Source organism: Juglans regia, chromosome 12 (assembly GCF_001411555.2).
Source record: "Juglans regia cultivar Chandler chromosome 12, Walnut 2.0, whole genome shotgun sequence".
In the NCBI taxonomy this organism is placed as follows: domain Eukaryota; kingdom Viridiplantae; phylum Streptophyta; class Magnoliopsida; order Fagales; family Juglandaceae; genus Juglans; species Juglans regia.
In genome coordinates, this window is record NC_049912.1 from 29,311,202 (window position 1) to 29,370,030 (window position 58,829).

The 58,829-nt window shown below is 33.2% G+C and overlaps 5 protein-coding genes and 1 long non-coding RNA gene across 8 annotated transcripts; 3 read left to right on the top strand and 3 right to left on the bottom strand.

Moving 5' to 3' along the window:
* The first annotated feature begins 1,484 nt into the window (after positions 1 to 1,484).
* Positions 1,485 to 2,901, top strand: LOC109008961 (caffeoylshikimate esterase-like). Its single transcript, XM_018989270.2, has one exon. The coding sequence runs from the start codon at positions 1,771 to 1,773 to the stop codon at positions 2,758 to 2,760; it is 990 nt and encodes a 329-aa protein (XP_018844815.2). The 5' UTR covers positions 1,485 to 1,770; the 3' UTR covers positions 2,761 to 2,901.
* An 8,475-nt stretch (positions 2,902 to 11,376) lies between these two features.
* On the top strand, positions 11,377 to 16,390 carry LOC109008977 (patatin-like protein 6). Its single transcript, XM_018989294.2, has 3 exons — positions 11,377 to 13,296; positions 14,337 to 14,638; positions 15,769 to 16,390. Exons 1-2 carry the CDS (start codon positions 12,163 to 12,165, stop codon positions 14,604 to 14,606), a joined length of 1,404 nt encoding a protein of 467 aa, XP_018844839.2. The 5' UTR covers positions 11,377 to 12,162; the 3' UTR covers positions 14,607 to 14,638; positions 15,769 to 16,390.
* A 3,339-nt stretch (positions 16,391 to 19,729) lies between these two features.
* LOC109008978 (chorismate synthase, chloroplastic-like) lies at positions 19,730 to 24,880 on the bottom strand. Its single transcript, XM_018989295.2, has 13 exons — positions 24,526 to 24,880; positions 24,059 to 24,209; positions 23,800 to 23,876; positions 23,656 to 23,714; positions 22,683 to 22,766; positions 22,482 to 22,574; positions 22,051 to 22,131; positions 21,631 to 21,762; positions 21,360 to 21,462; positions 21,170 to 21,264; positions 20,983 to 21,048; positions 20,396 to 20,480; positions 19,730 to 20,167 (listed from the first exon to the last, which is right to left on the bottom strand). Exons 1-13 carry the CDS (start codon positions 24,668 to 24,670, stop codon positions 20,001 to 20,003), a joined length of 1,338 nt encoding a protein of 445 aa, XP_018844840.1. The 5' UTR covers positions 24,671 to 24,880; the 3' UTR covers positions 19,730 to 20,000.
* Positions 24,881 to 26,311: 1,431 nt separating this feature from the next.
* On the bottom strand, positions 26,312 to 36,856 carry LOC109008979 (aminodeoxychorismate synthase, chloroplastic). 3 transcript variants are annotated; one of them, XM_035683714.1, is made up of 15 exons: positions 36,745 to 36,856; positions 35,182 to 35,576; positions 34,675 to 34,725; positions 33,937 to 34,068; positions 33,437 to 33,504; positions 32,706 to 32,770; positions 32,463 to 32,529; positions 31,320 to 31,598; positions 31,129 to 31,228; positions 30,249 to 30,577; positions 29,328 to 29,407; positions 29,034 to 29,136; positions 28,380 to 28,462; positions 27,253 to 27,867; positions 26,312 to 26,972 (listed from the first exon to the last, which is right to left on the bottom strand). In XM_035683714.1, the coding sequence occupies exons 2-15, from the start codon at positions 35,510 to 35,512 to the stop codon at positions 26,492 to 26,494; spliced, it is 2,784 nt and encodes a 927-aa protein (XP_035539607.1). In that variant the 5' UTR covers positions 35,513 to 35,576; positions 36,745 to 36,856; the 3' UTR covers positions 26,312 to 26,491. The 3 variants fall into 3 exon arrangements, with proteins under 3 accessions (XP_035539607.1, XP_035539608.1, XP_035539609.1); XM_035683715.1 differs by lacking the exon at positions 34,675 to 34,725; XM_035683716.1 differs by lacking the exons at positions 34,675 to 34,725; positions 35,182 to 35,576; positions 36,745 to 36,856 and having other exon boundaries at positions 33,437 to 33,524; positions 33,937 to 34,062.
* A 13,820-nt stretch (positions 36,857 to 50,676) lies between these two features.
* On the top strand, positions 50,677 to 51,597 carry LOC109006869. The gene is made up of 2 exons (XR_001998706.2): positions 50,677 to 50,775; positions 51,268 to 51,597. It is a non-coding gene; the product is annotated as an uncharacterized LOC109006869 (long non-coding RNA).
* Positions 51,598 to 56,317: 4,720 nt separating this feature from the next.
* LOC109006875 (chlorophyll a-b binding protein 6, chloroplastic-like) lies at positions 56,318 to 58,458 on the bottom strand. The gene is made up of 4 exons (XM_018986288.2): positions 58,146 to 58,458; positions 57,227 to 57,329; positions 56,846 to 57,134; positions 56,318 to 56,667 (listed from the first exon to the last, which is right to left on the bottom strand). The coding sequence occupies exons 1-4, from the start codon at positions 58,343 to 58,345 to the stop codon at positions 56,516 to 56,518; spliced, it is 744 nt and encodes a 247-aa protein (XP_018841833.1). The 5' UTR covers positions 58,346 to 58,458; the 3' UTR covers positions 56,318 to 56,515.
* Between the last annotated feature and the right edge of the window lie 371 nt (positions 58,459 to 58,829).

Here is a 58,829-nt window from a genome sequence, read left to right on the forward strand (position 1 = left end):
TGGTGACAAAAATAGCATCCCAAAATCAACAAATCTTAAGAATAATCGAAGGCGACGCCCAATCCGTCATCACAGCTATTGAAAGCACAGACTCGACCTCGCATTGGCAAATCTCCCCTATCATCGAAGACATTCAACAAATCTTTCACCATCATCATGAATGAAAAGTAGCCAAAATTCATCGATCTCAAGATTGATGTGCGCACTCGGTGGCGCAATAGGCAACAACCAATCTAGTTTTTTGATATATATCCTTAGATAATCTCGCTAGATGTTTTTTATTTATTGATAGTGGAAATTATACACCTTGAACACTTTGTATTCTAGGTTTTTATAAAAAAAGATAATATCAGTTTGTTCATGAGTTTGAACGCAAGTGATTAATGGTCCTAATCTTCTGCGTTTGAGCTAGAGTGCTTCAGTAGGTAAGCGATAAATATGTTTCCGGTAGCCTCCATTTTTTTCCCTTTCTGGTAAATGAGAATGATTATAAAACAAAAAAAATAGATTGGTCCAACAACCCGTCTTATAGCTTATTCAGCTTGTTAAAAATATAAGACAAATAATTAAATTTGGCTCGTAGTTGTTTAAACTTTGAAAAAAAGAAAATTATATATATTATATAACACTTTCATAATTCTTAAATTATTTTTTTTTCTATTTTGATGTATAGATATAACACTTTCATAATTCTTAAATTATTTTTTAAAAAAACTTCAAAATACTGATGGACAATGCCAATAAATTTGAAATGATAATATAATAATAGGTAAATGTTGGTTTGTATTTAGAAAATGATTCATTTTATTTTATTATTATAATTTTTTTAAATTTTTATATAAAATATAATAAATAATTTAATTTTTTTAAATTATAAAATAATAATAATATTATTAAAAAAATAATATTTTAATAATATATTTTTTTAATTTTTACCATTCTTTTAAAACCATCACATTAATGTCTCAGTCGATACGCCAAAATCATCAACCAAAAACAAAAGTCACTTGTCGCCGATCGTCATTCACGATAAAAGCAAGGGCTGGCATGGATGGGTAGTTGGTCAGTGCCACCAGTGCCAACTGCCAACTGCCCATGGCCATTAAAAAACTGCAACTTCCCTCTTTACAATGCATTAAATTATAGTGTCTGATGGGATGGGTCTATTTATTACCGTACAAGTAATAACCTTTATATGTAGGGTGAAAACGACACCGTGTTTATGTTCGGCCTAGAGATTTATAACACGAAATGCACGTTACGTGCTAATGAAAATAGACTCATTCACATTTATTCAAAGGCTAAATATAGCTCCACATAACTGCATCAATTGGTCCTCCGCATCTTTACAGTTTAGATGTTCATACTGTTTTGCTCTTTGCTACGTAACACAACCCATCCCGAGACATGTGATTTATCTATATATATATATATAGAGACTAAAAAATAGTGCATAAATTTGAAGAAAAGATATTCCAAAAAATAATTATGAAATTAATTATAATAAAAATGATATCCTTATTATTCTTACTTTAGTTATAACCTATGAAACCTAAAGTCCAATTTATATTTAATAAGTTGAGATATTTATGGGAGGCAAACCATAAAAACGAAACGAAGCACGGTACCATGAGTTTGATAAGGTGGCAAACCATAAACCATAAATACTTGTTCCACTTTATCATCTGATGATCTGAAACTTGTGTCTTATGCGCTGAGTTCTGTACCAATTTTTCAGTCTCCGGTGCACTCTTGGGCTTAGCGAGAAGAATGGTGCACCCAGTGGCTGAGGCCAACGAGGAAAGTCCCTTCGGATCCCGTACTCCGGACGAGTTCTACGCTCGCCACTCGGTGAGTCACGGCTCCGAGTACATCACTAACTCCAGGGGCCTCAACCTATTCACCCAGTGGTGGACCCCTCTCCCCCCTACCAACATCATCGGTACCATATGCTTCGTCCACGGCTTTACCGGCGAGTCTAGCTGGTTCCTCCAGCTAACCGCCGTTTTCTTTACCAAAGCCGGCTTTGCCACCTGCGCCATCGACCACCAGGGCCACGGCTTCTCCGATGGCCTCGTTACCCACATACCCGACATCAACCCCGTCGTCGACGACTGTATCTCCTTCTTCGACGCCTTCCGTGCTCGCCATCCGCCATCCTTGCCCTCCTTTCTTTACTCCGAGTCCCTCGGCGGTGCGATCGCCCTTCTCATCACGCTCCGCAAGGACCGCGCCTGGGACGGCCTTATTCTCAACGGAGCGATGTGCGGGATAAGCGACAAGATCAAGCCGCCATGGCCGTTGGAGCACTTCCTCTCCTTGGTCGCCACTTTGGTACCCACTTGGCGCGTGGTTCCTACGCGGGGCTCCATACCCAACCTCTCCTTCAAGGAGGAGTGGAAGAGGAAGCTGGCGCTGGCAAGCCCGAGGAGGTCGGTGGCGAGGCCCCGCGCGGCTACGGCGCGTGAGCTGCTTAGGGTGTGCAGCGAGCTGCAGGGTAGGTTCGAGGAGGTGCAGATGCCGTTGCTGATAGTTCACGGCGGGGAAGACGTGGTGTGCGACCCAGCGTGCGCAGAGGATCTGTATAAACGCGCCGCGAGTACGGATAAGACGCTAAAGGTGTACCCTGGCATGTGGCACCAGTTGGTTGGCGAGCCTGAGGAGAACGTTGAGCTGGTGTTTGGGGACATGTTGGAATGGCTTCTGAGCCGTGCCAAACGCGCCTCCGATGCACGCGCCGCTGCAAATGTTGTGTCATAGCTGACGAAATAGTATTCAAAGTTCGTTCGTTTGCCTATTAAGGAAGTTGTCAAATTTAAAATAACTAAGTTATTTAATGTGTTGTATTACGAATTTTACTCTCTCGAATTTAAAGTTAATTTTGTCTTTAACTTCTGCCCACCTCAAGATTGCTCCTTTTCTATTCTATTCTATTCTGTTCATTCATTCCATGAATTGACGCATAAAAGAATTTTGTTCCAAAATCGAAAACTTTTTCTTTTCTTTTCGGCTCCCATACTCCACAAAGTTGTAGTCTTTGTGCGTGTAGCATCCTCTTCTATTTTTTGGTAGGAAGGATGGCTGATGTTGAGTTTCCATAAGGGACTCGACTATGATGTCGATTGTGCAGCATGCAATATTGGATGAAGCACACGACAAAGTAAAATCCAGAGAGGGCGTGCGTTGCCGAGCGCTTCAACGAGGTTTCAGTCATTAGAGTTCTCTGTGTTGGCGGTAATGCATACTTGGTGGTGAATGTTGGATATCATCGATTTCTTACATTTTTACATTTTTTAGAGACAGAGACGTTACAGGCAGTCTTTTTGTATGTCCTAATTCTTATGGGCAACATTTAATACAGTATTTATTGCAATATATTATAGCTCAGAACTCGAATTATCAAGATTTGATATTATCGATTCGATTTTCATAATAAAATAAAATATAAATGAAGATGGAGAAGGGAGAAAGAGACTTTAAGGAATTATATTATTGCTTTCTTAATTATTACTGAATATATGACATATATCAATAGAAAAATTATACGAAGATAAGTTAAGATAAATATCTTAAATATTATAAAAATTAAATCAAGATAATAATAATAAATCAAAATAATTTTATAATTATAAAAATTAAATCAAAATTATTTGATATTATCTTCAATACACATGAATAGCTAGCAGACATAAAACTAAGATGATGAAGAGTCGGAGGCAAGGTTACTATCTGAATAGGCTGAAGCGAGAACTTCTTCGGGGATGACTTTTCAGGCTCCGTCTGCACATTTTGAGCCGAGTTGAGTTGAATTAAGATAAATTAAATTTTTTATAAATAATAGTGAGTTAAAATATTAGAGTAAATTTTGTGAAGTTCAGCTAAAATGAATTTATATGTGTTTGTATATTAAGATCAATTTAAATGTATTTATGTGAAGTTGAAAAAGGTTATGGATTCCATGTGATAAATAGATGTTGTGTTAAAGAATATTATAGATCCTATGTGTAAAGAGGTTTTGAGTTGAATGAAATTTAATAATTTAGAAATTGTGTGTTTGGATGTTGAAATAGGTCTAAAATAGAATCCAACTGAGATGAATTGAGCTCATTCAAAGATCCAAACGAAGACAAGAAAAATCCTAGAAATTGTTGTGAGATTGGACAATTTTAGTGTAATGGGATGCTGAGCTGGGATAAAGTTTTGGCTATATTCATACATCGATGTATACATGGGAATGAGAGCATTGATACTTTGGCAGATGGCTGGGAGAAGATTAAAAAAATATTAAGTTAATTCTTATGCAGTTGATGAAGATCAACAAAATGAGATAATGAGATGCCAAGACCAAAAAAAAAAAAAAATGTAGACGCAAATCTGCAAATAGCGATGATAGAGGAGACCTATGTTGCCCTCTAAAAGGTTCGAGGAAAGACTTTCATATTGAACTCCATGGTTATGAACTAACTTTGAGAGCAGAAAATTGAATTCTAGACCAGAGAAGAGATGTATCTCGTTGTCTTTAGCGATGCAGCTTTCTCTCGGCAAATATTTAAACGATGCAGCTTTCTCTCGGCAAATATTTAAAGAATGGAACGAAATCACAGAAGTATACGACACCGAAAGCTTGATTAAAGAAGAGATCTAGCTATAGGGTTTTCCATGGTGAGAGTTTCCAAAGTCTTGTTTACATTTCCAGTTCAGCATTAAGTCAACCTCAAGAGGTCAAACTTGCAGAGGATTTTCTCCATTACTTCCAGTCCCCCTGTGAGTTTTTTCGAATTGCAGAAATCATTGGAAGTGGGGATGTGGGCATGCTTTTCTTCAGGGAGATGGCGAAGGATTTGAAGATGGGCATAGATGTTTATACTATAGAGAGTCCAATTGGGAAGATGGATTTCAGTTTTTAATTGTTGAGGCAGTGAAAGTTGCCTTCATAATTCAAGACTATACGACGGCAGACTTGCTCTGCTAAAGACTTATATGTTAGAGGAGAGGAGAATTTAGTACAGAAACTAAGTTCCATATCACAACGTTTTCAGGTGAAAGGGTGAAGAGATGGATGAGCAAAAGACATTTGAAGAGCTGTTACTTGATGGGGTAGACACTTTCTTTTTAGTAAGTAGCAAGCTAGAGAGGTCCATGCAACAGTTTGTCACAAGGCACTCTTAGAGCAGTTGGGCCTTTGTTTGGAGATGCTACAGTCAGGAGTAGGGCTGAACTTATGGTTCTGACTACAATCATGTTCCTCTCATCATCCATTCATCCTTAACATGGTTGAAAACTTGAAACAATTACATGAGCTAGTTTTTGTCTTTTTTTATTTTTTATTTTTTCAAGAGTAATATTACTTTTTGAAATTTTCTAAATATCCTTGTATTGTAATACAACTATTTATCAATTCACTCAATAAATTGGTTAGTCAATAACCAAGTAATTATTTAATAATAAATCAATAACATAGAGTAAATAAATTGTATAATACCAATATTGGTAACGAATAGAAACCCTCTAAATAACTCTTTAAAGGTAAAATCTTAAGGGCCAACCAAATCTAGAAAAATTAATTTTATTATTTGAAAATCAAGTACAAGTAAGTCTCAATTATAAAATCTTTGTCAATTGACTTTCTTACTTGACACGACAAATGACTCATTTATCTCTACCGCAGTAGCAGGCAGAACTTTTGACGATTTTCAAACATTCGTTTTTCTCCTATAACTCCAATTACTAAATCACGATCACTCAACCTTCAACAAAGAACACAATCACACTTGATGAGAGAAAAATAACTCGAAAATTTTCATATATATGTATTCGGAATATACTCTCTAATATCTCCAAATCGAAGTCTCTGTAGATCCTAACTAATAGAATCATTTATATAAACAATTTGAAAACAGTTTGAATTGCAGTATGATTCTATTGACGAATTGACTCTATCACGACGGACTCTTCTGACAAGATGCTAACACCTGACACTTTATCTTCTCAGCAGAAACAGTTTCTCATTCAAACTCTTCTCTAGATAATACCAAAACTCTTGTAACTCGAATTCTATACTTTTGACTTATCTAAAACATTTCCTAATAACTTATAGATAAACTCAAAATAGCAATAAATAAAATCAAAGTGTTTTACATTCATCCAAATTATAAAACTAAAAAATAAGATGAAGTCTATAATCTTAGTCACTTAGTCCTAGCCAAACTCTTGCATCTACACTTTTATTTTTTATTTTGTCATCTCACTACTATTCATAAATTTCAATTTATAAATCTCACTATTATTCACAAATCATTTCAACTCATTTTATCTCTGAATCCAAACAGGTTCTTTAAGTAACTGATCATTTAAGTAATTAACATATAAAACCACTCATAATGCACCACATGAACAGTATAATTGAGATGACAAAACCAATAATAAAGAAAATAATTTCTCCTTAATATGCCAAAACGTTATGCATTGTAGTGTACTTTGAAAAGATAAACACAACCCTGTATCACGATTCACCAGCTTTGCAGCAGTACTTCAAGGTAACAAGTTTGTATGATATTATTATTGTTCATTCGATAAAGAAATGGGCACATAGTTGTTGCTTTATCATCCATATGTGCTCATTGTCAAGACTATAGGAACGTCAGCCTATTGTTTTGGTTGGTAATTGTTCTATATTTCGCTACCCAAGTCTCGCACGATTTCAATATGATCAATAAACAAGTAATTGCAGGACCTGTTCGCACGATTAGAAGATCACTGCGATTCTAACCCATCAAGTTTAATTCTCCACCGTTCCTTTAGTGGCATGACTCGAATGATCTCTTGGTGAATTCGAAATAAGAGAACTGTTAAAAACATAAAATAAACTCATAAATTAATGTAATTTTATAAAATTTGTTAGATTTATTTTATAATAAAAATAATTTTATAATTTAATGTATCATATTAATCATATTAATTTATAAATTTATTTTTATATGACTAAATTAATTTTGTTGATTTGCGAGATAAGTAATCCTTGGCTCTTGGAATCCGCTAATTATCTAAACTCTTATAAAGAAACATTAATTGAGCCGAAAATGATGAGTGTCATCGAAGGCTCTTTCAATCAATTCAATCCCAACTTGGGGCATCCATTTCCTATAACTAATTGAGTATTTCCACTATAAAAGCACATCACTTTAGGCATTAGTGCACTCTTTTTTCTCTTTTTAAGACTATCTCTTAGAGTATTAATTTTTCGTGGAACTTTGTGCACACGGAAAGCTATCTCAAAACTTAAATTGAAAATCGACTTGGCCGAACAAAGTAAGTAGGCAATAAAGAACAATGAAGGAAAAATCACGAAAGAATTTTAGCTCCTAAACGTGGGATGCCTTGCCTTGTTCAGTTGTAAATACGAGCACATGATACGGTTCCTTGGCGTTCGTGGACAGTTTCATCCCCACGTATTAATTACGACAATTTCAAAAGAAGCACCATCGTTACTATTATTATTTTCTTTCACAAAAATGGTAAGGGAGAGAGACCATCTAAGATGGCTTTTCTATCCGAACGCGACTATAATGCTGCATAAAAGATTAGGCGGTGGGATGCCTTAATACATGCCAAATCACTTAAAAAGTAATCCAAGAACAATTTGAATCATCACTCTTATGATAAATTATTAAATATCACTAATAACTAGTATAACTTTTTTTTGTCTTAAGACACAAATGAAAAGAATCCGGCCTTTAATTTTAGAGAAATTATAGTTGCATGTCATGAATGTATAAGCGTTGCGTAATTATTTTGAAAAAATTGAATAAATACGGGACCTATATGAAAAAAATTAATTTTTTAATAGTTAATTTTTTTAAAAAAATAACTGCACGACGCTTACGCACTTCACGACTATATATAACATTATTCTTAATTTTAAATGAATGGGGAACATAAATGGAAAAAAAATCTTTTAATTAGATACAGTCATGGATTGTGGAAACACTACGCATTACTTTAAAAAAAATAAAGTCTACAATTAAAAACTTAATTTTTTTTATTTTTTTAAAAAAAGTGTGCATGCGCACTTTATAACTCCGCAAATATCATTTCTAAATTGCAAAAGTTATTTTTCCCTATAAAGCTGCCCTCTTCATCTATCTTGAATCTTCTTTCACACACTTTATTATTACGATAAATTGCATTAATATACAATTCCGTAAAGTCCACATAAAGTATACCAAAATGAACATTGCGCGAGAATAATTGCAATAAGAAGTTATAACTTATGGGTTTCTTTTTTTGTTTTTTTTATTTTTTTGTGTTTTTATACACTTCTCTTTCCTTATCCATATTGCCTAACAAAGCCCGTCATCCCATATCAGTGTCATGAAAAAAGCATGTGCATATATAGTTTAATTGGCCTGGTTGGCGCACCCTCTAGGTTGGTATTAATAAAATAGTAATGATATATCCACAACACATTACATAATAATGTTATAAAATAAGAGTATTTTTATAAAATGATGTTATTTTTATAAAATATTTTATAAAAATACTCCTTATTTAAAAATATAATTGTTTAAAATATTGTGTATAAATCATTTTCTTTAATAAAATATGTATCTTGACATATGCAGGCATAGACGTTATTTGTTCACGTTCTAATATAGAAAATCACCAATAATCAATATTAAAAAGAGAAATATTATGGCTTGTCCTAGATTTATCGTTTTTAATGATACTAACATATATAGTGTATTTTAAATAATTTTTATATTTTAGTGGACAAGCTGGACTTTTTTACATATCACAATCCATCAAATTATTCATTTAATTTAGAGTTCACAATCCTACACGTTACTCTTGTAGTTTGGAGTCCATCATTAAAAAAAAATAAGTTTTTTTTTTTTTTAAATAATGTTTATTCTAATTTTTTTAAAAAAATTGCACTAATTTTAAAATTATACAGATCATTTTCCTTTAACTTTACTTGACACATTTCATAATTTTTTTATTGCTTTAATTTTGGGATCCATTTTTTTATAAAGAACTTATATAAATTTATTTATTCGACACTTGTACCTAACATTACTTTTGTATTAATGGATTTTTTTCCGTGTCGACAAATGGATATGTCCCCACACATTACGACAAAGTAGTGCTCGGGAGCTTAAAAAATTTCTCGAATATGATCCTTGATCACATACACATCTCATAACTGGTTGTTGGATCCCATTAATAGAACTCAATGCACAACCGTCGGTGAGCTATTCGTCACTGGTTTGAACTGTAAAATCAGGCTTAGTAAAGAATTGGACCCATTGTTAGTATCTATTGAAGATAAAGGTGGGCAGCGAGGCCCTGCAAGCCCCACACCCGAGGCTCCGTGTCGTTAGATGTGGGGAATGGGTGGCCCCTCCCGCATCTGGCCCTCCAGCAGAGGCAGGGGACAAAGGGGGCCTAGCCCTGCCCCGATTTTCCCTCATCTCACTTATTATAAATATACATGTGTGTGTATATTTATATATAAAAGAATTATTTCCAATCATAAAATGATGTCGGTTTGTATCTGACAAAATGATATCAAAATTCATTGTCTGCTACTACTGTATATGCATTGATTTATATGCAGAATTTGATTAACGGGACGAAAACTCACGTTAAGGATGTTCTTGACTTTAAGGAGACCAACGAGGAGAATGGTGGTGATCAACCTGGATCTCACAATCGTTGATTTCATTTTATTATTTTGATTTATTTATATTCATTCTATCGGATTAATTTCAAATTTAATTGTTGTAGCAATACATAAGAAGACGTCTACCTCCGCTGCAATATGACTTCGTGGTATTGGACCCACCATTACCATTTGCCATAGGTTTGTACAATTTGTATTGTTCCTTAATTATTTTTTATATTTATATAATTTTTGGTATCTAATTATGTTTCTTGTATTTTTTTCATCTTTTATAATCTTATTGTCATATGCGAAGTCAAGCCTCAATTCTAATCTCAAGCCCATGGACCAAAATTCAAATGATTTATTCTCATATTGATCTCATTTCATCATGGTTAGTCAAATTTTGGTTTGTGATTTTTTAATTTCTAATATATGTTTGTAATTTTAGTTTTTGCTTCTTGTTCTAATTTGTTTTCCTATTAAATTGTTAATATTTCAGATCTCACAGCAGATAATACTAATTACATGTCTTTTCACTCTTGGCCACCCGCTCCAAATGTCAAACAACTCACTTAGTTGTATTCAATAATTTACTTATTTGTTATTTGTAATGTTGATATAATGTGTCCCTTTTATATTTATAATTTTGTAATTATTTTCTCTTAATTTGTATTATTGTAATAACTTAATTATTATTATTAATTTATTACGTAGTACTCCATTTTCTCTTAATTTGTATATTATTTTTATTATTATAAATTCATTTCTTTTTGTTATTTATCTTTTTTTTTTTTGTTAATTTTTAAATTTTTTTATAAGAATGGGCAGCAGGGCCCCGCTTGTCTCACCCTTGCATGGCGGGACGGGTTCTGGGAGTGGAAAACCCACCCCCACCCCCTGCCCATGCAAGGGCGGGCTACCCTACCCCATAAGATACGGGTAGCAATATATTCTTAGATATTATTTTTTAAAACATCACTAAAATATAAAATATTTTTAATTTCAAACTTTTTCATCTAATCATTACTTAATCATCACAAATAAAACGAAAAAAAAATAATACTATTTTTTCAAACTTCAAAATAAAAAAAAATTTTAAAAAAACATATCAAACAATTTTATAATATTTTTATTTAATTTTTTTTCTCTCATTTTCTAAAACTCAATAAAATATATTAATTCAAACAATTTTATTACTATTTACAGTTATACTCTTTGCATTAAACGGATCCTTAATTTTCATCTAAATCCTTTATTTCCATGAAATTTATCTTTTTATGGAAAAACTTTATTTATAAATAGATGCGGATAATTCACTTAATAAAGTTACAAAAGCACCCTCTATTTCATGTATAATTGTTACCTAGATATAAAATAGTTGTAAGGTTATTATTTTAAAATTTGAATCATATAAATTAATTTTACTATTTAAATAATATGAATGATGTACTTTATACATTAGCTTAAGAATAAAATATTTTTTTTTAAAAGATATATATTCTACTAAAATATTTAAAATTTATAATCTCTTTATATATTTAATATAGATTACATTTTGTCTCATTTGTATTTGACTTGGTATTATCTATAAGATATTTTTAATTTTAAAAAAAATTCTCAATTAAATATGGAAGTTGAAAATTATTTACAGAATCGCAGAATGGGGGTGGGGAGAAAAATAGATATATAATGGGGTCTTTTAAAAGCTTCGTATCTAAAAACAGACATGCTCTACAACTGTTGCGTTCTTGCCTCCTCCACTGGTTTCTTTGGCTTTTTTGGTTTTTGTTTTTGCTGGTTCGTTGGTTGGTCTGTCCGTTGAGTTTTCCCCATATATGTGTGTAGAGCGCCATTGCTTTAATTTGGCGTGCTTTGCTAAAAAGAAACAAATCGGGGAAGAGAAAGAAGAGTGTGGGGAAGGGGATTGTGCCAAGGGGTTGCGAGGGTTCTTTCTCTGCTTTCTCTTTCTTCTTTAATTTTTGGGAGAGAGATATAATTGTTTTGGAGCAGAACTAGAGTGACGGTGTTTGGTTAGGAGGAAACTCGGAGAAAGAAAGCTTCGTTTGGAGATTCTTGTTTGGGTGCGTTCTATTAGAAGGGGACGAGTTGGACAAGTTGGGTTGAGGTTATCAATATTAAGCGGTGTTATAGAATGTTCTAATTCGGGAGGAAAAGCTGGAAAACACGTTTAAAACTGAGATTTGAGACCTAAATTCCTGAACCCCATTTTCTTATTATTTTGTAACAATAAAAAGAAAATTGCAGAAAGAATAAAAGACCTCTTGCTGCTCCGCCATGTTTGTGCGAGAGAGAGAGAGAGAGAGAGAGGCTTTTTAAACTCTTTACAGGTTTCGTTCTTTAAGTTCTGTTAAAGGTGTGTGTACGGATGGACATGCAAGGGAAGGAATCTAATACCTAAAACGAAGATTAAAATTGGGTTCCTCGAAGAGCAAATTACGAGGCGCTTCTTTCTATAAGAAACTTGAGTCTTCGAGCAAATGGGTTCGAATCCGTCGGAAATGCAGGAACCGAGCATCGACACCGACAAGCTCAGCTACGAAATCTTCTCCATCCTGGAGAGCAAGTTCCTCTTCGGCTACGACGATCAGAAGCTCTGGGTTCCCAAATCGATAGCCCCCCCGGCCACCGAGGCTCAGCCTCAATCTCAAGCCCAAGTGCAATCGGCCACCGTCGATAATAGCGTCTCGGCGATCAAGAACCAGAGGGGTAAAATCTGTATTCTTAGCATCGACGGCGCTGGCATGCGAGGCATTCTTTCCGGTAAAGCTTTGGCATATTTGGAAAACGCGCTCAAAGTGAAATCCGGTAATTCAGAAGCCAGAATCGCCGATTATTTCGATGTCGCCACCGGCTCCGGCGTCGGAGGTATTTTCACCGCCATGCTCTTTTCCTCGAAAGACCAGAGACGTCCAATTTTCAAGGCTGACGACACGTGGAGGTTTCTGGCTGAACAAGGGAAGAGATTTTACCGCTCTTCTGGTTCCGGTTCTAACGGCGCTGGTTTCTTCAGGCGACTAATCAGAGGTGGGTCATATAGATCGACCAGCGCATCCGCGGTCGGTTTGGAGAAAGCGATGAAAGAGGCTTTTTCGGATAACAACAGGAACCTAACGCTCAAAGACACGTTAAAACCAGTGTTGATCCCTTGCTACGACCTGTCCAGCACGGCACCGTTTCTGTTCTCCCGAGCCGACGCGCTCGAGACCGACAGCTTCGACTTCCGGCTATGGGAGGTCTGCCGCGCCACTTCGGCGGAACCGAGCCTATTCGAGCCGGTCCAAATGCGGTCCATCGACGGCCAAACCCGGTGCGTGGCAGTTGACGGCGGTTTAGCCATGAGCAACCCAACGGCAGCGGCAATCACGCACGTGTTGCATAACAAACAAGAGTTCCCGTTCGTACGAGGGGTGGAGGACCTGTTGGTGCTCTCCATAGGAACGGGTCAGCTTCTGGAGGTGAACCATGACTGCGACCAGATCAAGAATTGGACGGCCAAAGAGTGGGCTCGACCTATGGCTCGTATCTTGGGGGACGGCTCGGCCGACTTAGTTGACCAGTCCGTGGCCATGGCCTTCAGCCAGTGTAGAAGCAGTAATTACGTCCGCATTCAGGTAAGGCGGCGCGTTGCTCATTTAATACAGAATTTACGTTTACTCAAACTGAAGACTACACTAAAAGTCATTTTTCACCTTGGACTTTGCATCTTTTAAGTGGGTGATTTTGGTTTGACATTTTGAGAACGTCCGCTCCCCAAAAAAAAAAAATATATATATATAAATATTAATTTTAAAGTAGTTTCTTGGTTTTATTTTATAATAAAATTAAATTTATAACATGTAGAATCACATTAAATTATATTAATTTTTTATAGAATTATTTTATGTAAACTAGTTGGTCCCTATTCCCCACAGGCATTCATTCAGTAAAGGCAGTAGGCTTCTCTTAAATATAAATGTTGCTGTTTAGAGATAAGTTTCCAGCCTGTCCTTGCAATATCACTTCATAGTCTTGCTTCAAGGGGAGATTGGAGCCCAATTGTGCCTCCAGAAATGCAAACTGTTTTTATTTAATAATTAAAGAAGTGTTTTTTTAATGATATTGTGAATTTTTTTATTTTTTTTAAATATTTATGATGGTTAAAAAAATACATGAAAAAAGAGAAGAAAATTAAGGTAGCATCACTCTGTGCCTCTCACCTATGGAGTTGTCAATTACGTAGCATCACTGATTGAATGCGATGCACTTTCCCAGTTTGGTTCCTGGCCAAGCACTTGGTCAGGTCACTCAGTCCTACCTTATGCTTTCCTTTTTTTCAGAGTTTTGGTATATTGATCCAAAGCAATTATGTAACTAAATTATTGGTGGAATATGGAATTGGCAGCGTGTTGTGACTAAGCATTCGGTATGTTACTATAGGGGGATTTGATTTCAATATAGCTATTTATTCTGCCATTGAATTCCAGAGCTTCTGTTCTGTTAACTGGGTCTACTTAGTTCTGAATCCCTCTGCCCAATCTATTGAGAATTTTGGTTTGCATTGTTTTTTCTTTTTTTGCCTGGACTGTTGAGGAATTTGATTTTAATATAGCTAGTAGTTGAATTATATTTATATCTAATTGAATCGCCTTTTCAATAAATGACGGTATGACAGACAAACGGGTCAAGCTTCGATCGGTGTGGACCCAATATAGATACAGATTCAAGTCCCAGCAATGTAAAGATACTCAATGGATTAGCAGAGGAGATGTTAAAACAGAAAAATGTTGAGTCGGTGCTCTTTGGAGGCAAGAGGATTGGAGATCAGAGCAATTTTGAGAAGCTCGACTGGTTTGCCGGAGAACTAGTTTTGGAGCATCAAATGAGGAGTTCCAGAATAGCTCCCACTGTAGCTTTCAAACAAGCTTCCCCTAAACACACCTAGACAACTACCAAACAGTATTACAAACCAAGAAGGTAGCCATTCCCTTTCTATTCCTTTTTTTTTCCTATATAACGAACAGATTTTGGTAGTCAGTTTCTGCATATTTACATGCCCATCATGTCGTTTCCTTGATTTTCTGATCGAGTTTAGTTTATAAGCCAGATGCTGCTGCTGTTACTTAATGTATGATAGAAGGGTGAGAAGGAAATATACATAATGTTGGGTTTGAACTTTTTAAGTGCCTGCTGTTATCAGTTGGCTGACACTACACAATTCTTTGTTGGAAAATACTAGTGATCCCGATAGTTTTTTTACTTAATGATTAAAAAAGTGTTTTTTAATGATGTTGTAAAAAAAACATTAAAGAAGATTGAAAGTACATTTAAAAAAAAAATACTTCTTTGTAATAGATGTCTGTGACATTTTAGTCATTTGGAATGAAACACCTGAAAAGGTTTGGATGCCAGGTTATTTTGGTAATTGGCAGATACTCAGATCTTTGTGTGGGGGTGTCCAAAGTAAAGGTAGTTCCGTGGTCCGGAAAAAAGAGTTTTTTTGTGTGATTATGCTCCTCAAGACCTTGGCCTACAAAGTCACATCCCCACTGTTTTATGATAAGGGAATTGGTTTTTCCTTTAGTAGTCTATTGAGTATTGAGTTTGAAGTTTAACCCGTTAATATTCAGCCCATTTCAATTTAAAATGCCTTTTTTTTTTATTCTTTTTGAGTTTTTACACATATAAGTGCAAATCTAATTTTTTCTTATTTATTATTACTATTTTTAAAAAATATTAAATTATTAATTAGAAATCATATCTCCTTTAATATAATGTAAATAATACTTCAAAGTTTGATTTTATTACTATTCCATTATAATCGTGTCATTTTAAAATAACCTATAACTTGGGATAAAGCAATATTATATTTTGAACACTTCAAATAATTGAAACCCAGTAAATACTAGGAAGCACTCCCATAAGCCAGTAAATAGTTATCATTAGTTATGCAAGGAGGATAATTAAAGTCTTTTTTTTTTTTTTTTTTATAATTTTAACTCATGTTTTTGTTATCTTGTGTATTTTTCATGCCTTTCACGTATCTTATGCACGCCATACTGAATGTTTTTCCGGAGTTTGAATGATCAACTGTGTCTGAGATGCAGGTGAAAAAAGAATGGAGAGAAAGAAGAAGAAAAACAATATAACAGCGGCCTCTACTTTTTGGAAGTGATATAAGAAGACAAGGTGAGGCCAGGGAATCGAGTGAAAAGAACAAGTAGTGTTAAAGGTTGGAAGATCTAATGGGATGATACTTTGTCTGCTAAAGGACGGCAATTGTGGTTTCCACTACACCTTTCTACAATGTGTCAATGGCAAGCTGCAACCATGGAAAAAAGAAAAGAAAAGAAAAGAAAAAGTAGGTTATATAGTTCAAGCTTTCCTTAGGTCAAACTGGTATGAGGTGTGAATCTTTTTATTCTTTCCATTTCAAATTGAGATGCTAGGGTGGGAAAACTTTTCCATATTTCTTCCCATGCCCTACTTTACCTTTCTTCCTTTTCTTTCTCTATCTTGGAACTGCTTTTGTTTTCTCTGTTTCTTTTCATACTGTTCTCAAGAAACTTGAGTGAGTGGTGGGCTACTTGTGATGAAAGCCCAGAAACATGGCCGAAATTATTCGACAGATTCATGTATTTTTTTAAAATTCTTTGTCTGTATTGTTTTTCATTTTCTTCAATATAGATGGTGGGAGTGGACAAGAGAATTGAGATTGGGCATCTGTAATTGTCCTGAGTCTGGGATTGCATATTGGCGGCTAGTAGTTGGACCATTTCTAGAAGTTTTACTGCATAGTTTTTATATGTTCAACCTTTGTTTAATATTGGGTCTACTTTGAATTTTCTATCTTGTAAATGTAAATTGTCTTTCATTATCATGCTTTTGTAGTTGTCGAGTCAACTTTCTTATGGTCCCTTTGTTGACTATTAGAAAAGCTGATCGGTGAGCATGATGATGGGCGGTGGTGGTTCCTTAGCTTTTTTGGACTAACTAGTATTGGAATTTTCTGCCATTAGGAATAACATAGACTAAATAGTACGATCTATTTTTATTTGAATTAAAGAAGATATTAAGGTTAGAAAATTATAAAGAATTTTTAATTCTTTATAATTATCTTATTTACCCTTCTTCATGCAATAGTCTGTCTCGTGTCTAATCAGGTAGTTCACACATGATAGATAGATGGAGGGTGAAAACAGAAACACGAGGAGTAACATGGGGGAAATGCACTTGTTTTCTCTGGCCATGGAGTGAATAGTGGCTAATGAGTAAAATTACTCATTGTCAAAACCTATAGAAAGAAGCTATGACCCAATTGTTCTAGGTGACAATGTCGGACCTAAAATTCGTTTTTAAGGTTTGCCGATTCGTTATTAAGGACATGGATGGGTAATTTCCTGTTTGTCATCTTCTCTTCTTAACTTCTTTTCCTTAATGTCTTTTGTATCCATCAAACACGATGCCATTTGTCTTTGTAATTTAGTGGACAGTGGATGAACTTTAAGAAGGAATCTGCTTTAAGGCCTATCCTTTTTAAACATTTAAGACAATTTCATCCCCCTATTCACACAAAACTTATAAACTATTTTTAGGGTCGCGATAGAGGTGATGATGGTGACTCCCACTATTTTATAGATTGATCAATTACAATGTATCTAGATCACCTTTTTTTTTTTTAGGAAGTATACCGATCACCTGATCTTATATCATATACAAAGATTATATTTTTATTTTCGATTTAATTATATTTGTCGATATAATATATTTTAAGCAAATTTATATTCATTTATAATGCCTCATACTAATTAAAATGATTAGAGGTGACACATTTTAAAATAAAAGATAATATTCATGAATTCATTGAAAATAAAAAGAAGGTGAGTTTTCTTTGAATAGCACGTATCCTAATACGTGCCGTGGTTGGAAACCTTGTTGCTTGATTGGTGTAAGGGACGCTGGACCACGTTGAGGTAATATGCTTTCAATAACATGACAGACACAACAACACATCGCGATCTTTTGCTCTCAGAACAGGGTTTGAAAGTTCCTCCTCCTCCTCCTTAAGGAGCTTTCCTTGAGCATGGGGAAAGTTATAAGATAGAAGGTTGAATAATACAAAAGTTTTCCTTTAACATTGAAGTTTCTACTCAAGAGTGAGAGTGGAATATGGAGTAGCCTTTCATAAAAAGGGTCATATAAAAGAAAGAAGAAAAAATGGCACATGTTGTGCTTAGGCAAAGGCTTTTTATGCAAGCGTTGTGGAGGCTGATAAATGAATAAGCCCCTCGCAAACCATACCAATTGGAATTTATAATTTCATTTCTCTTAATTTTAAAAGAGTTATGCTACAATTATGGACATAGAAACAAATTACCAGCTTGTAATATTTTATTTTTAATAATTTTATTTGAAGATCTTTATATCACACCATTCACATGTCATAATTTAATTTACAGTCCCGCTACGTACAGAAGACTTTGCGTAGGAGAGCTGCGCAGGATGCCATATCAACATGTATTAAAAAAATAAAAATAAAAAAAACTAAATAAAAGAAGGAAAAAGCAAATAAAGATAAGAAAAAGAAAACTCTGCACACACATATACTTCAAACAATTTTCAACTCGTGAACCTTCGAAATTGTAGTTCTCCATCACTGTAATCCATCTGTAGTTCTCATCACTGTAATCCATCTCTTGCGCAAAGTGTCTAGCATTTTCAAATGGCACCCCACCACACAACCAGCCAAGATCCCTCATTTAATTGTTTTACTTTTATACACAAAAATCTGAATCCAAAAAACCCCATTCCCCTGCCCCACACACCCAGGTTTGCTTGAGTGCAAATTTTCTCATTACTGTTTGGGAAGAATATACTCGAAAACTTTCACACTATTGAGTTTCCTTCAAACCAAATAAGAATTTTAGAATTTGTGCCCAAATATAAACCAAATCCAAATATTTAACCAATTTCTTCCTTCATGTTCTTAACTTTTGCCTCTGCTTCCTACGAAAACATGCCCACGAAAATAATTCAGATAAAAAAAGAACAACTACAAATCTAAATCATGACCCCACAAACACAGTATTTGAAAAAAATCCCAGAATCTCAAGAGGGTATCATCGATGGAAGCTCTGTTTCTTCTCATTCAAGTCCTTCAACAAAGGATCAATCTCTCCAATCGGTTTCACCGACGCAGCCTCTGCTGCCAGCCATGATGAAGAAGAAGACGGAGGAGGGAGATGGAGGGGGTTAGGGTTCAGATACTGGGAAGGGGAAACTTTAGAGAGATGGAGGAGGGAGATGGAGGGGGAGCACGAGATGGGTTTCAGAAACTAAGAAGGGGAAAAATCGAAAACGCACCGTATTAGTTTCATGTAGACTCCCGCATTTTATTCGTGCGCATACCTGCGCAAATTCTCTTGTATAAAGAGTTTTTCTTAAGATAAATTTTAAAATTTTAATTTTATAAATTAAATTATTCTATATGAATAATATATTATATAAATATCTTCAAATAATTTTCTCTCTCCGTATGGCTGCTTCTAGATATGTGTGTCTATATATATATATATATAAAATTTTAAAATCTTAATAATTAATGCATTGTCAAGTCATGATGGTAGTTGAGTGCAATTTTAATAGAATTGATGTTTATCGTTGAGGATGGAGACTGGAAAAAAAAAAGGAAAAAGTTGAGGTATATATATATATATAATAAATATTCCACATCAAGTATACCACAAATTGCATAAATTGACCCACAAACAAAACAAATAGAGGCATCCTACATACCCAGGGGGCCGGGTCTCTGGAGCCCTTTCTCTATTATTCTTTTTCCCTGAACTATAGCTAAGCGAGACTGATTAAATCGGTTTCAAACATTTTTCATTTGCGAAAATAATTTTTTTTAACTCTCAAATAATAATTATTTTAAATTATTAATTACTAAAGCGTATTTTTTTAATCAAATAATTGGTATAGCACCAGGAGCTAGGGCTATATTTATTTGCCAGTCTCTTTTGGGCCGAGCAAGCTAGCCATTGATCCAATATTGGCGCTATGAAATAAAGTCACAAAATCCTTTAGATTCCCATAAAAAGACAGCCTCTCAGGCTGTCATTTATTTCGCATTACATTACCGAATCAATTATCTTAAGTTACCAACAATTCATACAACCACAAAAAACAAAAAAGAAAGACAAGGTAAAAGCAAAAACGAATACACTGAACTGGCATTCACATAGACATGCAAGTCCAGCTTTTCCCTAATACAAATTACACTTGAGTTGAAGGGCCAAGGGTAATATATAAATGCTACAGCTGGCTTTGTCATCCATCATACGGGTACGTTGTTTGGCTCAGGCTCAAGCTCAAGCTCAAGCCTCGGAGAAAACAAGGGGTCTTGTAGATCTGGATTAATTGGAAACAGATTACACTGTGCATATTGTGCCATCAGTTGATCCACAAGCACCAGAGCTACCACAGCTTCCACCATTGGTACAGCTGCATTACCATCCCAACCAAACAAACTTACTTTAACACAAAATATTTTGCATATGATTTTTAAAAAGACTGAAGAGAAGGAAGATCTCGATCAGTAAGATGTGGTGAGTCATACTCAACAACAAGAAGAATTCCAGCCTACTAGAGGGGTGGGGCAGGAGGATAACCTTAATTGGTCAGACGGGCCAAGGCGATGAATAAAATACGATCTATAAACTAGGGACATACCTCGTGGGACAACACAAGGATCATGACGACCGCGAGCTATTAGCTCCATCTCTTTTTTGTCTCTACTCACTGTATGTTGTTTCTTCTGCATAAGTGTCGTAAAATATATTAACTCAAATTATTAATCGAAGCATGATAACATGAATGACATGTTAGATGTAAATAAGTATACTCATTTAAGAAAAGAAAAGATGTAAATAGGTATCAATACCTAAATTTGATTAAAAAAGCTGCCTTTTCAACCTAGAAAACAGTGGGCTTACGTTGTACCATACATCTCACAAGAAAGGTACACATTCGGTTTATAACCTAAAGCTCAATGAATCCTGCCGAGGATATCATTTAAAAATACTTATATACATCGCTAAGGATACCACATTGCATGTATGACCTACACAAGTAGGCAAAGATTACAGGCCATTTCAAGTCACCCCTCCACGTTGCCCATAAAACAGAGAGCTTATCACACAAGTACTGGGAAAAGATCATACCTCAATGAAATGGGAAGTCTAGAAACTAAAAAATCAAGCATACCAGAGGTTTGTGTGTATGGGGAGGGGAGAGAGAGAGAGTGAGAGAGAGCTTACTCCTATGGTAGCTGTTGGCTTGAAAGCTATTCTCATCTTTATGATTTCCCCATTTGATATTCCTCCCTGCTCGTCAACACAGGCCATCTCAGTGAACCATACTTTCCCAAAGGGGGAGAGAGGGGGAGAGAGTCTTAAATAAGTCATCCTACATCAAATAACACCAAATTCAATCACATAACAATACCTGTATACCACCAGAGCGGTTTGTTCTGGTTCGGATTCTTCCATGTTCATCGGTAAAAAACTCATCATTATGTTCACTCCCAGTCAAAAAAGTACCTAGAAAGGTTTTCACAAACAAAGTATTAGAACCCATGAAGAATTCAATAAACATTATAAATATAGCCTTTCTAGTGCAATGCAAAATTCTCTACCTGCAAAGCCACTGCCAATCTCAAAGCCCTTTGTTGCAGGTAATGACATAACAGCTTTAGCAAGCTCAGCTTCGAGTTTGTCAAAGACCGGAGAACCAAGGCCCTGATACAAAATAATGTAATTTATACCTTCAGTTAAAGATTCGTAAATATTCATAATATTTCAGAAAATTCATTTTAATAAGCTTTCAGCAGTAAGGTCAAGAAAGTGCCCTCCAAAACTTTAGGTGTCGAGGTGCAATAAACACATGCAAACTTGTTGGGTTCTTACACGTGGGCAACTCCTCACAATGCAAGTGACAACACCACCAATGGATTCCCCTCTCACACGGACAGCATCTATAGCATTAATCATCTTCTCAGCATATTCTGGATCTGGGCACCTGACAATATTACTCTCAATCTGGTAATGTTTTAGAAAGGGAATAGTCAGGAAAATTTACATTGAGAATTAATCAAAGTGCACCCAAGACTCCTCAATCACTAAATCCAAACCATGTCAGACAAAAAAACATTAGTACATAAGAATCAAAATAAATTTATATACCACAGAGAGAAAGAGAGATAAATATCTTGTCTGCTTATACTAAAAACTATTTTTAATATAAGCAGACAAGTTACAATCTCTCTCTCTCTCTCTCTCTACATAGGATAGAGATATGGGACAGGAATGCAACATCAGTTATTTTACCTGATCAAGTGTCAGTGTATCGTGATCAACCAAATCCTCTGGAAGTACAACCTTATGAACTTGAGAGACATAAGCAAGAACCTGAAGAAGAAATAAAAAAGCATTAAGAAAACAACCTCACAAACTACAACCAGCAAAATGAGCGCAGCATATCATATTTCTATGAATGCTTTTAGTTTTTCTAATAATTTAGTTAGACCTAAGTCACTTGACTGACTAGCATTTGCATTTTTTTTAAATAAAAATGAGTAAACAAACTAGAGTTTATACACATTGTATTAGCAACAGGAATATACAGACGCACCAAGAGGAAAACATATTCATGCACACTGACATGAAAGTGTCTCATTTGTTCATTGAGCCCTCGTAATCATATAGAAACAGACAACAAACCCAAAGAGTTTGAGCCTACAACTCACAAAAACACACACCTCAGTTCCTGCAAGGCTCTTGAGGATTTTTTTGGCAACAGCCCCAGCAGCAACCCTTCCAATTGTTTCTCTTGCTGAAGATCTACCACCACCCTTCAATTACAGATAGAATTCCCATGGAATTCACATGAATTAGATCCAATTAAATTTGATCTTCCAAAATGTGAATGGTAAGATATAAATTCGGTGCAAAAGACTTACTTGTACTGCTCTGACACCATACTTCATGTCATAAGTTGCATCTGCATGAGAAGGCCGATAAGCCAATGACATTTCGCTGTAATCCTGGAACAATATTATTGGAGATCTGAGCATCATAAAAGCAGGAAAATAATTTAAATCCTATGTTGCTCAAGCATCAGTATATTTATCCCCTAAACTGTGTGGATTAGAAATAACCTTATATCATCCCAAATTACATTGGCCACTAGATTCATATTCATACACAAATAACTAGTCAGCACGCCTCTTTGCAAAAACTTTGAATTGAGCATACCAAGATTTAGTCCATTTCATCTATTAACTAAAGAGGAGTTTAGACCCCTCCAAAAAGATGAATGATTCCATTACATTTACACCTAAAATAAAATATACTAGCAACCAGAAATGGATCCGTCACAAAAGCCACTGCTATGTAAAAATTAAAATAAAATTATAAAGCTATATCCACTTCAAAGATCAATCATTCAACGGGAAAATACACTCATTTCAAGTGCTGTATAAAAACCACTCAAAGATTTTTTCCATTCTTCATCTACATGCACCCACAATTACATCTGTCCAGTCAAAACAATACTTAACATAAAGACCCCTTAACCGGTGCTCAAGTGTTTTTTTTTTAATAGGTAAAAGATAGGTGCTCAAGTATTTGGGGTAAGACAAGTATATATCGCAGGAAAAAAAACAAACACACAAGAAGTATCTGTCTATTAACACTCTATAATAGCTTTTTCTTTTTCAGTTCAGCTACTTATTGTGGGACCACATCAATAATAAAGAAGTAAAATACATCTATTTATTTATTAGTTGCTAAGGCAAGCTTCCTAATCAGTTATGTGTTTGGCGTGTCCATAAGCAGAGTTGCAAATAAAATTTCCTTTTTTCCTTGTCTATCCCCACTAACGTTTCCTCTTCAAACCCACGATATTATGACCATATAGCAGTAAATACTTACATGTCCTCTCTGATCAGTATTGGGTACGAGTACGGTGATTGGTGTTCCAGTAGTCACTCCTGCAGTAGACAATTTTTTAACTTTCTAGCTGAGTGCCACAAAAGTATATGTTACTGAATAGCGATGTAAAAAAAAGAACTCGACCTTCAGAAACGCCTGAAAGTATTCGGCAGGTATCAGTCTCCTTCCTCGGTGTGGTAATCCGACTCTGACCTGGCCTCCTGGACACAGCAACTACTCAGATTAATCCTTGAAAAAATTTCTCATCAAGAGAAATCAGTACGACACTATTTCAAGTTTCAAACCCTAATATCATATCATAAAAATGCTCCCTTGTAAGTAAGGGACTTAATGCTCATCGGTAATGAGTATTACGAAGATTTCCATAACATCTACTCACTACCTTCTGTCAAGATCAAATTGCATATCAGATTCTAAGAGGGGGAGTCGAGGAGGGCATCCATCAATGACACAACCGACGCCACCTCCATGCGATTCTCCAAAAGTTGTTACGCGAAAATAATTCCCGCCCGTACTCCCAGCTGCCTGAATCTCTGCGATTCAGCATTAAAATGTCAGAATCCCAGCTTATTAGTCTAATCCTACGATCGCACTACTCCTATTTTATCTCTTCTTTTTTATTTTCTATTAATCAACAACCGGAATTATTAATGTTAAATCAATTTAGAAGCAAATCGCAGTCGACCAATTCACACTAAATAAGAAAATTTCAGAAGATATATTGAACAAAAGTCAGGAATTATTCAAAATAAAAATAAAATAAAAGAAGAAGAACTGCGAATAACAATAAAGAGTAAATGACTAAATCTCATGAAAATATAGAAAAGGAGAAGAAGAGGAGAGACTGACGGAGCTTCTTGGGGGTAGAGGTACGGATGGAAATGTGTACGGGGGAACGAAGAAGATGTGAGGGCAGGTAACGGAGTCCAGAGAAGGCGTCGTCGGTTATGGAGGAGCCGAGAAATGGCTTCGTAGAGAGAAAGGACGAAGCCATCGATTAAAGTCTCAGACAACAACGAACAGGGAGGGATCTGTGAGAAGGGCGGTTGGTGAATTTGGTGGGAGTGGTTTTGAGTTTATATATAAGCAACTCCCACCTACCCTCCATTTTCGAAGGTAACCCTTTCTTCTATGGTCCTCCGGGTTTGGTTACGTGGATCCAAAATGTGACTGGGGTTGGTGTGCTTGGAGGTTGGTGCGGGATTCATATCTCCCCCAGGTTTTTTTTTTTTCTTTATACTCATCCTCTTGTGGTCTTGAGTCTTGAATCTCGAGTCGGCACTGTAACTGTATACTAACTAAGAGAAGTATTGAATTCGCTATCCTATTCTTTAAATTTTAATTAATATGTAATTTTTTTATCTTTAACTAATCATTTAAAATTTAAAATCTACATTAGATTAGTCATTACACTCTCTATAATAATAAAATTTTATTATTTTTTATTATTTATATTTTTTTTATTAATTTTTATTTTATTTTCATAATCTTTAATAACCTCCAACAAATCATATTCATTTTTATTTTCACAATCTAACAATTTATAATATAATAATCTCATATATATATAAATAGTAAAATCTTATATGAATAAAAATATCATATCTATAATATAATAATCTTAAAAAATACTTTTAGACTTGCTATAGTTCTTTTCATATTTAAAAAGAATAATAGATTTACTGTAGCTTATAGTTTGGATGAAAACAATTTAGCTAATTCAATGTGGAGTAAATATGGATGATGTTTGCTAAATTTAAAGATGAAAAAGTATTTGGCTAATCCAATACCAATGCTCTAAGGGTTGATTTATTTTCAGAAAGAAAGAAAAAATAAGGGTTGATTTAAGCCTAATTTATTTTTATAAAATTTTTCATCACATCTAATTTTATTTTATTTAATTATTATAATTTTATTAAATTTTTATACATAATATAATAAACAATTCAATTTTTTTAAATTTTTAAATAAAATTAATATTAAAAAAATATTTTATAATAATATTTTATTCAACTTTCAACTTTTAATTTTTATCTCAACTTATCTCATATGCAAAACAAACGAGACTTTAGTTCCTGCAAAATCCAGTTCTTTTTTTTACTTTTTTTTTTAAAATTTTCTGGATTTTTAAATTATTTATATTATATTCAAAAAAATTTAAGAAAATTATAGTTTAGTCATTTCATCATCTCCTATTAATTTTTTATTTTTTAAAATTTGTTTTAATTTATCAATTTCTATAGGCTAGCACGTGACATCTGTCGTCCATGTCAATTCTTCAGTTAGAAACTTAAGGCCTCGTTTGTTTTCGAAGATGAAATGAGATGGAATGAGATTAAAGTTAAAAAGTTGAATAAAATATTATTAGAATATATTTTTTAATATTATTTTTGTTTTGAGATTTGAAAAAATTAAATTATTTATTTTATTTTGTATTAGAAGTTGAAAAAGTTGTAATGATTAGATGAGATGAGATGAGATGTTTTCCCAAAACAAATGAGACCTTAATTGTCGATGGAGCAAGAGACTATAAAATACAAGTAATGTAATGTGCAAGATTTAAAGAGTAAATTTGAAAATTTTAATTAAAAAAAGAAAAAGAAAAAAGAAAACTAGAAACTATTACATCCTTCGCGTAATCATTATTTTAAAAAAACAAAATAATGTCAATCATGAATCCAATAATAATAAAAGCTACATTAAAATGTTACATTGCTGCAGTTTGCAGGCCTCTACAATTTTCTTTCTTCTATAGTCGTAGAATCAATCTATCACATTTGCAAATGGATTAGCCACAGCGCACAATGATAACTCGCTAGAGAAATTCCATCACAGCCTTTGCCGGAGCTCGTGTTTTCAAAATCATTTCTTCGTACTCGGCTTCTGGATTGGATAGAGCCACAATGGCCCCTCCTGCTCCTATCGAAGCTTCACCTTCATGCACAACTACTGTTCGTATAACGATATTCAGATCGAATGTCTGGTTATATGAGAAAAATCCAATGGAGCCCGAGTAGATCCCTCGTGAACTGCTTTCAAGACAATCGAGCAGTTCCATTGATCTCAACTTTGGTGCACCTGTCATTGAGCCACCTGGAAATGCAGCTCTCACACAGTCAACTACACTTACCTCCGACTTCTTTTTTCCACGGATTGTACTCACCATGGTGTGAACAGTCGCATATGATTCCACATCCATAAGATGGGGCACATGAACAGAGCCAGGCTCGCAGACACGGCCAAGGTCATTCCTTAGAAGATCAACAATCATTAAATTCTCGGCCTGATCCTTTTCACTGTCGCCCCCGAAAGAGAATCAGAGAGAGAGAGAGAATATTAGAACATGGTAAGGAGAAAAAAAAGAACCCAAGCTACTGTTTCCCGACATAAAATACAGCATTTTTTTATCGTTTTGAACTCATTTGATCCTATTAGCTGGCCTAGCATTCAGTGCTTACTATCCCTGATAATGAACTCTTCTTCAATTAAACAAATGACATACATAGAAAAACTGATATGTAATTCAAATGGTTATTTTCAGTGAGCAAACTCAAAATAGTTACACAATCACATTACCTATATTGCAGTTGCAGCTTGCGTTGTTCATCATCCTCCACTGTCTCGCCACGGGCCACAGTACCCTTAATAGGCTTGGCTTCCAATGTACCATTTCTGTCCAGTCGAAGGAACCTCTCAGGGGAGGAACAGCAGACACATAAATTTTCCTTCGAAAAATTAAGCCAGGCAGCATATGGTGCTGGGTTTTTTTGTCTTAGGTGAAGGTAAAGTCCCAGGGAATCTATTTCCCCAATACTTTTTCTAATCTGAGTTGTGAGACATAACTCATAGCTTTCTCCATCTTTGATGTATCTCAGAGACTTTTCGACATCCTCCATATATTGCTCTCTTGATTTCTCAGCACGAAAGCCTGCCTCAAATGGAGAAAAATTTGCAACCTGGAAATTCTGCTCTTCTAGCCTTATCGCAGACAGTTTTAAGCTGAAAAGCTTCTCTTCCGTACTATCCAACCATGATGTCATGGCTGTGCATTCCTCACGTAGACACAATATGTAAACATCATCATTGTAGTGATCAACAACAAGAAGATTATCAGCAAAGAAAAAGCAAGCATCTGGAGACCTAGATTTGTGGCGGTTAGATACAACACCGCATTCAGCTTTAAGGTTATACCTGCACGACAAGAAAATCAATATTAGCCTCCCTGGACAACTTTACAGCCATATGATGAATTCCCACGAATGTGTAGTCCTGCTGCTCTATCAGGTGGAAAGATAAATATCCTTTAGGGCCTTAGGCCTGGTTTGGATAGTAAGTTAAGATGAAAGTTGAATAAAAATATTATAAAATAAAAAAAAAAATTGTTAGAATATAATTTTTTAATATAATTTTTATTTTAAGATTTGAAAAAGTAGAATTGTTTATTGTATTTTGTTTGAAAGTTCGAAAAAATTGTAATAATGAGATGAGATAAGATGATTTCTGAAAACAAACGAGGCCTTAAGAGTTCAGCAGCCTTTTGTATAAAATGGTGCATTGAAGTCTATGTTGCGTAAGATTGGTTTTGAATGGGAATAAATTGAAGAAAGGGATTCATGCCACCAATTCTAAAGAATGTACCGAGGAACTTTTATCTAAGTGGTAGAACTTTAGAATATGAAACGAGAATAAACTTAACTGCATACCCGAGATAACCAATATATCCACCATGAAAGTCGAAGGGAAGTCCTTCATAATCTTTCTCTTCGTAACGGAAGGACAGAAGCTCCTGGCACAAATATCAATAGAACAGGAAATATATATCAAAACTGGATCAGTACGCCTATATTAGAATAAGAAACAAAGTTATTTGAAAAAGACAGAAGATTCAAGATGCATACGTGACACTAGTTTTTGGGCTTCACTACCAACGTGTTTTATGAACATCTATTTTAAGACGCATAAGGACACATAATTTACACTTCAGAAGGGTACGAAAATTATATCAATGATTTGGAATAATATTTTCATTCAGAAGGGAAAAATTATATCAATGATTCTTGCAAGTTGTGAACTAATCCATAAAAACTCATCCTAACAAGATCGACGATAATTAAGTAATTCTCCAATTTCAACTTGAGGTTGCAAGCCTAATTACTTTGGTTGTCACCTCTACTGAGATGTAATAAAGGCAGTACATTTAAAGACCAATGCTTTTTTAGGCCTGATAGGTGAAAATAAGCTTATTAAACATAGATAATCAGTACACCCAAGATTGCAGTAGAAACCATATGCCATTAACGAATGCATCTCAGGCGTGCCCAAAGAAAACAGTTACCACAACAATGTTCACCAAGTACCTTGTTCAAAAAATCAAGAAAACCTTCTTCCAAGCATTTGCTTTTGGTAGAGCCATGAGCATCCTCAATCAATAAATAACCTCCACCTTTAAAAGTCATATCACTGTCAAATGATAATTATATGTCACTTTTCTTTATGATAAATAATCTTCTATTCTCCAATAGAGCACTATTGGGAAAACTAGGTAATAATGTAATCAATGGAAACACATGAAAGCACAAGCCAAAAAATGAAAAGGGAAGATGAAAAGTTTGACTCGTTTGCATAAATTTACTTGATTGATATTTTCAGACCTTTGATCAGATAATCTGTATGTCAACTGCTTCCAAAGAGACCCACCTTTCCCCCCCATGAATGAAAAGCGTGCTCTTTTCTAGACATTTACAACAGAAAGGACAATGTCAGATTAGTTTTCCATCAGGGGAAAATGAAACAACAGTGACACCCAAAAAAAAGTAACAAGAATATAGCGACATCAAGAATACAAATAACATAATCGATTTTTCAGAGAATTCAAACCCAGTTTATATTACGGAAATCTGTAACTCATATTGGATGACCACCCATTTGATCACTTCAAACTACTTTTCCAACATCAATTCCAATTTTCTTGGTTGATGATTACGCATAGCGCCAACCATAATTTAATTGGGACTTGAGGCATAACTGAGTTGAGTAGAGATGCAAGACCACCCATAATTGACAATAACTTTCTTCGCATATAATAACAACTAAATATATTTGTATTTCTTTTCTTTTTTTTTTTTTTTTGGGGTGATGGTTGTATGTTGAAAACCTAATATGGATGAGAAACAAGCCCTTCCTGTTAAAAGTGTAATCAGTAAAAAAACTATCAGAATATTAGTTTAATGCATCAACAAATTCCTGTAAGTTATACGATTCATATAATGCAAACCGAATTATAAATCCAAGTTATCTAAGCTTGAATAAAGTACATAGTTTCCATAATAAGTTATACACAGACATGTTGTAATGCTCCAACATCTGCCCTATTGATTCCCCTGCACAATAAGTTTCCATGATATGTAAAGTACGTGGTTTCCAGTCATGTATCTGTGGTATTTTCTTAGTCATTGCCATTAGATAGAAGAGACATTCTTGCTTAAAATCACAACATTGCAAGTTAGAGCATGTGACAAAAAAAAAAAAACTTCTTTCAGTTAGTAGGAGTAGTCAGTTGGGAACCAACTAACCTTTTCTATTGAAGAACTGTCCAACCAAAAGGTGTTTTCAGCTTTATGATGTCCAAACAATTCACAAAATATACTTTGTGCCCCGCCAACTTGGCTGGCCAAGTGATCAAATTTCCTCCATTCAAGTCTCAGAAATCTAACATCAGTGCTTGGATGGGAAATATTTACCATGTTGGACACACCAGAATAACTCTTCTTATATGCATTATGTGTTAATTGGCTAATTTGGGAAGCTTTTCTGTATAATTGGTCACCTGCATTATTCACTATATGCCTACTTCTAGGAACTTCTCTGAACAGTTGACTGGCACAGGGTACCTGCATGCGTGCTAAAAGAAGTTTACTGCTCAGAGCAAAACAGGGCAATTATGTACACAATGCATATGCATGTGTCAAAAAAGGAGAAACTTATGCATGTGTCAAAAAGGAGAAACTTGAGAGTTATGAGCTAATCGTGGGGTAGGCAAGAACACACAATTGGTAAATTTTAGTTTTGGTACAGAGAATGCAGGCTGCATGTCAAGATCAAACCACCCATCAGTCAATAAACACAATGCAATGCTCGAGGACTAACATTCATAGGACCAGTCATCAACAGCCATACAAGAATGTTAAAATGCCAAACTTCATCTAATCATGGTTAACCAGAAACCTGACAGTTAACACATTCTGTCCTCACACAAAAAACAAATGGGGAATTATACATATATATCATATGATTCATATTTTCTTTTATTCACACGTGTGCCCATAGTTTTGTCTGGCTCGTACTTTTGGGAGTTTCCAACAATTGAATAAGTAAATAAATATTTGAGAGAGGGACAATCGATGCAATGCAGGTTCACCAAACAAGAACAATCTTATAAGAGCTCCAGTTTACCAGTGTATGGCCTCAATCTCAGCCAGTAATCCTCTGTTATCTTTCTAAAGTTACTGAATATTTGCCTCCCATAATGTGTAGCAACACTCTCTGGATGAAACTGAAGGTAGAAAAAAAGTCAAGAGAATAGCATGCAAAGAAGCAGAGTTGACAACTATAAATGTTTTTACAGAAGTACCACGTTACCCCACCTGCAAACCATAATGTGGCCTGGAAGAGTGCATGATGCCCATGATAACTCTTTTGCTTTTGTCAGACAAGACGAAAGGCCGGCGACTTCCATTTTCACATTCCAAAAAAGATTTTGCAGACCTACTACATCCAATCTGACTCTCACAATCATCTGAGATAGTGTTAGACTTACGGGTCTCAAGAAAAGAAAGTGCATCGCTGGAAGAGGTCCAAGCTATAGGAATGAGTTCCTCTGGGAGAGATTCAGGATCTATTACAAGTGAATGATATCGAACCACCTGCCATTAGATTTAATTAACAGGAGTTTAGGAGTGATGCTGATAATTTCTCTATAGGCTCGTGGAAGAAGAACATACAGTTGCAGCTAAACAAGACCAGAAGAATGCCCAAGCTTCTATGAACTTGAGACACTTTCTAAAACAGAAAATGATCATGTGCAAGACAGAGGCTTCACTTATTCATTCATATTTCAAATGTAAACATGCAAATCTGTATATCTTAAAGAGTTTCATATGATACCCATCTTAACAAACTTTACGATAATTTTCTAACTAAGAATTTACACATTGGTCTTGCTTTTTAACAAAAATTTATGAGTATCTTTCTTAACTAAAAGATCACTTGGCCATGCTTTTGAAGTGTTTATGCTATACTAATATTGCAGCACAAGAACAGTTTCCAATATAGAACAAGAAACTAAATAAATAGAGATGAATGAATCAAAACGTCCCATCAATGAAGTGAGGGCTTTCTGGACCTTCCCCGCCCCCTTTCCTTTCTTCCTTCCCCTCTCACTCCCCCTTTTCAATAAATAAGCCCCACTCCCTAAGGGGCCCCTCTCTGATAAGGAAGGAAACGAAATAATCTCAATTTTACGACAAATCTGGTCCGATGGCTGTTCTCCACTAACCAACCACAAGGGTATAGAAATAGAAACGGATATCTATAGCAAACGGTTGAGATCTTCTGATGATAGTACTTAAGTGCCTAAATACCTGATTTAAATGTAGGTGCTAAGAGGGGGAAAAAAAGAGCTTGCACCATGGAAGAGGTATCAAATAAAGTTCATCTTAAAACTCTGTTCTTTTATTGTTTATTAGAACAATAAATCCCATACTCCAGATATATGGAAGCAGACTGACCTTGAACCCTGAAGTTCTTCCAGAAGGAATGTCATGAAACAGTTGGCACCCATTATGCTGTATTTCACTGCATTGGACAAGGAATAAAGTTATAAACCTTTTGAAAATAATGTCACCAGCTTAACGCTTCAAAACATCATTTCTCAATTATAAAGTATGTTCCATTTAATAGTGATGAGATCAGCCAACTAAACAAAAGCCAAATTGAAAATCACATAACTTTGTAATGATTTTTAACCACACCTCAGACGTCCATGGACTGGTTCAGATGCATGGACAACTTGAGCACCGTGCACATAACCTAATGCCTGCAGTAGTTCCAAAGAAAAGTTAAAAAGGGAAAGATTGTGAATAACTGTATTTAAGAAGGCAAACGACCGATCAAAAAAATAGGCCAACAAGCAGATGCTTGATCCTTGAGGGGAGAAACACTGCCTTATGCTCCCCGCTTAAGGACTAAAAAACGTTTTATTCACAAGCAAAAACCTGAAGACTAGTATGAAAACATATTTCATTTGATTATATGCAAAATATAAGGCATAATCCAAGAAGAAATACAGCAGCAAATACAAGAGGTCCAATTTAAACGATGTATGTGAGTGAGAGAAGGAAGGAGAGAGAGCTATACCCTGCACCACTGCATCAGAAGAAAAAAAAGAAACAAGAAAAAAGAGGTAGTGTCTTTCTACAGGATTAGAAATCCTTGAGACCCTCAATTTTCTAAAATGTTGGCCCCATAATTTGTATATAGGTCAACTGATCTTTTTGGAAAATCTTAGGTATATATTGTTAACAGCAATGTATCAACATCGTTAAATAATCTGCACATGTATATATATATATATGTATAACAGTTTTTAGTAACTGGCAGTTGTTGCCCATCTTTGTTAATAATACTTATTTTACTTATAAAAAAAAAACAAAACTGTTTTTTACTTATTAAAAAAAATATGTATAACTGTTTAGGGAAATACCTGGTGTCCAAGGCAAACACCCAAAATGGGGATATCCCGGCACTCAAGCAGCAAACGAAGGCATATTCCTATAAGATTGAAACAATGTCTAAAACAATCATTATTAACCTACCAAAAAAGAAAGATACAGAAACCATCCAGTCAATTTAATTTTGACAGTTTTATTTTCTGCAATCAGTTTTTTGGCTATGTAAGATCACAAAGATGGTATTGAGCTTACCATCCAGTCAAATATAGCACTCCAATTAGGATGTCAATAATATTGACAGCTACCAGGAATAAAGTTTGTCAAAATTAAGCTTCTTCTATCTTACTTGTATGTAGAAGAAATTGTAAATGTAATCAGCGTACACTCTTCCATATCCCAATGATAGCTAAAAATGTGGTGAAGAGTGTCACAGAACTGTGGGTGGAGCACACCTTTCACAGGACTATCTTTTGCTATCATGGCTAAAAAGGGGAATAAAAAGGTTTAAAACAAAAGTCCATCGCATTCTCACCTACATCCGCCGAGCATGTTGGAGAACCAGGTCCTGGTGATATAACAATATTATCAAATGCATTTTCCTCGTACAAGTAGTGGCAAACATCCTTCCAAGTCCATTCATCATTTTGCACCACCACAGGAGGCACTAGCATAATATCAAAACAAAAGGAGATTTCAAAACAAGTTTCACACCAGTGAATATGAACTCTTTATTTAACTATCTCTGCATCGACGCCATCAACCTTGTTGTCCCGCAGGGGCAGAACAATGAAGATGAGAAAGGAAGTTTCGTGTACACCCTATTTCTCTGGCTATATCATTTCATAATAAATATATTGGCCCCAATGGTCAGAAAATCCAAAAGTTTCACATATGTAAAACTATGACATCATCAAGAGAGGACATAACTATCATAAAATAACAATTATCTTTCCAACTAAGTATACTACGCATGCTTAAAAGTACCATATAAAGAAAGGGAAAGAGTTTCAAAAGAAAAATATAGCCATATAAGGCATATACCAGTCAATGTTCCAGTAATATGCTGGAGGTAATTGGAATAAAAACCTCCAAATTATACATCCGAGATGCTTGGGTTCTTAAGCAACATGGTAGAAGAAAGGCATGTTAAGCAATAAAGTGCATGATAAAATAAAAACTGCACGTCCTTCCAATGAATTTCATATTAATTTACTTCAAAACTTATTCGCTAAACACGCATCAAGCATCCAATATTACAAAATGGAATGACCTTCAATGGCTCTATGGTTTCCCCTTCGAAGTTGCAGCAACATTTTCAAAACTGTCGAATGAAACAAGAGAAATAAAAAAAAAATATGATTAAAATTATGGATTGTTGTTACGATAAATGCCATGCCTCAAAAATTTTCAGCATATATCGATAAGGCTCATAAAAAGAAGTTCAGGTTGTTTTCACCTTTTAAGTCCCATGTTTCTAAGGTCAAATTCATACAAGAGGAACCAATCTAGGCTAGAACTCACAAGTCGCCCGTATGTTAATAATCACGTGTGAAACGTGCATATGAGCTGCTTTTTTAATTCAGTGGAAACAAAATGATGAGAAGTTGCAAAGAGAAGGTTTTAGAACGTAGGAATATGAACAATCACAGAAGGCTAAGAAGGCTAAGAAGGCACCAGAAGATGACAAAGTACAGGATGAGAGGAAGGAGTTGTTGTACTCATGCACAGATATATATATATATATATAGATAGAGAGAGAGAGAGAGAGAGAGCTTACACCCATTAACAATAGATAACTCCTGGTAAATATTGTATGTGTAGCTATCATAGTTGTCAATCAACAATGTCCTCACATACTCAAGCTTCTCACTAGGCCTTTCTAGCGGTTTCTTTAGAAGGTATGGTCCTTCTAATTGCCCTGGCATTACGTGGTTTGAAACAGCAATTTTCCTAGGATCACGATCGGACATTTGAATATTATCCCTTCTAGTAGAATTACCAACCCTTACAGAAGGTTTGGACACTGGTGGATTTACATTTGAATGCCGCAGTCCCTCAACACAGTGATATTTTAGCTCGGAAGATGATGAACACAGAGAGAAACTCATATTTATCTATAGCAGGGAATGCCAAATTCTATGCGTAAGTAGGTAACCTCCACTGGGTCTGTGCCTGCAACAAATAACAACGCATACAATCAGATATATCAAAAAGCCTCAAAGTAAAGCAACTTGATTTTGATGGGAATGTTTGAATATATTGATATTAAAAAGTTCAAATTGTGGCATTGCAATGGCTCCTCTTCTAAGTTGACGCTTTCGTTTCTCACATAAGTGCTAACATATATGAGGGAATGGAGGGACGGATCAAATAGTAACATTCAGGCCCTGTGACAGTCCAATGACTCAGAATTCCATGGGAGTTTTGAAATGAAAAGAAAGAGATCAAACGGGTAAAAATTCAGGTTGACAAGGCCACTAAGTTGGAAAGTTCTTGTAGTCTTGTAAAGAGATGGCAAATCTTCTACCATAAAGTGGAAAATTCCTTCAACAACGTACATCTTTCAAAAATTAATAATGTATAGTTTTTCAAATGATACGAATGTAACATTATGTTGTAAAATACTGGTAGCAATCTCCGAAAAACCTCGGCCTCTAATTTCCTGCACTCCCCAAAATGAAGCATTTCATGAATTCTACATTTTGAGTTGACTTTTCAACTTACAGTGAATATTACATAAAGCTAAAATTTTCAGGTGATGCAGAAATATAGGAATAACTGCTGCCCTCGTATATTAAATCGATATTCAGAGAGAGAGAGAGAGAGAGAGAGAGAATTCAGTCCAGGAGTCAAGTAACAATTCAACATAAAGAACATATACGTTGAAAGTGAGAGAAAGCCAATCTTGATCTGAAGGATTCAGATCAGTATTTAGAAATATTATCAAAGAAAGTTGAATAAGCAGAAACAATAACAATAAGCAAACGTAGGAACATGGTACTACATATATACATACATATATGTAAAATAATGTATAACAGCCGTGGAGCATGTAGAAAACCACTTAGTGTGTGGACAGAACAAAAAGGAACCAATTATATGAATATTGAGTTAGCGTGATTTGAAGCCATTGCCAACGTTATCAAAACGAAAACGCTTTAATGCGTTGTACTTATTGCGTAAATAATAAACACAAAAACCTCTAATATATCAAGGGCGACGCAAGAGATGAGTTCAACTCGTGAAAAGATCTTGCAAAAAAGAACCAGAGAAAGAGGTAGAGATACGGATAATATCGTAAAATGAACAGATGAGAAAGAAGGTGACGTGTGAAGCAAACCTCATAGCATGGCTCAATGTGTATGATGAAATGCCTCTGTCGAAAGAGAGATAGAGAGGCTGTGCGGTTTGGGGAGGATACGTCAAGGCGAGGAATGGCGGTGGAACACGGAAGCAAGTGGAACACACAATTTAACAAAGAGTGGGACGTAGGGTAAGTGGCAAGTGGCATTTTTTTAGAAAGAGTACAAGCGGCATTTTTTTTTTTGGAAAAACGCTTGTTGCAAGCGCCTGATGTAAATAGCTTGCAAACGTAATTGATGTGGAGATACTTAATGAGAGAGACCAAGCTGATGAGAGACAGATGAGAAGAGCTGAGGAGAGAGAGAGACCGAACTGATTGAGCTGATGAGAGAGAAAAAAATTATTTTAAATCTAACGTAGCATGAACAACTACACGCCGATTGTATCTACCGAATGTATATAGAAGAACTATTTTTTTTTAAAGAGTAGAACGTAGGGTAAGTGGTAAGTGGCATTTTTTTAGAAAGATGCTTTTGATGATCCATTTTTTTGTTTCTTTTAATACATTTATAAAAAATTTTGTTATTTAAATGCAAGGCTGTAAGATTCGAATCTGACAAATAATTTGTTGCAAAAAGATTGTACATTAACATGCCATTTTAAACCACATTTATATATAAACTTTATTTATATATATATATATATATCAAATTATAACTTGTCATTCATTTCTATTTGGGAATTCGAGTACAGAAATATTATCTACAAACAAGTTTCACCTAAAACTTATCAATGAATATAAGATATTCACCAGTATGAAATAGCTCTCTACTCCTCCCCTTACCTAAAAAGTTAAAAAAAAAAAAAAAATTATCTTCTTTCTTATAATTATTCTCTCAATATTTATTGATGATATTAAATAATTGGCCCACAAATAAAATATAATAAATAACATCATATCATTAAATATCACATCATAACATAGCGAAAAAATGACTTGGATAGCATTAATAAAATAGCAATGATACAAGCACTCTAATTTTACAAAATTTTTTATACAAATCATACTTTAATGAGACTATTTTTATTAAATAATTTTAATTTTATAAATTATTGTATTAAAATATTCATAATTTAAAATATGATTACATATAAAATTATAAAAATAATTACATATCTATCATTTTTTTTTTTAACTGAAAATAATACAATTGCTGCCAACCTAAGATGTGAAGGGATAGTCCCCCTATGAAAGGCAAATGAGTAATTTTATGCCTTAGTTATTATTTATTTTTCATTTTCACATTTCATATTTACAATTTTTATTTTTAAATAATATAAATATATTTTTTATAAAATATAAAATATGAAATAATAAATAATAACTTGTTAGTAGAATTTTTCAAAAAGGCATATCTCAATGCCCAGTTGGCTAGATTTTAACCCTGTAGTGTCAAATGTACTCATCCGCACGCTGAAAACGATCCACGATCGGCCGCCTCTAATTCCTAACCACCCTTCAAACTGTCTGCGTTTCCAAGCTCTTTATTTTCGCAGAAACAAGTTGTTTTTCGAAAGAGTAAGAAACACCCTATACATTTTCACAATAATTTAAGAAGATTAGGATATTTTATAAAATGATATTATTTTATAATTTATTTACAGCTATTTTACTATTCATTTTCAATCGATTAATACAATCATGCCACTCAATTAAAAATAAATTTTTAATATTACAAAATTATCTTTCATTTTATATAGGATTGTAGAGTATTTGCAAAATAGTCATAAAGTGAACCATTTTCTTTTTACAAACCATTTCATATCATCTCATATCATTTAATCATTATAATTTTTTAAAATTTTCAGATAAAATATAAAAAATAATTCAACTTTTTTCAAATCTCAAAATAAAAATTATATTAAAAAATTATATTTTAATAATATTTTATTAAATTGTGATTTTATATAATCTGTATAATCAAACGATGCCTTAATATGATGTATTTTTGCCTTTTGGAAATTAAAAATCAAAATAAAAAAATCTCGCAACTCTGCAGAGTTGGACTTCACATTTTTGTAATGCATCATGCTATGTTTGGATTCTGGGATAATTTCAAATGAGTTGAATTGATATATAAATAATAATATTTTTTAGATCTTATTTAGATGTATTTAAATATAAATGATGAAATATATATTTGAATTTATAAAATAAATTTAATTTTTATTAAAAAAATTAAAAAATAATTAATTACATCAATAATTAATTTAAAAACAACCCAATACAGCCTAACAACCAAGTACAGCCGTCTTGTCATTCGAGGGACAGTGCTAACTGCTAACAGCTAAGAGCATTTTCATTGGGTTAGCTAAAAGTTAAATCCAATGAAAATTTAGCTATTAGGTCATAAAATCTCTCACATTGAATTAGTTATATTCTAAATATTTGGAATATAGCTACAGTAAAGTCTAAACTAATTTCTAAATTTAGAACATACTATTCATTCATCAAATCCCTTTTATATTATTTCTTTCTCTCTCCTTTTAATATTAATTATTTCTCTCTCCATTTTAAAAGACAATTGAAAAAATATAATTAGAATACAATTACTAATTAATATATAATATTATGAATAGTAAAATATGATAAAATAAAATAAATTCATAATTAAAAATTTTTCAAAATTATTAATTAATCATTACTATATAATGAATAAATGGATAATCCAATTTGGAAATTTGATGTGAATAGTCAAAGTTAAATTCATTTTATATTATTTTATTATCATATAATGAAAAAATGATTATTTCAATATAGAAACTTATGTGAATGTAATAGCTAAATGTTAAATTCATCTTATATTCATTAAACATGTATTTTAATTTAATTAATCCAACGAGAGTGCTCTAAAGGCCAAAGGATCTGTTAAAAAAAAAAAATTACATCAATAATTAATTTAATGACGACCAAATACAGCCGTCTTGTCATTCGAGGGACGGTGCTAAAAAACAAAGAAAAATAAAATAAAATAAGCGAAAAAAATGAGGCACCAAAGTCGTTGGGCGGCTAATGATTTCAGTCCAACCTCAATGTTCACCAACCGGCCAGGCCTTGTTGGGGTTGGTGCCTTGGTTGGATTTCCTTTTCCTATTAAGTTCGATCCTCCAACCAGGCAGAGTCGTGTTAGTCTGCTCAAGTAGACGGCTTATTATTTTTTAAATTTTTTATATATATTTTTAATATATTTAAATAATTTAAAAAAATTACAAAAATATTTTAATATATTTAAAATCACTTTATTAATCGTTAAGTAAATAAATAAATAATTATCAAACGATAAATTGAGCGGTACAACTCCAGAGACAAATTAGTTTTCCTTAGTTTTATGCCACCATGTTGCCACCGCGAAAGCAATAACTTTTATTTATTTATTTATTTATTTTAGAGCTTTAGATATATGTTTTGCTAACCATGCATTTTAGAACATTAGTATTAATCTATACATATATATATATATATATATGTAAAGTTATATTTACATAATATGGTCATAAATCTTCCACATTGACTTATGCATATCTAAATATTTAGCTACTTATGAATAGTACTTATCCAAATTTGGATAACCACTATTTACTCTACAAATCATATTTTAATAATTATTTATCTCTCCTCTCACTCTCTCTCACACAATCCTTTCATTTTCTCCCTCCTTCAATAACAAAACAAACATTCACTTGCACATTCATTTTATTATTATAATATATTATATTTTTTTTTCATTTTATTATATTTTTAATATATTATTATTAAAAAATTATATTTTTTATTATTACATTTGTATCATTAATGTCAAATGTATGTAGTGGATATTAATTGTAAAATATATAAAAAAAAATTGATTTTAGCAAAAAAGTAATAATAATAATATTTTATTATTATTTTGTTTCAAATATGCATAAGCTAATGTGAGAATTTTGCTTGAATGACAAATTGGATATGTAAAAGAGGTAATTTTGTATATGCATATACATAAACCAATACTAATGTTGTTACGAATAGTTTGTTGATGGATATTGGGCTAACTTTTGACTTTGTGGATGGCCCAAACTCAACAGAGCCTAAAAGTTTATCCTTACCATGACTTCCCGAAAGTCCACAATATTTACACGGCCCTTTACCTTAGCCAATGCCTCTCAGAAGTGTCAAACCGTAGAGGCCCATAATCACAATTAAAAATACTGTGCCAATGGAGGTGAAGGCCCATGCAAGAAAACACCCGGATAAGTCTTGATTTTCGTCTTGAATTTATTATTATTCCTAATTATATAACTTAACGTGATAAAATTTAAATCAAATTTTATATTAATTATTTAAATAAAAAATATTTAAAGTACACCGTACTAATTTTCAGTGTACGTACGTGATTAAATATGATAAAACTGAAGAAAAAAAACTTTATCTTGCTCTATGATTTTATGTTTTTTTTTTTTTTGGGGGCAAAAATAGCATTCAACACGATGCCTGATCTTTAGCTACAAGATTGTCAAATTTCCATGTAAAATCTAGTTCAAGACACAATAGAATCTTGCTGACATAAGCCTTACATGCAACGCTAAAAATAGCAGTACAACATGATCATTTTCGATCGGAGCCTAGTTCATGTTGAGATCATCTTTAAAGTACTAATTGGATCCAATGGCAGGAGATCATCTCAATCTTCCATGCATGGAGTTTTCTTAATTCACTCGAACACGTAAATATGTAAAGTTGCTTTCATTTATATATGTGCAGGAGTAGTAGTACTTACAATATCTGTATGAGTACGTATACATGCATCGATCGATCCCTCCTGTGTATAAGTAATTAGTACGTTCACTCATATATCCTGAAAGCAACGTTGCATATATATACTAATTATTTGCATAATTTATAATTTTGGAAATTTCATATTTATATGTATAAAATGGCAATAGAGGAAATTATTAGGGTAATTTTGGGATGAAAAGTGCTGACGTTATAGATACATCATGATCATATATTATATATCCTTTTATAATCTCCTGATTTGAATTAAATGATTGAAAGGTTGTTTTATTATCATTTAATTGATGTCAACCTATATAGATATATATATATATATATAAATGATTTATATATTAGCAAACAATTCAACACTCCAAAATGAAGATAAATATTTTTTAGAATTAATATTTAGACTGCGTTTGGATCATAAAATACTCTCAATTCATCTCAACTCATCATTATAATTTTTTTAAATCTCAACACAAAATATAATAAATAATTCAATTTTTTCAAATTCTAAAATAATAATAATATTAAAAAATAATATTCTAACAATATTTTATCATCTCAACTCAACTCAACTCAACTCACTTCAACATCCAAACTCACCCTTACATTCTTAGAGTGTGCAAGTCTCGCGCAGTATTATATTTGAAAAAAATAGATAAATATATATATATAAGACTTACATAAAAAAAATTCAGTTTTTAATGGTGGACCCACTCATTTTTAAAAAAGAGTAGCCAGAATTTGCACACCCTAAAACTGTATATAACATTACTCGATTCTTGCTACCATGCTCTCCAAAATGGACTTTATCCCTCTCATTTCATTCCTGGTCATTAGCCAATTGTACGTAGGTCACATGATGATGATAATTTGTAAATTTTATTTTGTTGAACACATAATTAAGAAAAGATATTTTCTTAATTAATTAAATAGTTAAATCATATTCAGTGACAAAACCGCATGACAATGCCTAGGTTAGACGTATCTAGCTAGTTATGAAAGTTATTTTAATGACATGAAGTATATATAGGTAGTTTTCTTATTTTAGTATTTCTACTTCAGTAAAAACTACATAGGTTTACTGGATTTTCAAACTTATTACCGTTTTAAATAAATGTTAAAAAAAAATGATCATCGGGAAAAGACAAATATTTTTAAAGACGATTGTTAGGAACAGACAAATATTCTTTGAAAATTCGTTAGTCGGGGAGTATATAAAAATAGTAACAAACTATAATTTTTTTTAAATAAAAATGTAACTATTGAGAGAAAAGAATAAAGAAAAGATATTGAAATACATAAGGAAATAATATATATAGATTGAGATGTACGTATAATATTATTTGAGAAATGCTTTAGCTATAAAGAAATTAATCTATAAAACTAAACATACAAACTGACGTGGTTAATTTGATATATAGTACTACATTTGATTGTAAAACTATTTTTATTATAAAGTAGATTTAACGTATTATATGAAATCATGAAAGTTTGTGGATTTACTTTTATAAAATCTCTTTAAGTGGTTGTAGCACTTTTCATATTGTTTTAGAAAGATGGATAACTAAAATAGAGAATCATGAGATTTTTTTAATAATAATAATAAAAAAAGTAATGTTATGTATAGTTATAGAGTGTACAAACTCTACCTACTTCATTTGAAAAAAAGTAAAATTTACTATTAAAAAAATATTTTTTTTACATAAGTTTTAAATTTATCCATTTTTTTTAAAGAGAGTACGTGAATTTACATACCTTAAAATTATAAATATCATTTTTGTGATAAAAAAAAAAAGTTGGGACTTTCAAAGAGTCTAATGTTAAAATAGAGAGGAAATTTCACTAAACTTTTTGCCAGTCGGATGTGAACGCTCAAACACTATAATATGTATATGAATTTACGCGTGTTAGAAAGATGTATATGCATTCTATCTGCGCATGCAGCACATGCATGTAGAATTTAATTACTGATCATGATGCTAGCTAGTACATATTATACCATATTGTAGCTGCTGCGTACTGTTCGAGGCGCGTAGAAGCAAAGAACTAAAAAGGCTACAAACCAGAACTTGGCAGAGAGAGAGATTAGCTGAGGGTTAATGTAGTTGGAGTATAATGCAACCGTGAGAGCCTTAGACACAAACACGAAGGCTAGGAGAGGAGAGGACATGACTGAGTGAACAGAACCAAAGGGGAAGGCCAATAAATCTGACACCAGGATTCCCCCACTTGTTCCTTCCAACACTCTACACGATAAAAAAGCTTTTTCCATTTTTAATATTTCTTTAGTGTCGCTCACTTTTTTTTACTCCAGCTTTCTGATCATCGCTTACCGTTTTCTACATACAACGAAAGCAAAAGGCCACCCCTGCCTTCCCCTACTTCTCCCTCTTTTGATTTCCCAACTCTCTCTCTCTCTCTCTCTCGCAATATATTTGCATCCCAAGTGATCAGCAAATGGGTGTGGCTTCATGATGATCTGTATCTTGATTGTTATCTGATTCCTTCTTGATCTTTCACTACTCCATATTTACTTTACCTTCTTTTTAAGTAAGATTACTGCTTTTTTTATATGATAATGTTTCATATGTTTATTTGTTCCCTTTAAACCTTTGTCCTTTCAGTTTATAAACTTTAATGACATAGCTGCCTGCCTCGATGACATTAACTAAATTTAACAACGTTCTCAAAATAACACTACAACAAAAAAGGTTTTTTGGCAAGGGAAGTGTTTTGTTACAAAAAACATTTTTTTGTTACAAATGACTCTTAGCAACGAACAATGTTCGTTACCTTACTTTCATAATTGCCGCGTCGGTAAATGACATTCGCCAACGAGCTTTTTGTTGTTGCAAATAAGCATTTTTAACAACGAGAATTTTTTATTACAAATGTATATATTTGTATTACTGTTGTCCATCGAGGAGATCGGGACAACCATTGCAAATATATATTAGCAACGATTTATATTTGTTGCAAAACTTCAATAGAAACAATCTTGATTCGTTGCAAATGTATTGGAGCAACGAATTTCATCTTTAAAAATAAAAATTTGCAATGAATTTAATGCGTTGCAAATACATTTGCAACGATTTGTTTCATTTTAAATGACATTTGCAAAGATTTTACTTCCTTGCAAATATACAGTTGCAATAATTTTGATTCATTGCCACGTAATTCAATTGCAATGAATTGCATTACTTGGAAATGTACATTTGCAATGATATGAATTTGTTGCAAATGCACTTCACCAACCAAATGCATTCGTTGAGAAGATATTGAAGCAATGAATGCATCCGTTGCAAATGTACTACACCAACAAATTGTATTCATTGGTAATGATATATTTGCAACAAAATACTTTCATTGCAAATAGTTATTTGAAACTAAAAAAAAAAACTATTTGCAGTAAATGTATGTCGCTGCAAATAATCTTACATATGAGAAAAAAATTATAATTCAATTAATGATTTGACCTAAAAAAATGGAGGCTTGTAGGACAAAGAAAGCAACAACATTGAAGTAGCCTTGACCAGCAAAAATAGAGAGAGAAAGATAGATCAATGATAACCTAATCTGAAATTAGGATGAATATGCTTGCATGTAAATATATTATAGCTTCCTAAGTTCATGATTATGGTATGAAGGTATGAAATTAAAATTATGCCATCTATTAGATAATATTGAGCAATTGGGTCATCTTTGTAGTTGACAATTTGTACAAGGGTATTTTGATGCAATTTTAAGTGCTAGTAAAAAAAAAGCTCCTTAGGTGAAATATTATATATAATAACAACATTCTCAAAATGACAAGAGCTAGGGTTGAGTCTTGTACAATGTACATTCTAGGATACATAGTAAGTGTACGTACTACTTTTCAACCACTCTTCAAACCAGCAACGTCATTTACTAGTATTTTCAGGGGTCGTTTACGCTAGCTGACGCTTTCAATGTGTCTATTTTTACGACCACGTCAGGTTGTGCATGATATAAGCCTAGCTAGCTTGCTAATTATAAATTTGTTTCAAACTCGCAACCTGACTATATATATATATATATATATATATATATATTTGGGTGTAGATCAAGATCGATGATTTGAGCCTTCAAAGCAGTATAGTCACGTGTGGTCTGTGAGAAAGTTGTCGCTATTTGATATAAGACACAAAGTTGCCCGAATCCATCGCAATCGCAACTTCAATTTATTGTCGACATGCATGCATGCAGCACCATTTCATGAATTGCTTTTTTTTCAGGTAACTTGTCACTTGTCATGGACAAGTACCCTCAGAATCTCAGATCAATCGATCTCTTGTTAATTCTAATTTTTCCCATAATTATTAAACCTATTGAGTAACTCTTACTTTGTCTGGTTTCACTTCGAAGTAATTAATTAACCTCCAGACAAAGTGGTCATGCATCTTGTTGAGTGATTTTTATCAATATTAATGCTGCCCAGCTTTATTAAATATTACTTTAGTGTAGAATTAATTTCAAGATTAGACCTAAAATTAAACATGACCTTCTTTAAAGTAACGTCCATCATTGGCATTGATTGCGGAGAAACCAATCAATTAATTAAGCTTTTTATAAACAAAATGAAATGAAGTCCTTTAACGAATTATTAGATTAATGTCTCATGCATATCCTTTATTGCATCGAAAAATCTAAATCTCATGTCTCCCAATAATTAAGGACATGTCCTTTCCTGCTTTTTCTATTTCATTTTAATACAACTGGACATAATTAAATTTAGATTTGTAGTTAATAAATTACTTCCCAATATATATGCCAGTGGCCTGCAGTGGTGGAGTTCATGATATCAAATTAAAGCATGACCTTCTAGTATAGATCATATAGCGCACAGCTAGCTTTAATTTTGTGTGTGGGTTTGTGTCAGCAGTAGTAGTAGTACTTCATGAATATATAAATTTTGCTTGCTTTAATTAATTAATTGATATATAGTTTGAAACTTCCTTTTTATTACTTTTATGGCCGGGCTCATCAATTGCACCATTTTTTGATCGATGAACATCCAACGTGGTAGGGACGACAAGACCTGCTCGCGAGCACTAAGGAGCAATGTACAAAAAGAGCAAGACAATATAAAAAGAAACCCCCCACAACTCTTCTTTGATCCCTCGTGCTAGCTTCTTGATCTTTTAAGTCATCATCATGTGGAGAATGTACCGTGGTTTGATTGTGTTCACATCCTCCTTGCCAAGATTAGAAATTATATATCTTTCAAAGAAACCCCATAATTATATATGGTGTGGAGAAACCCCATAATTACCTCTACAAATCTATGTTATTTCTTGATAATTAAATTACTTGTTTTTATAATTGTGATGATATATGCATTACAAGAAAACTGCTTATTTATAATCAGTTAATTTAAAAAAAAAAAAAATTATTTCTTATTAAAAAAAATTATCTTTCACATTCTTTGTCAGACGCGGGCCAGCCCGCCCCATTAATGAGACTTTGAACCGAGGATTGATCAGTTATTTAATTTGGTTCATTTAATTATTTTGTTCTCCAACTTATTTGATTTTCAACCTCGACAGCTGATTAATTATATATTTGCAAAACAAGTCCAAACTTATTCACAAATGTTGTCGAGTTGGTTGAGAAAATTAATTCAATATAATTATTATTAAAACTCATGTATCAATAGCTTATTATTATATTTTAAAGTTTTTCATACATATATATATATATATATATATATACATGCTTACACGAAAAGTTTTTATCTAGACGTTGATCAATAAAATTTCCCGACAAAAAACTCCTACAGGTCCCCATATATTTATAAGATATTATATAATAGATTACACCAGCCACTAGCAAGACACAGTTAAATTGCATGATTGATTGAATTCTTCTATGAATTAAAGCTATCATGTCGTCCTAGCTAGCTAGCTGCAGGCCTCTTGAGATCAAATGCTAAACAAGCTAGCTACATTATAGGAGTGTTATATCTTTAATTATCACTATATATATATATATTATATATGATGAGTAAAACAATATAATCTCATGTGTTAGACTTGAAATAATTAGCAGTTAGCACTCACCAGCTAACATCTTGGCCTGCATCTGATCTATGGATTAATTGTGATAATTTCAAAGGATCTAAGTAATTCACATGAGGTCTCATTCATTTTTTCCCTTAATTAACAATATGATCAATATCCTTCCCCTAAGCTGGGATAAGAATATTATAGTTTGATATATATATATATATATATATATATATATATATATAGTATGGCATGGGGCCGGGTTTGATCTCCACTGGATACATGCATACATCAGGTAGGGCAAAAAGAACTGATCAGCAACAGTAGTACTAGTACTTTTTCAGAAAGCAATATTGCAAAAGCCTACCAGCTGGTTAGATGTAATACATGATATCGCCTTTGGTGCCTCACATGCATGATCTTGATCTACATGATCCACTGGTTAATGGACGCATGCAACGGACGCCGTTCTGAACAGTATCTATTGCTTTGCTTAAAAAGTACGTTTCTCAATATTCTAAAGGGCCAATTTCTTTCTACAAATCGAATAAACACGCATGTAAAGAGACAAAGAGAAGAGGTCTGACATATTCCTAATTAATATTATTTGTTTAGTAAAAAGAGACGCGCGACCTAGCTAGAATATCAGAGAGGACATACATGAATTAAATTAAGTCGCTCATGACTGAAAATCAAATGATGATCAGTCGAGTGCATGCAGGTTGTGTTGTGTGTATATAAATATAAATATATATATATATATATATATATGTATGTATGAGAGGGTTTTTGAAAATAAACTAGCGAGAAAGCCAAAATGTTTTGGTCATTAATGGAAAATAATTAAGCTGATTAGCTAGATATATAACATATATAATATTGGAGAATTTTACAAATTCACGAGAAAATAATTAATTTTTGGACTCCAAAATTCTATTATGATTAATAATGCCTAGCTTGGATATAATGGATCTATTTGGATATGATTTTATGCCTAATTATATATATATATATATATATAAATATATATATTGGACACGTTCGATTGGAGTGATTTAATAATATTATTTGTAGATCTATTCAAGAAAACTAAACTGATCGATCCATACAATATGTGATGATGATATGAGAAAATTGTGAAGACTTTGTATGTATGTAGATAAATGCTAATTTATAATTTTATATTAAGAAATCCGGGATGCATGCATGCTGATCACTAAGGTTGTGTTTGGATGTTGAACTGAGTTGAGTTCTTTATGGATAGTAGTAAGTTGAGATGGTTGAATGAGTTAGACGGGGTCTACTTAATATGAGTTTAAAGTGTGTTTGGATGTTAAGATGAGTGTAGATATATTTATGGAAAGTTGTAAAAGAAATGGATCCCACCATTATTTTATACTGTTCATCTGACAAGAAAAATCGAAATAGTCTGCTCTTTCGGCGCCAAATACAGCAAAGAAAAAAACTTTGCATTTGTATGCGTTGTAAGCATTCGCACCAACGAAATCAATGGTCAAAGACTCAAAACGTGGAGCTGGAGTAGCCATTATTTTTTTTTTCATTTTCATAGTATTTAGAGCATTAGCATTGGATTGACTATCTTATTCTTCAAATTTTGACTAATATGTAACTTTTTCACCTTTAGCTAATCATTCAAAACTTGAAGTCTACATTGGATTAGTCATCACACTCTCTATAATAATAAAATATTATTATTATTTATTATTTATATTTTTTTATTAATTTTTATTTTATTTTCATAATATTTAATAACCTCCAACAAATCATATTCATTTTTATTTTCACAATCTAACAATCTATAATATAATAATCTCATATATATATATAGATAGTAAAATCTCATATGAATAAAAATATCATATCTATAATATAATAATCTTAAAAAATACTTTTAGACTTGCTATAGTTCTTTTCATATTTGAAAAGAAGAATGGATTTACTGTAACTTATAGTTTGGATGAAAACAATTTAGCTAATTCAATGTGGAGCAAATATGAATGATGTTTGCTAAATTTGAAGATGAAAAAGTATTTAGCTAATCCAATACCAATACTCTTACAATTCCGTTTTCTTTCAAGTTTTTTTTTCATATTACTTTTTCTTTAATTTTTTTATCCATTTCCTTTCATTTATTTTTTTCACAAGAATCAATGACAGACAAAGTCAGCAACCTTTGCAAAGTCAGGGATGGATTACGTCGGTCTACAGTATAATACGAATTAAATGCTTTTACAGATGTAAACTTAGCTCAAAGAGCATTTGGATGGCAGATGAGATCTCAAAATGAATTGAAGTGAGCTACTTCTAACATCCAAATGAGCCCTAAGTGAACCGATATAATATATATATATCTATATAAAAAGGCGAATTAGGTATCAAATTAAGTGGCATGGATCAAGTCCTGACCAAAAAGGGCTGAGTGCGAATACCTGTCCCTTAAACAGCATAATAAATTATGATGGGATAAAAAGGAAAAGGGCAGATCATAAAGAGGAAGTGACGGAGGAAAAGAAAAAGATGATAAATTATGGTAGTATTGCACCTTTTTTTTTTTATCTTTCTTTTAACTTTTAATTTATTTATTATTATTTAAAAGAAGAAGAGGCTGGGATGAGGAATCCATGTCTTCCAAGCACTCCCAGACAAAATGATATTCAGAGAAGAGAAAAGTAACGATTACTTTACGACCCAGAAAAGGAGATTTCAAACACCATAAGGTTAGCTTGGGAAATTGCGTGGTTAGTAACCAAACCCACTCTCTCTCTCCCTGTCTGTGTGTCTGCCTTTCTGTCTCTCTCTTTCGGTGCCTATATCTAGTGGGGAGCTGGGGTGCAACACCAACCCCACATCTTCCTTCAGAAAACATCACACAAACCCCACAACATTAGCTAGCTAGCCGGACCTTAAATCCCCTAAGTTTAGCTTCCTCTTTGCTTGTTTTTTTGTCAATTCAATAGGGTTTGTGGGGCTTTGAAACTCCATTTGATTATGACCTAGTTCCTATCTGCCTCAATCTTTTTACAACCTCAACCTCAATATATACCTATCTAATCCCCTTCTAGAGTCTCCTTCATTTCCCTCCCCACCCCCCTACTCCCCCCCCCCCCCAAAAAAAAAAAAAAAAAAAACTGCTGCAGATTCACCTTCCTTGACATGGTCATGGGGAAGATTAGCTAGATTTGAACTCATGTTATCCATAGACGTGCGAACTTTATGTCCTTCCATATATATGTTTTCATACAATATGCATGCATATATGGAAATACATACACGACGGGATTAGAGAAGGTCTTAGTAGGAAGATTCTCTAGTTTGAGGGAGTAGTTATATGAATAAATGCACGTTATGAGATCATGCATACACATATATGTGCCTGGCTCCCTGTATGCCATTTGCAGAGCCCATCGGAGCATCGATGGCCTCCGTGGATGGCGTATGAGGAGCCATGCATATTCCATGTATTATACATATATAGAATTAGTTTTTCGAATTTCGTTATTTTTTCTCTTCGATCTCAAGGAGAGCATTTTTATATTCTAGACCTAATTTCACATGGGTAGCTTTGTAATTTTAAAAAGTTGCAGGTTCTGTCATGTCCAAATATTACCTGCAGCACTTCTTATTCCCCTCCATTAATGGCAGTATGACTTGGGGGTTTAGGGTTTTGATGACTTGATATCTATGTTTTTTGCAGAGAATAGCAGATCGAAGTCCCTAAATCACAGATGGTCTCATGTGGTTTCTTTCCAGGAGATCATAAATCAGTTCACCACACATGTAACGAGGTTTCTGTGAAATCATAGAGCCCAATACTTACGGTAAATTACAAGTGTACTGACAACATGGAACTTCCAGCTACCGTGTTGGCCTTCCATCTTGTTGAACGCCGTCTGATGGGCATTTCACATGACCCGGCCTGGTCATGCGATTAATGTCCTAAAGAGAAGCAGTACTTGTTGTTTCACATTTTGATAAGCCAGTTTTTTTTTTTTAATCATGCAAAGCAAGAAACCCTAATTAGCAATCTATGCCGTTGGATTAATGAATCGTCAAAATGGAAAGTTAGTTTTAGTTTTAGTTCTGTTTCGTTTTTTCCTCTACCGACAAGTTTTTGCTAACCATATCATTAATAATGTTGTAGTTTGACAAGCCTAAATTATTGGCTATTGATCTAGTGTTGGCCTTTTGTTTTCTCTTTTAACTTGTCGTACATGATGATGTTTGCTCTAATGTTTTGTGCTTGAAGAAAGCATATGTACAAAAAACAACTGATTCTAGGTCATCTCTCTGCCGATTGTTCGTGATCTATTGTGTTTTTTTATTTGGATGTTAGGGCATGCAATGATCCAGTTGTATTGCAGCTCCCTAGCTAGCTAGGCTTGAACAAACCCACAAACTTCGCCCAATCTACTACTCTGCTTTTAAGGTAAGCAATGTAGAATTTTTACCATGCTAGCTAGGCGCAAGCTCTACTTTCAGAAGCAAAAAAAGCTCTGCTTTCTGCTTCCTGAATCCTGTCCAATATTTGATAGCATTATAATGAATTGTTCTGAATGGCTGCTATGCTAGGCTAGCTATCCAATTAATCAGAACGAACCCTGATTAGATTTTGCTTAGGCTTATCTGGATAGGACCTTAGCAAATAGCTAGCGATGGACCTTGTGTATGAACGAGAGAGGGAGAGAGAGAGAGATTCTGTTTGGTGCATCTGAACTACTAATATGATCCATGTCGAGGCCATCGATCGAGAAAGAAAAGCATGGATTCTGGGAAAAGTAAAAGTGTTATGCTGCAGTGAGCTAGGATTATCATTATGGCTACTGGGGAATCCCATACAAGGACTGGACCACGCTCACTTACCGGCTTCTCTCTCTCTCTCTCTCTCTCATTGGCTTGCAGGGAATCATTGTCCGTATGTTATGTGGTCAAAGCAGGTCAAAAAGGGACGTGATTGGTCGGGCAAAGAGAATGGGGACCACCTTTGCGAGATCTCCTGGGAAATCAATTACATATGCATGGGATGTTGGGTGCATGATTTTTTCAAATTTCAATTTCATTGATCAATAATATCTATAAATCTACGGAAAATTCTCCTCGATGCTCATAAGGGCAGGGCTAGCCACGTACGTACTAGCGTGGAAGAAAAATAGGGTGAAATTAATTGTGGGGTGCTCCAATTTCCTCCATTAATTTGTTATGACCTCACCTATATATTATTCTACTTTTTTTTTTTTTTAAAGTCAAAAGTAGATTCTATCAATTTCCAATGGGAATATCGAATGCCTTTTTTGGCACTCCTATAACCGTACATTTCTAGATAAGAATTTCTGACCCGTCAATTAATAATTATTTTTCTTCCTCTCGATTGGCCGGGATTGTGTAGAAAATAAGCTCAGATGCGGTTTGGATGAGGAGAATATAAGATAAAAGATGATTTTAGATAAAAATTAAAAATTAAATAAAATATTAGTTTTATTTTGAAATTAAAAATTTAAATTATTTATTATATTTTATATAAAAAGTTGATAAAATTATACTAATGAAATATTTTCACTATCTAAATAGAACCTCAAGATGAGTTGTAATTAATTAGTTGAAATAATAATGCTAGCTACTTCTTTCATTAATCAATACGTAATTAATTTTTAAAATATTAATTTGTTGTTTTAAATTTTGAAATATATTTTCAATTTCGATGATAAAAAATGATGTTTCTCAATTAAATTTGTGTATCATGTCGTGTAGCTTTCATTTAGGTCCTTTTGGCCAGAAATTAACATTAAGAACCTAGATAGCTAGTTTAATTGGGAGTTCTAGCTTGCATCAAAATAAGTAAACACTAGTAGTTTTATTCTTATAACAACATGAACTAGGGTTTAACTGTTTAAATGAGAGAGGTATAGAGGGAATTGGATGGATGGATCGATCTTCATATAATATAAGTTTAACTGTTTAATGTTTAAGAATGTCAGTACTAATCCTTCAGATTCTTTAACGAATAAAAACAACAATTAGACAGTTGTCTTGGGTTCAGAAATTGGCAGTACAATTATAAAAATCAATACCATATGTGTGTTGTATGATAGGTTTAGTGATAAATATATCATATAAAAATAAATTTATAGATGAACGATATATTAGATTGTAAATTTATTTTTATTATAAATAGATTTAATTTATCATATAAAATTACATAAATTTCTAAATTTATTTTATATAAAATCTATTCATGACTGTTAAATTTTCTCTAAATATCATATATATCCTCCTTTTGAGCAAAAAAAGAAAAAAAAATTGTCGTTAACGCATATACTACTGTTAAGACACCCACAAGCCCAGAAGCTTTACTCAGAAGAAAAAAAAAATTACGAACATTTTTCCTCACTGCCATCACATTTTCAAGGCAAACGTACGTGAATACTTATAAGATTGCTGTTGTTGTCTCGTGAAAACTAAGGTTCGTGCCTAAAAATACAAAGTCCGTACGTTCATTCCACACGTACGGTCGCAGTTAATGATCTATATATCTTATGAAAATGAAATTCCTTAATTTCTCCGTCGTGTAATAGAGTTACGTGTATTAGTAGCCGCCTAGTCGCATATATATTCTATGTTTTTTTTTTTTCCATAAGAAAAGGACCAACATCTTTTAGTTAATTGAAAAATGACGTGTACAAATTTTAATTATTATAGAATTTAAATTAATTAATTAAGAGTTCATTTAAATAATAATAAGATGAAATAAGAGAACGTAAGATTAAATAATTTAATCAAATAACTACCTCTATATCTGTAAGTCATTACGTCAGTCAGATATGATGTGACAGAAAGATCTAACAAAGTAATTTGATTGACATGGCGGGGGTGATACAGAGACAGTACTCATCTGTGGCCTGTGCACTACCACAAGGCATAACCGTGTTCACAAAAATAAAATAGATTTTTTTTTTTTTTTGAAAGGAAATAAAATAGATTTAAAATTGTGTCATTTATTAACGAAAACAATATTTATTTATTTTTTAAGATCCAATTAACATGGAGTTCGCCAGCTAGCACATCATCAAATCCATATTACCCATACGTAGCTACGGAAGTAGATAAATCTTATATTTATATGAATTTTTTTTTATAATGGATCTCGATTTTTTCTTAAAAAAAAATGTAAAATTTATATACTCTAAAATTATATCTATCATTATTTAATTAAAATATATAAAATATTCTAGATTTTAACTATAAAAAAATTACATAAAAATAATATTAGAAGTACATGTGATTTGATGTACTTAATATAATGAATTATATAAAATTATATTAGTTTATTGAATTATCTTATGTAATTTTTAATGGTTGTATTAAGATATGGTTGCGGTCTGTTGGTTGTACAATACTGCACGCACTAGGATCTAAAGTAATGTAACCAAAACTAAAGGCTATAAAGTAACTAAACTAAAGGCTATGATGTAACTGAACATCCAGTTTGTTCCAAAAAAAAAAACCTAAACATCCAGTCACGTGATGGGAAAAAAATGGAGATGCCAAAATTAACTTTCTTTTATTTTTTAAAATAATGCTTAAATAAATACCAGAGGGCCAGAGAAGACTTTTGCAACTTTTGATCACCCAAAGCCAAAGGTAATAATTAGCTTGCTACACAAAAAGAATGTCCTAGTCCACAGCAAATTTCGACTTATCAAGAATTTGTGAAAAAGATTACTACCGTCTTTAATAAGCTACTGTTTGAATATTTGTTGAACAGAAATAATATAAATTGAGATAAAAATTAAAAATTAAAAAAATATTATTTTTTAATATTATTATATTATTTAGATAGTTTGTTGAGTTAAGATGAAATGAAATAAATTAAAATTAAAATTAAAATTGAGTAAAATTATTTTTTAATATTATTATTATTTTAAAATTTTAAAAAATAAATTATTTATTATATTTTAAATGAGAATTTAAAAAATTATAATAATAAAATAAAATGAGAAATGTAATGGCGCGGCAAATTGTTCAAAATATTTGAAGAAAAAAAAAAAAAATTCTCGCTGTAGCATGAAGGGGAAAATGCAGTAGGAAAAAGTAGAAAGTCACTTTTATATATGAAAAATTTTATATTCGGTATTGTCGTCTTATTTTTATGTTATTATAAAAAATGTAACATATTTATTAATATTAGATTTTTTTATTATTTTAAATTTGTTGGGCGAGCTATATAATTACCCGATCGATCAAGGGACTGTTAAAATTCCATGCTTGCCTGCAGCATTAATTGAGGATCATGCACTAAAATGGTCCATATAATCGATTAATATTAAATTATATAATTTTTTTTATATAATTATGCATAATAAAAAATTATGAAAAGCCTTTTGCGTTTTTATATTATTATTTTTCTTTCCTGAACAACTAATAAGAAGGTTTTTTTTTTAGTGAGCGTGTCTCAATTAATTACTCCTATTTTATTTTATTTTTAATTTTATCTTTATAAAATGAAAAAAAAAATTCTATTATCTCTCAAATCTTATTTATTACGGCAATGGAGAAATTATCACTATATTTATTTTTTTTTCTACTACTTCTTTCAAATGCAGGATAACTGCAAGGGATTGCGGGTTTTTTTTCTGCCAATTGGGGCTAACAGATTGACTATATGTTTCAAACATTTATTTTAAACCAGCAAAATGATAATTGGAAATGTTAATTCGACCATACGTAGTTAACTAGACCATCTAGCTAGGTAACAAATAATTTTCGAGGTAATTTTATAAGGAACTAGAGTAGTGGAAGTCATGCAGGCAGCAGATAATCCCTTCTTAAAATTGATTTACACATATAGACCAAAGATACGAAATCCAGATTCATAATCAACATGAGTTAGCCTCTTTAGTCTTACATCACGATTTCTTAGATTGGAAGTATGATCATAATTGCATGATTCAAGGATAGAGTGATCTGGGGATGATGATATCCCCAATGTTGTTGTGCCATGGGTCAGCCAAGTGAGTAGCCAAGTTCTCCAGTGGTCCGGTTCCTGGGTAAGCTGATTGTTGAACACAGAAACCCACAAAAGCCAACAGTGCAAGCCGGCCTGCATTTCAAAACAGCAGATATTAGATGATATAATATATATATATATATATATATATATATATATATATATATATTGCTTAAGCAGCAGTCAAGAAAGATGGTTAATTTATAATCCAAACAAGTTAAACAGCAGATCAAGATTGTAATTAAGGACTATATAGGTTGGGCGCTCTGACCATTTTTTATCTCTTTGACCTTGTATTCCTTGAGCTTTTCGGGGTCCTTGGAGTAGCCCAAGGGATCAAAAGCACCGCCAGGGTACTTCTTTTTCTCGGGGTCTTTCTCCATGCTGCGTTGGTGCTCTACAAAGGCGATGGCGAGGAATTCAATGACCAAGATGGTAGGGAGTGTACCCCATGGCACTGGGTTTCCCAAGTAGGTGGCTTGACCTCCTGGAACAGCAGCCCACTCTTGAGCTTGCACCCAGTTACCCAAACCCAAGGCCTCTGGTACTAGGATTCCAGGCTACAAATGTACAGTAATCGAAATCACATAAAGGAAAATAAACCAGCATATTTCAGAAACTTCAATCAGGAAACTAAAGGCCGGAAACTTACAACGGCAAGCATAGCCCATCTGCAGTGAATAAGTTCTGATTCCTTGAATCTTTCAAGGTTCTCTGGGACTGCACCAAGCCCCAGTGGATCAAATCCGAAGTCGCTGCCACACAGAAAAATTAAACACGTGCAACTTTATATTTACATCATGATTAATACATATTGAAGCTGCGCTTTTTTCTTCGGGTTTTCAGAGAACCAATTGTAATTTAATTGTTGTGTACGTCCATTATCAGTATTAGCCAATGACCAGCGCAATGCGCAGATTGATGTGTATGAAAGAGAGAAATTAGAGAGACTAGATTTTATAGTAGAAAAATTCAGAATGGTTTATAGGATAATTTATTTGATAAAATAATATAAATGTTAAAATAATGTATTTGAGTGGAGACTTGAAACAGTTTATATCTTTATACGTAAGAAATGAAATGAAATGAAATTTAAAAGTTATAACAATTTATAATAAAATATTAATTTTAAAAGGATCATTACTTTATAAATATAACACTTCAAATTTAATAGATAGAATGCATACTTTTATTAATAAAATGAAAGAGATAAATTTAGAGAGAGACCGGATTTTATAGTAGATAAATTCAAAATGGTTTATATGATAGTTTATTTAACGAAACAATATAAATGTTGAATTAATATTTTTTTGGTGGAGTCTTGAATTAATTTATATGTTTATATGTAAAAAAATAAATAAAATTTATAATTTATAATAATTCATAATAAAACATTAATTTTAAAAGATTTTTTGCTTCATAAACATAATGAAATATTATTTTTAAAAAATTTATTATTTTATAAATATAAAACTTCAAATTTAATTGATAGAATGTCTAATTTATGAATAAAATGTAACGTTGTAATTATATTATTCTGTTTTTATATATAATAATAGATATATACATACCCGGGTGCAGAGCCATCGAGGTGTGGAGGTCGAGGCTGGCCCGGCATCCACTCGGCGGACATGGTAAAGCGGGACGACGCATTGGCACCAACACTAGGAAGTGGGAGAGCGGCGGCGAATTTGGACTTTGAGGAAGAGAGGACTGATGGGAATGCCGTACTGGTGGCTATGCCATAGCTCATCAATGTGTTGGAAGCCATGCTCGATCTCTCTGAGTCTCTGTCACAGAGTTGAGAACCAATTGGTTGTACAAGACTTGGGGGAGGGATCGAGTCGGATATGGCTGTACAAGTATGTGCAAACGGGCCGGATATACGCAAATCCAAATGTGGATTGCCATTGGCTAATGATACTTGATTTTGCTACGTCATTGGACCACGTGTCCTCCTTCAATCCATTAGTGCACGTGGCATATCCCGTGGATATCAGATGAGTTTTTCCATGGTGGAGTTTGAGTGCCTTCAGAAAAACTATCAACTATATATGTTTAATTTGTTACTTGTAAATGCATAAGATTTACAGAAATTGTGCCATACTTCTGGTATCAAGGTCCCATCGTAAAGAAAAAGAAAAATAAACTTATAAATTAAGTTACCATTTTATGTATATCTTTCGTATGTAAAGATTTATTTTTTTGAGTTATTTTATTTTTAAATCGGTGTATAGATCGAATATACAATCCAC

What these genes read in the sequence shown, in the direction of transcription:
- LOC109008978 (XM_018989295.2), bottom strand. Translation starts at nt 24,670, where the DNA reads ATGGCTTCGTCCTTTCTCTCTACGAAGCCATTTCTCGGCTCCTCCATA. An exon ending in ACTTTCAGGCGTTTCTGAAG is followed by an intron (nt 23,715 to 23,799) that starts GTCGAGTTCTTT and finishes TGTCTACTGCAG; the next exon opens with GAGTGACTACTGGAACACCA. An exon ending in ACCGCTCTGGTGGTATACAG is followed by an intron (nt 21,049 to 21,169) that starts GTATTGTTATGT and finishes GTTGACGAGCAG; the next exon opens with GGAGGAATATCAAATGGGGA.
- LOC109008977 (XM_018989294.2), top strand. Translation starts at nt 12,163, where the DNA reads ATGGGTTCGAATCCGTCGGAAATGCAGGAACCGAGCATCGACACCGAC. An exon ending in GTAATTACGTCCGCATTCAG is followed by an intron (nt 13,297 to 14,336) that starts GTAAGGCGGCGC and finishes ACGGTATGACAG; the next exon opens with ACAAACGGGTCAAGCTTCGA.
- LOC109006875 (XM_018986288.2), bottom strand. Translation starts at nt 58,345, where the DNA reads ATGGCTTCCAACACATTGATGAGCTATGGCATAGCCACCAGTACGGCA. An exon ending in CTCGATGGCTCTGCACCCGG is followed by an intron (nt 57,330 to 58,145) that starts GTATGTATATAT and finishes TCTGTGTGGCAG; the next exon opens with CGACTTCGGATTTGATCCAC. An exon ending in GGTCAAAGAGATAAAAAATG is followed by an intron (nt 56,668 to 56,845) that starts GTCAGAGCGCCC and finishes TTTGAAATGCAG; the next exon opens with GCCGGCTTGCACTGTTGGCT.
- LOC109008979 (XM_035683714.1), bottom strand. Translation starts at nt 35,512, where the DNA reads ATGAGTTTCTCTCTGTGTTCATCATCTTCCGAGCTAAAATATCACTGT. An exon ending in GTTATCTATTGTTAATGGGT is followed by an intron (nt 34,726 to 35,181) that starts GTAAGCTCTCTC and finishes TTCATTCGACAG; the next exon opens with TTTTGAAAATGTTGCTGCAA. An exon ending in TTCTTGATTTTTTGAACAAG is followed by an intron (nt 28,463 to 29,033) that starts GTACTTGGTGAA and finishes TATTTGTGCCAG; the next exon opens with GAGCTTCTGTCCTTCCGTTA.
- LOC109008961 (XM_018989270.2), top strand. Translation starts at nt 1,771, where the DNA reads ATGGTGCACCCAGTGGCTGAGGCCAACGAGGAAAGTCCCTTCGGATCC.